Raw genomic sequence first — 72,089 nt, 5'->3', positions numbered from 1 at the left:
CATAATACGTAATTGTGTAGTACAAACTCTGAGAAGCCGCTTTGTGTTTTGTTTATCCTTGTATTTCCCATTTAGAGTGGCAGTCATTATGTGGGAAATGCTAGTTGACTTTAATTTGAGGGGAAAAAATACAGTCTTAGTAACTATTCTTAAAGTATCTTAGTACTTTATAGTAACTTAACTAAGAAAATATTTGAGATGCTAAAAAAATTCAAAATTTAAAAAGTAAAGAGGGTACAGAAGAAAAGTCAGCAAAGCAGTCAAACCAACAAAATAGTTAACATCCAAATAATTGTTAAGATGGTTATGAAACTTAATATGCATATTAAACAAAAGTCTTAAAAAGGAAGATAAAGTAAAATAATAATAATAACAATATAAATTTAAAATCCTATTATATTTCAACAAAAAATTAAGTGGGAAAGGAGGAATGAAGAAAGTGCTAATTTTTATATCCTACACTAAGGGAGGTGAACAGATTTGGATTCATTCATAACATTCATTCATTCATAATCATTCATAGAAAAATTTAGGAAATAAATAACTGAATGAATACATACATACATATATACATACATACTTATATATTTAATGCTAAGGTAGTGTAAAAGGATTAGGATTAAAAGCTTTTAAATCAATAGAGAAAGAAAGAAAACCTAATAAGAAAAAGAATCAAGAAATCCTAGTATTATATGTCAAATGTAAAACAAGTCTGAGTAGTGACAACTGTAAGTATAAAAAGCAAAAACACTTACACTGGCTTTTAAAGAAATCTAATTGTATGATATAATTTATAAAGATGTCGAATTATAATGTATACCTGAAAGTTAAATAATGTTATAAACCAATGTTACCTCAATTAAATTAAATAAATACACAAAGCAACATGAAAAAAATCCCACTGTATGGTCTTTATATGCAATCTATCAGAAACAAAATCAGATAGAAAGCATTAAATAAATCAAGACTGGACAAAGATATCATGAGAAATCAAACCAAAGAGAAGTCCTAAGAGGTCTTGATATCAACACCAAAATAAAATTCAATGTAAAGGAAATTAGTTGGAGAAAAAAAGATTTAATGTTGCTAAAAATTACACATCTATGACCAAGGGAAGAGATACCATTTTCTCCCTCTCTGAGTGCAGCCTCCCCTGAAATCGGAACTCCCCCACCTCTCACAATTGTTAAGGCCCGAGCCTCCAGAAGTGCTTACTCCTCAGGCCTCTATGTCCCTTCCGCAGGGATGACTTATTTGATGGGTGAAATCAGAGAAGGATCATTGTGCATTGATGGACTCCTCTCTTTCGCACGCTCTCTTAGAGCCACCTACCTAAAACACAGTGAGTTCCATGTGGAAATCTCCCTGGAACATAGAATAGTACCATTAACACGTGGCACTAGAGAAATTCAGCCCCTTCCAACCCAAGCCACTAGAATGAATAGTAAAACATTGTGCTTGCTATGCTGACACAGCCTCAGGATACATTCCCTAGCATGCTCTTTCAACCTCACTGCTGTCCCTACCCTCACTAGACATTCTGGGGCTACTGCCTTTCCCCAGCCTAGCTATTCCATTTATGACTAAATAAAGTGAGTAGTAGAAAGTCTATTTTGGCTGGAAATCCAAGCTAAATCCTCTAATTCAGTTTTGCACACAACAAAGCTAATATTTCATCCCAATCTGATTTCTGAGTATCTTTCTCAGTTAGTTTATAAACAGGAAGAGAGAGAGCTGTGGATAATTATACCCTCCAAACCTCCAAAATGGAGGCCATTAACTTTAATGAAAATACATTAAAGCAATATATAAGAAGAAATTGACAAAACCACATTCTAAATGGGAGGCTTAAACATTCTCTTTCAATCCTTAACTGAACAAAGGGACAAAGAACAGAACAGAAGATAGGGAATTTGAACGGATAATAAGAATTTGAATAAAAAGATACATTGAAGTTTGTGTTTTACAAACAGAAAGGATGCACATTCTTTTCATATATTCATAAAATTTGATTATATACTAAGCCCCAAATAGAATCTCAATAAAATCCCAAAAGTGACAATTCTACCTGCCATTATCCTCTGACTATAAAAATAAAACTGGAAATTAACAATATAAAACAATAGTAAAATAAAATTTAAAATGCATTAGAAATAGTAAGTAATTTTAATCTGCTGATCAAAGAGACAATTAAATCACAGTTTCAGAAAGTTAAAATAAATTGTATCAGATGCCTCTTGTGTACCTCACATCCTTCTTGGTTTCACCTCTGATTCCATCTATATCTGTGGCAAATATTTCCACATAGGTTTCAACCTATTTTGTGCAGACAGCAGTGAACCTCAAGGGTGAGTCATATTCAGTGCTCATGGATTCTCAACCAGGAAGTATGGGGAAGTTAAGGCCTTCAATGAGTGGGGATGGGAGTCAGTAGAGAAATACTTCCTTTAGCGCTGGGGGAGACAATTCTATGACACCTTCAGTACAGTCCTCAGAATGTCCCTGTGGGATCAAGGACCATTTTCCCATAAGGATTATCAATTCAAAAATGCACACACGCATTGGATTTCCCTCCTTTCCGTGTTTCTCTCCCCCTGATCTCTCACTCCTGCTTCCTGGTATCATTTCCCAAATAAACTTGTACACAAACTCTTATCACAGGTTCACCTTTCCTTTCCCAGGAACACAGGGTAAGTCAGGCATACTCCTGGAAAGCTTATTCTCCAAATGTTATCTGGAGCCCATTTCACCAGTCAGAACCCCACTGTGGTGGGATGAATTTCAGGTAACTGAGATGACTGGGAACGTTATCATGAAAGGATTGCCTGTGAGCACTGAGTATATTTAACTGCAGAATTCAGACCGAAGCAAATGCAGAATAGGGTACCAGAACAGAGTGTAAATGGTTTATATCCTGACATTATGGACATAATAAAACTAATAAAACTTGGGAAGGGAGAAAGAAATAAGAGCTACAGTAAGTACATTAATTGCTTCATTTGTAATAGTTTAAAGATGTCATTTAAAGCTGATGACCCAAGAAGTAGAGTATAATAATATTTGACAACATAAAGAGTAAGAAAGATAATATTGTCAACTAAAATCTGTTGTTGGAGAAAAGAGGGAAAGGGGAAGAACCATGTCAATTTTTAACACGGCTGGGTAGGGAATTAAAGGATGCCATCCACAGTGGTAGAGGACTAAGGGTATTAGGCACTAGAAAGAAAAAAACACACATAAACCTTTCTTAATATCAGGCAAAAATGCACGCACACAGGTATATGCACGTGCAAAGAAAACAAAATACAGTGAAAGACATTTTAAAAACTGCTATGACAGAGTGTATAAAATAATACAAACATAGATCAAGCTTATCTGAATATCAATCAATAAATGTAAAGTAACTTAATTTATATATGGAAAGAAAGATTTTCATACGGGATCCAAAAATAATACCCAACTCTCTGCTTTATACAACAGATGCATCTAAAACAAAATGATCCAGAAAGGATCAAAATAAATACGAGGCAAACACCTCCCAAAATAAAAAAGCAATCAGATCTTAATATCAAAAAAGGTAAAATTTAAGTCAAAAAAACAGTAAATCATATACAAAAATAAGGAATTAAGCTCATGGGCATAACTCACAGTGAGTGTATAATTATGAATCTTTTAGGCAGCAAATAATAAAGCAAATTTTATAAAGCAAAAATTATAGAACCTACAAAGAGAAATAGAAATATATTCTATTGGTATAATTTACCACATTATTAGACCTAAAGAGACAATTATATAATTCTATCTATTGCCACCAAAAAAGCGTTGAAAAACAATTAAACAACGATTCTTGATTACAAATACCCAAGTAAAACAGGGGGAAAAAAAAGATTATTTGCTTAACATGATAAATCTATCTCAGCCCAAAAGTCAGCATCATGCTTAAAGGGAAAGCAATGGAGGCATTCCTACCAAAAATTTTGTACAAAACAACTATGACGACTATCACTGCTATCATATAATGTGCTAGAGGAAGAAGCCCATGCAGTTTAACCAGGAGAAAGAAATTAGAGATAAGTGAACTGGAAATGAAGCCCTAACACCTTCGTTATCAAAATGATTACAAAACTGGAAAACTGAAAAAATAGCTTTTCCATATACAAATAGTTATCAGATAAAATATATGATGAAAGTCAAGTTACTATTTACAATAGCCTCAAAAAGATTAAAAACTTAGGAATGAACTTAATAGGAACTATGTGAGACTTATACAAAAACGATAACAACAGCAAAACTTTAAACCATTTCTGAAGGATACAGAAGAACTGAACAAATGGAAACACATATTCTTAGATAAGTCGACCAAGTATTATAAAAACATTAAATGTGATTTTAATAAACACACCAAAAAGGTTTTAAAAAAACTAAATAAAATGATTCTAAAGTTTATAAGGCCAAATATCAAGAAACTCTGAAAAACATGAGATGAGTAATGGGTTGAAGGGTTTAGTGCCACTAGATATTAAAATATATTTTATAGTTTCAAAAATTAAAACAGTGTAATATTGGCACAGATAACCAAAGGAACAAAATAGAAATTTCAGAAATAGATCTAAATATACAGAACAATTTTGTATATGGAAAAGGTAGAATTTCAAATCAAAGTTCAAAGATGGACTTTTAACAAATAGTGTCAGGACAATAGCCATTTGGAAAAAAATTATGTTGAAACTATATCACAGTATATACAAGTATAAATTCTATAGGAAATGAAACTAAAAGAATTTTTAGATGAAAGATAAAGGATAATTTTTTGTAACCCTACAGTAATTCGAAATAAATGTTTGATAAATTTTACATAGAAATAAATTATTCATGGTGAAGAGAAAAAACACAGTAAGCAAATTCAAAAGATAGGTACAAACTGGGGTGGGGGGCACTTCCAGTTATATCAATGATAAAGAGCAAATCTCTCTAATATGTAAATAAATCCTAGAAAAATAGACCAGTAACTCACTAAAAATTAAGAAAATAATATATTTGTCTTTGTCTGACTTATTTCACTTAGCATAATGTTCTTTAGGTCCATCCATATTGCTGCAAATGGTAAGATTTCATTCTCCTTTATGGCTGCTTGTATAACTGTACCACAGTTTCTTAATCCAGTCATCTACCGGTGGGCATTTTTTTTTTTTTTTAAAGATTTTATTGGGGAAGGGGAACAGTGTGTACTTCCAGGACTTTTTTCCAAGTCAAGTCGGTGTCCTTTCAGTCTTAGTTGTGGAGGGTGCAGCTCAGCTCCAGGTCCAGTTGCCATTGCTAGTTGCGAGAGGCGCAGCCACCATCCCTTGCGGGACTCGAGGAATTGAACTGGCAACCTTGTGGTTGAGAACCCACTGGCCCTGGTAGGAATCGAACCGGTAGCCTTCAGAGTTAGGAGCATGGAGCTCTAACCGCCTAAGCCACCGAGCCGGCCCCGATGGGCATTTTTGTTGTTTCTCTGTGTTGGCTATTGTGTATAGTGCTGCAATAAACATAGGGGTGCAGCTGAAGCTGAAGAATAATGATTGTCAACTATAATTATATATATATATATATATAGATATAGATATAGATATTATATACACACACACACATATATAGTTACAAGAAGTGGAGTACAGCATTAGGAATAGAGACAGTGGAAATGTAATGGTTATATGTGATGTCAGAGGGGTAGTAGATGGGGAAGGGGGTTATCACTGTGTGAGGGATATAAATGATAAATATTTAACTATTAAAAAATAATAATAATGATATGTGCAGAATGATTCCAGTTATATAAAATTTTAGAAGAGGAAAAAAGAAAAGAATATGAACAGGTAGTTCAGAAGTGTAAATGGCTCTTAAACAAATCCCACGCTTAGTAAGGGAATCACAAATTGAAACTATGCTGATATCTATCAGAAGGGCAAAATAGGCACTTAGGTTCCAATGACTGTGTAATTGTTGAAAACCATGGAGTACAATATTGTGGTATCCATCAAAACAACAGTGATATACTTTCTGATACATCAATTCCACTTCTCGGAATATGTCCTACAAATATACTTAGATGTATGTAAAATTGATGTAAAAAGTCATTCCATGAAGCATTGTTTGTAATAGCAAAGATTGAAAGCAACCCAAATATCCATCAGTAGAGGTCTGGTAAATTAACTCTGGATATTCATAACAATGGAATACCATGAAGCTACTTTTTTTTAAGTGAGGATGCTTTCTATGTAATGATATGAACATTTAATTGTATTAGTTTCTCAGGGCTGTTATAACAAATCATCACCAACTGGGTGGCTTTAAAGCAACAGAAATTTGTTCTCTCACAGTTCTGGAAATGAGAAGTCTCAAATCAAGGTATTGGCCGGGCCACATTCCTTCTGAAATCCGTAGGAAGGATCTCTTCCTTGCTTTTCTTCTGGCTTCTAGTGGCTGCTGGCAATCCTTGGCATTTCTTGACTTGCAGACAACACTTCAATATCTGCCTCCATCTTCATATAGTGTTCTCTAGGTTAGTGTTTGATTAAATAAGTGGGCACTCCACTTAGCCAAGTTGACATACAAAACCAACCATCACAATTGCCAAGATACCGTGTTTCCCCGAAAATAAGACCTAGCCGGACAATCAGCTCTAATGCGTCTTAGCAAAAATTAATATAAGACACTGTCTTATTTTTCTATAATATAAGACCGGGTCATATAATATAATACAATATAATATAATAATAATTAATATAATATAATATAATATAATATAATATAATATAATATAATATAATATAATATAATATAATATAGGGTCTTATATTAATTTTTGCTCCAAAGGATGCATTAAAGCTGATTGTCTGGCTAGGTCTTATTTTTGGGCAAACACGGTATGTACTAAGTAAAAAATAAATGAAGGTACACAATAGTGTATAAAATATGGTACCTTTTATTTACAAAAAAAAGGAAAAATAAAAATTCACCATGCTCTATTTGTATAAATTCTGAAAGGATTTTCATAGTTTTATGTATGAATGTGTAACTGGTTAGATTAGAAACAAGGAAAGGAACACAAATTTACTATATTCCTTTTTATATCATTTTGATTTTTGAAACATGGAATATGTTATCTAAGTAAAATAATTTTAAAAATATGCACCAGTAAGATCTATGGTACTGGGGCAGGGAAAGGCAACTCATTAAAACAGGATACAAAGCCCAAATCTAGACACACGCACACACTGACATTTCAAATGAGTGGTAGAACTATAGGTGAATTTTATGTTCTTTTGCTTATCTGTGTTGTCTTTTCCATCAGTGAACATGTTTCTTCTGCCGCAATAGAAAAGCAATTTAAATGTCTTTAATCCCTTTTGGCAAGTTCAGCAGAGGCGAATGATTATGTATCAAAGCCTTTTGAGAATCAGATAATTTTCTCTTCTTCCTAAAAGTATTTCAAAATTGATAGCCTCTCCTATTTTTTTTTTTTTTTTTTTAAGATGCATTTCTTACCTTGAAAGACTTGAAGGGAAAAAAGAAACGAGAAAGGCCCTGCAACTTCATTAATTGTATAATTCTGATATTGGTGAAAAATAAGCTTTAGGGAAACCATTTGGCATGATCATCTCTTTGCTATCATTAACTTATTTCTATTCACACTTTTGACACACTGAGTAAACTTGTACAGACGTGTGGCTATAAATTCCATCATGTGTGATTGAGTCCCAGATCATATCTCCATGTAGGTCTTCCTTCTATTTGCAGACCATGTCCAGGTGGCTATCCCACAACAAACCCAGCATGCTTAAAATGGAGTGACGCATCTCACCTCCTACATTCCAAATCTGCTCTTCTCTTAGCCCCCATTTCAGTCCCTGTCACTGCCATCTCCTCTGACTGAGGGCCTCTTCTCCCCCTCTCCCATATCTAATTGATTACCAAGTGCTGTCAATTGTCTCGTAAATAACACCACAATTCATCTATAGTGTATTCCCATTGACTCACTCATTATTTCTTTTCCCCCAGTTTTATTGATATATAATTGACATACATCACTATATAAAATTAAAGTGTACAGCATAATGGTTTGACTTACATATATTGTAAAATAATTGCTGTAATAAATTAGCATCAGTCATCTCATATGAAGATACAATTTAAAAGAAGCAAAAAATGAAAAAAAAGTTATCCTTGTGATGAGAACTCTTAGTATTTACTCTTTTAATAACTGTTATATATTTCATACAGCACAGTTAACTGTAGTCATTATATTGTACATTATATCCCTAGAACTTACTCATAACTGGAAGTTTGTACATTTTAGTCATCTTTCTTCAATCCCCAACCCCCTTACACCTCTACCTCTGGCAACTACAAATCTGATCTCTTTATTCTATGAGGTTTCTTTTTTTTCTTTTACACTCCACATATAAGTGAGATCATACAGTATTTGTCTTTCTCTGACTTATTTCACTCAGTATAATGCCCTCAAGTTCCATGTTATTGCATGGAATGTTATTGCAAATGGCAGGATTTCCTCATTTTTTTATGACTGAATAATATTCCAGTGTGTGTGTGTGTGTGTGTGTGTGTGTGTGTGTGTGTGTGTGTAACAACACATGATGACAACTTCTTTATTCATTCATTTATTGATGGACGTTTAGGTTGTTTCCATGTCTTGACTATTATAAGTAATGTTACCATGAATATGGGGATGTAGGTATCTTTTCAAGTTAGTGTTTTCATTTCCTTCAGATATATTCCAGGAGTGGAATTGCTGGATCATATAGTAGTTCTACTTTTAATTTTTTGAGGAAACTCCATTTTGTTTTCCATAGTGGCTGCACTAATTTGCATTCCCATCAACAGTGAACAAGTTTTCCCTTTACTCCACATCTTTGCCAGCATTTATCTCGTCTTTTTGATGATAGCCATTCTAACAGGTGTGAGGTGCTATCTCATTGCGGGTTTGATTTGCATTTCCCTAATAATTAGTGATGCTGAGCATATTTTCATGTACCTGTTGGCCATTTGTAAGTCTTCTTTGGGAAAATGTCTATACAAATCCTTTGTCTATTTTAAAATTATATATTTTTTTCTATTTGGTTGTACGTGTTCTTTATATATTTTGAATATTAACCCCTTATTAGATAAATGGTTTGCAAATATTTTCTCCAATTTTGTATGTTGTCTTTTCACTTTGTTGACTTGTTGAGAAATCTGCCTATATTCTTATAGAGCTTACCTTGTATGTAACTTTTGTCTTTTCTCTTGCTGCTTTTAAAATTCTTTGTCTTTGACATGACAATTTAATTATAATGGGTCTGAGTATACCCCTATTCAAATTCAATCTATATTTGGGGTCCTTTGGGCCTTTTGGGTTTGTGTATCTGTTTCTCTCCCCAGGTTTGAGAAGTTTTCAGCCATTATTGCTTTAAATATACTTTCTGTCCTTTCTCTTCTTTGAATTCTCATAATGCAAATATTGATTCTTTTCATTGTGTCCCATAAGTCCCTTAGGCTTTCATTTTGCTCTTCTGACTGGACAATTTCAAATATCTTAACTCCCAAGTCGCCAATTCTTTGTTCTGCATGGTTGAGTCTGCTTTTAAAACTCTCTATTGAATTCTTTAGTTCAGTTATTATATTTTCAGCTCTAGGATTTCTGTTTTGTTTTTTTATGGTTTATATTTATTTGCTGAATTTCTTATTTTGTCCGTGCTTTTTTTCCTAACATAATTTTGTTTAGTTGTCTATATGTGTGTTCTTATAGTTCACTAAACTTCTTTAAGAGGATTATTCTGAATTCTTTATCTGACAGTTCATAGATCTCTGTTTTTTTTTTGTTGTTGTTTCTTTTTTAGGGTCAGTTATGAGAGAGTTTTATTAGTTTCCTTTAACAGTGTCATATTTACCTGATCTCTGGAGATCCTTGGTTCCTCATGTTGGTATATGTGCATTTGAATAAGTGGTCGCCTCTTCCAGACTTTGCCGGTTGGCTTTGGCAGAGACAATTCTTTACCAGTCAGCTCTGTGTGGGGTTCTGGACGTGTCTGCTGGTAATATCTTTGGGCTGGTATGGCCTTTATTAGGATCTATTTTGGGGTGAGGCAACTCTTCAAGGTCTAGTTAGGGGGGCGGGGAGTGTACCACTGGCTGAGAATAGCTGAATTGGACTGCTGGCTTAGTCCCCTGCCCAAGTGAGGATGTAGGATGGACTCCATGTTCGAAGGCTTACTAGGTGGTCAGGAGTGGGTATTATACTCAGCAGTTGGTGGGGCTATGAATTAGCTTTCCTACCCTGATGGGGCTGCAAGACAGGACCCAGAGCCTGCACGGCTCATTGTTTGGGGACTTGAATCAGACAACAAGAGTGTGCACTGAATATCCTGGTCAGGTAAGGCCACTGGTTTTGCTCTGCAGACAGGGAAAGCCACGTGCTGTAGTCTTTGTCCAAGTGTCATTGTAAGCAGGGCTGTTGGATGGGCTACACAGATTTCTGTATGCTCTGGTAAGGTTATTCAACAATATGTGGGGCTACAAGTTGGTTTCCCTTCCCCGGGCTCAGTGGGAGAAGCAGCTCCAAGGCCACTTGGAGGGGAAATGTGGTCAGAATGTAACCATGCCTCTTAAACTTCTAATGCACTCTGTCTTTGTCTCTGCAATGTATGGGGGGGCTTCAGCCACAAGCCCACGTTCTACAGTTCTTTCAGCAGTGTCTTGTCCATGAATAGTTGTTAATTGCTTTTTTGTGAAGGTGCAAAATCAGGAACAACCTATGTCACCACCGTGGTGATATCATTCTCATTATTTCTTATCTGCAATTCCTGAACAGTTGAATCCATCTTTCACATTAGTGTAAAAGTTACTATTCCAAAATGAAAATCTTATGTCATCTAAAAATCCTCATTTGACTTCATTAAATTGCATTATAAATAACAGAAGGTCCAAAACCTCTTGTTGAATGAATGAATGAATGAACGATGGGTAGAGAATAGATTCAGGTACAGTTGTTTTCAGACTCATTAGCTATAAATCAATTCTTAAAAGAAATGCCAATCATTTAAAGCCATTTGCTAGTCCTTTACCTCTGAAAAAACTGTCCCTATCACATCAAACTGTTATAGATGAAGTTGTTTTATTAGTTTATTTTATTTTATTAAATCAACCAAGGACAATGATTGCACTTAATATGAAATTTGGAGTTGCATACACTAATAAATAATAATCATAATAACCACAATAGCATTTCTGCAGTGATACAGAAACAAAGGGGATGCGTTTCCTAGTGGCAATTAAAATTCAGAATTCTTTCAGCTCCAAATCCATATACACTGTACAACACAAAGGAATACTCCCCCTAAAATAAAGTGACTAATTCTCATCTACTAAATTGTTATTCAAAGCACATTCTTTGTAAGTGTACCTAAATACATTTCTATAAAGCTAAAAGCATCCAGAGATATATAGCACTCATCTTGCTATAAATTTAAATGCAATCCTGACCTGTATTGTTATGAATTAATAAAAATGTTACTTGGGCAACCTGGGTTTTGCAGTTAATGAAGAGAATTGTGTCTTTAAGAGAGTATCCTAGCAACCTCTCAGCAGCTAAGGAAAGATTCAACTGACAGTATATGCCAATTTAATTATGCTGCTGGTCTCCATCAAACTTTGTAGTTAATCAAAAAGATGCTTAAAAACAGAAACAGAAATTAAGCCACAGCTGAAAATGAGAACTACTAGATAAGGGACATAAGGGAAGAATTTCATAACTGAAAGAGAACCTTTTACGTGGGAACGTGTTTATCAATAAGCAGAGTAACAATGAAGTTGGTAAAGTTATGATTGTTTGGGGGGTGTCAGAACCAACATATTAATTACTCTAAGAGCTTACTAGTCCCAGGGCCAAAATTACGTTGGGAAAATCACAGTTTTATAGGTAAATTCAAAACTTGCAATCCCACTATATATTCAATGGCCCATTCCAATGTACATTTTCTAGTGGAAATGCATTTTATGGGACCTAAATCCTGGAGAAATGTGTTTCTCTTGAGTACACGTTTGGAAATATAGCTAATTTCTTCACCACTACTACCTCCAGCCACCACTTCCTCCTCGCCCATAATCACCACCACTGTTCTACATGGCCTGATACTTGGCACCATCTTAATCTGTTTATAAAAGATTACACAGAAGAGGTCTGTCCTAGACGAGGTGGAGTTTCTTTGGTAATATACTCATATATCAAGGAAGCCAGAGAAAGACAGATGTACAGCAAACAAAACCCAGACTCCTGAAAACATGACCTACTTTGTTGATCAACACTTCCTCTGGATGTAAATAGGAATTCTTGTGTATATACGTTTGTCTGCACAGATGCTAAGAAGTAGACACATGAGAAATTTGAATACTTAGTTCTAATTCTTCTTTATCTAACATATTTCCTATATACAGGTTAATTTCTTTTAGATAATTTTAATATTTCTTAAACCTCAAGCACAGAAACTACTGGTCTGGACCATTGAGGACACAGCCACACACATACATTCTTCTCACACTGAGAAAAAACTTAACCTTTCAATTTAAGAAACTTGTTGCTATAATAAAATGCATGCTTACAAAGAACATAAAATTTAAACCACTTTCATTAGTTTTTCTTCAGGAAATGCTATAAGACAACATTTTGAAGGTTTGGAATTATAGGCTGTGATGGAAAAATGCCATATGAATGACCCAATCTTTTTGGTGCTGATTGTTCTAATAGTATTCCTCTTTCCTGAGTAGTTCAAATCTTCTGACACACTAGTAGCCATAAAAAAGACAGTGGTTGTATTCTAGCTCAGACAGTGCGCAGCGTGAGGGGGCAAAGGTGAGTCCATATACTGTACCTGCACACTGTGAACCCAAGCCCTAAGAACTAGACTTGACTTTGCAAAACCTTGCAGGTAGCCATTTCTGTCTAGAGGGAATACCCCTCTCACCACCTACTAGCATTGCCTTAGCAGTGGTTCTCAAGCTTGAGCTGTATCAGGATCTCCTGTAGCGCTTGTTAAAATACAGAGTGCCTCACCCTGGAGTTTCTGATTCAGGTGGTCTGGAGGGAAACCTGAGAACTGGCATGTCTAACAAATTCCCAGGGAATGCCACTGCGGTTCCGGGGGGACATACTTTGAGAGCGATCGGCTAAACTGCAAAGCAAATTTGTCTGTTTAAATGAAGCTGAGTCTATTTTCCAAGAGGAAAACTGTGATGATTGTCAGGGAAATGCCATTATTTACTTCCCAGGGCCAAGAAGTGTATATTTATTATAAAACCAGACTTCAGAATTATGGGCCCCATTGATTCTGGCCCATGGTGGTACTATTTGAGGTGACGTTAATAGATCTTCCTGCCTACGTTCTTTGGTTCCACCGATTCCATTTCTCTACTGAAAAATATTTTAGGTAAAGAACGTACAGATTTGTACTGATTCCTTGACAAAGCTCCTCTGTAAGTGGTTAGGAGAGTAAATTTTACAGATATCACCCCTATTAGAAGCAAATATTGAATCTACATTTAAGGTTGCGGAGAAGTTCTTTTTGAAGGACAAGACTTGAATAAACCTTTGTTTCTGGGTATCCCCAGAAGTTTTCAGTATTTATGATTGCTTATGTTTAGGTAGCCCTCAGGTTCTTTTTATAAGGATAAAAAAAAAAAAAAAAAAAATGGCTGAAGTCTATGATGTCCTGTTGCAGATTGTGGGAAAAGTGTGCCTAACCAGGATCAACATCAACTGGGACAGGAATTCTGAAATTTGATCTTCAGGTCAGCGAGAGAAGGCAGGCAGCCACCTTTGGCTCTGCTGTTCAGGGTGCTCCTAGTTCTACTGGAAGGGATGCTTTGTCCTGAATGCTAATGCCCTGCCTTCAGACCACAGCGTGGGCTCCTGGGTTCTAGCTATTACTCCTCCATGGCAACGACTGGTGAAGCAAAACTATGTGTGTAAATTTCTTCTCCCACAGGCTGCTTGTTCACAGAAGCAGCAAAGCGCTTTCTATGGAAAACTGTAACCTCTGCATGGGCTTATAAAGACAAAAGCCACTTCAAAGATGGCAGAGTATACGGCAAAATAACACATTTAGTTTTTTTAAATTCCATATTGACAAGCTTCCGTTGTTAAAAAAAAAAAAGTTTGGGGTGTTGATACAGAAATGAAAAGAATTGCTGAATACATAATGCTCTCGCTCTACTTACAGAGCTCACTATTTCAATTATTCTCTTAAGAATGCATCAACTCATTGACTCCCCATGATAACCTTGTAAGATATGACCAGCCCAATTTCACCTCTGAGGAACCCTAAGAAAAGTTCAGTTAGTTGACCAAAGTTGTAATTAGTCCATGGCAAACTCCAACACAACTTCCAACCCCAAAACCAGTGTTCTTTCTATCCTACCCTGGCTACCTCTTTCTAATTTTTATTTTGTTCTGGATTGAAATAGACTATGTTCACTTATATGGACATTTATTTCACAAATGTAGCAGTTAGTATGGGAAAATATGTATCTGGATTGCTAAGCCTTTTCTATGAACTCTAAAGTATAGTCTAAATGTCTTGCATACTCATCTTAGCTACTGCTGAAATTGCTCACCCTTTAGTAACAAAATGAACTTCATAGGGCAACCCCTATTGTATCTTATTCCAGAAATGAATTGTTTGGGGAATAAGGCATATTGAGTAAGTAACTAATGCTTATTCCATTAAGAGCCTTTCAATGTTTTTTTCCATCAGAGCCACTAATTTTAAAAAAATTAATTGGAAAATACTACACACACACGCACACACACACACACACACACACACACACACACACACACATGCAATACAATGTATATATTTGTATGTCCAGAATTTGTTCATCAGGGGAATGTACGGCAGAAGTCCTGATGATTCCAGGAAGAGGGGTAGGAGTAGGCAGACCATGCTTCTCCTGCACAATGCCGCCAGCCCTATAGGTGAGCACATAACATAAACTAGCCAACCAGACTTTTGCCAGAGATATAGGAAAGATTTTCTCTTTTAGAAGTGGGTACCAACTGAAGGGAAGAGGTGGGTTTGAGGTTGCCAATTGCAGTATTGTTACCAAATGTAGAATTTATCTGGAAATAATACCCAGCAAGGCTAAGAGGTGTGGACAGAGTAAGTACTATTATTCGAACCTCTAGACCATACCACACTTTCCAGAGTCAATCCAAAAATAATGTCCTTATTTTGATTAAGCTAGTTTTACTTGAGTTTCTATCATTTTCCACTAAAGGAGTACTAATGCAAAACTCTTTGTAAAATATTTTATTTCTTTGGACTTCTTAAAATACATAAAAACACCAACTGCCATGCCTAGCATTCAACAAATATTACTTCTCTCCATCTTTTCTTGATTACCTTTCCAAAACATCAACAACAGTTATTTGAACACTTATGGTTCTAAGTGTTTTTCATGTATCAATTCATTAAATGTATGCAACCACCATGAGGTAGGTACTATCATTAGCCCATCTTACAGAGAGGGTGAGGAGGTACAGATTGGTTGTATACCTTATCCAAGGATGCACATACACATTGTGGGAGAGCTGGGATACAAATTGTCACATCATGCAATCATAAACTCCTGCATTTTCTGGATTTCCTTTTTTTTTGCTATGAGGCTGTTAACTCTCACCTTTTCTTATGACACTGAAACTGTCTTCAGAAAATCTTTCCAAAGTTTAGGTTTTCTACTCTTCTGTGGATTAGGAAACAGACTCATCAATCTTATTGCACAGTTAATGCTGAATTAAATACGGAAAGTTCTAAGTGCAGATCTAAGAGGCGTAATATAGGGCAGATGTTTTAGGATAGTTAATTTGGAGGCTTAGAAACTTGTTTTGCTTGTATCTTGTGGCATTTAGTGTCGATGTATTATATATACATGACATATGATCTATTTTCTCTTTTTAAATTATTTTATTATTTATTTCTTTTGTATTTTTATTTTTTATTTCTTTTTCAAGTACAGTTGACATTCAATATTATATTAGTTTCAGGTATACAGAATAGTGGTTAGACATTTATATAATTTACAAAGAGATCAACCGGATAAGTCTAGTACCCACCTGAAGCATAGTTATTATAGTATTGACTATATTCCCTGTGCTGTATTTTATATCTCCATGATTGTTTTCATAACTGGCAATTTGTACATCTTAATCCCTTTACCTTTTCATTTCCCTAACCCCCTTCCCATCTGGCAACCATCAGTTTATTCTATATTATCTATGAGTTGGTTTCTGTTTTGTTTGTTTTTTTATATTCCACATATAAGTGAAATCATATTGTATTTATCTTTCTCTGTCCAATTTATTTCATTTAGCATAATACCCTCTAGGTCCATCCATGTTGCCACACATGGTAAGATTTCACTCTTTTTTATGGCTGAGTAATATTCCAATTATATATGTACCACATCTTTTTTTTTTTTTTTTTTTACCACATCTTCTTTATGCAATCTTCTCTTGATGGACACTTAGGTTGCTTTCATATCTTGGCTATTGTAAATAATGCTGCAGTAAACATAGGGATGCATGTGTCTTTTTGAATTAGTGTTTTGGATTTCTTCAGACAAATACCTAGAAGTGGAATTGCTAGGTCATACGTAGTTCTATTTTTAATTTTTTGAGGAACCTCCATACTGTTTTCCATAGTTGCTGCACCAATTTGCAATCCCACGAAAAGTGCACCAAGGTTACTTTTTGTCTACATCCTCGCCAACACTTGTTTGCCAACTTATTGATGACAGCCACTCTGAGAGGTATGAGGTGATATCTCATTGTGTTTTTAATTTGTATTTCTCTGGTGATCAGTGATGTTGATCATCTTTTCATGTTTCCATTGGCCATCTGTATGTCCTCTTTGGAGAAATGTCTATTCAGGTCCTCAGCCCATTTTTAATTGGATTGTTTTTTGTGTGTGTTAAGTTGTATGAGTTTTTTAATAAATTTTGGATATAACCTCTTATTGGAAATATCATTGACAAATATATTCTCCCATTCAGCAGATTGTCTTTTCATTTTGTTGATGGTTTCCTTTGCTGTGCAAAAATTGCTAGTTTGATGTAGTTTCATTTGTTTACTTTTTGTTTTGTTTCCCTTGCCTGAGGAGATACATCCCAAAAAATATTACTAAGAGTGATATCAAAGAGTTTACTACCTATATTATCTTCTAGGGTTTCTATCGTTTCATGTCTTACATTTAAGTCATTAATCAATTTTGAGTTTATTTTTGCATATGGCAGAAGAAAGTTGTCCATGTTTTTGCATGTGTCTGTCCAGTTTTCCCAACACCATTTACTGAATAGATTGTCTTTACCCCCATTGTATATTCCTGCCTCTTTCATCATAGATGAATTGACCATATAGGTATGGGTTTATTTATAGGCTCTCTGTTGTGTTCCATTGATCTATGTGTCTGTTTTTATGGCAGTTCCACGTTATTTTGATGATTATAACCTCTAGCATAGTTTGATTTTAGGTAGCATGATACCTCCAACTTTGTTCTTGCTCAGGATTCCTTTGGCTATTTGAGGTCTTTCCTGGTTCCATTTAAATTTTAGGATTATCTGTTCTAGTTCTGTGAAAAATGCCGCTGGTATTTTGATAGGGATTGCATTGAATTTGTAGATTGCTTTGGGTAGTATAGATATTTTAATGATGTTAGTTTTTCCTATCCATAAGCATGATATATCTTTCCATTTATTTTGTATCTTCTTCAAATTCTTTCTTCACCTATACTTTCCCTAGTACAGGTCATTTACCTCCTTTTTAAAATTTATTCCTAGGTATTTTATTCTTTGTGATGCAATTGTAGATGGAATTGGTTTCTTAATTTCTCTTTCTGATAGTTCATTATTGGTGTATATAAATGCAACCGTTTTCTAAATATTAATTTTGTATCCTGCCCCTTTACTGAATTAATTTAATAGTTCTAATAGTGTTTTGGTGAATTCTTTAGGGTTCTCTATAAATAGTATAATGTCATGTGCAAATAATAAGTTTTACTTCTTCCTTTCCAATCTGGATGCCTTTTACTTATTTTTCTTGTCTGATTACTGTGTCTAGAAGTTCCATTACTACACTGAATACAAGTGGGGTAAATAGACATCTTTGTCTGTTACTGATCTTAAAGACAAATCTTTCCGCTTTTCATTGTTGGATATGATGTTAACTGTGGATTTATCATATATGGCCTTCATTACATTTAGGTATATTTCCTCTATTCCCACTTTGCTGAGAGGTTCTTTGTTTTGTTTTTTTTGTTGTTGTTTTTTTACCATAAATGGGTGTTGGATTTTGTCAAGTGCTTTCTTGTATCTATTGATATAATCATCAAAATTATTCTTCATTAGGTTCATGTGGTGTCATTCTAATTCATTTGTGGATACAGAACCAACATGACATCCCAGGAATAAGTCCCACTTGATCTAGTTATGTGATCTTTTTAATTTATTGCTGAATTTAGTTTGCTAATATTTTGTTGAGGATTTTTGCATATATTCATCAAAGATATTGGCCTATAATTTTCTTTTTTGGTAAGATCATTGTCTGGTTTTGGTATCAGGATAATGCTGGCCTCATAAAATGAGTTTAGAAGCCTTCACTCCTTTTCAATTTTTTGGAATAGTTTAAGAAAGATAGGTATTAATTTTTCTTTGAATGTTTGGTAAAATTCTGCTATGAAGCCATTTGGTCCAGGACTTTTGTTTGTTGAGAGATTTTTGATTACTGATTTGATTTCATTCATAGTTATCGGTCTGTTCAGATTTTCTGTTTCTTCCTGACTCATGCTTGAAGAGTGTGTTTCTAGGAATTTATCTGTTTCTTCCAGGTTGTACAATTTTTGGCAGATACTTGTTTATTTTTTCCTTGCAATCTTTTGCATTTCTGTGGTGTTGGTTGTTACCTCTCCTATTTCATTTCTGATTGTATTTATCTGGGCCTTCTCTTATTTTTTCTTGATGAAGCTGGCTAAAGATTTATCAATTTTGTTTGTTGTTTCAAAGAACCAGCTCTTGGTTTCATTGGTATTTTCTCTTTCTTTCTTTTTTCTCTTTCTTTCCTTTTTCTTTTTCTTTCTTTCTTTCTTTCTTTCTTTCTTTCTTTCTTTCTTTCTTTCTTTCTTTCTTTCTTTCTTTCTTTCTTTCCTTTCTTTCTCTCTCTCTCTCTCTCTCTCTCTCTCTCTCTCTCTCTCTCTCTCTCTCTCTCTCTCTTTCTTTCTTTTTTAGTTTTGATTCTATTTTGTTATTTCTGCTCTGATCTTTATTTCCTTCCTTCTACTCACTTTGGGCTGTTTGTTCTTTTTTCTAGTTTTTTCGAGTGTAAGGTTAGATTGTTTGAGATTTTTCTTGTTTCTTGAGGGAGGCATGTATTGCTGTGTATTTCCCTCTTAGAACTGCTTTGGCAGTCTCCCCTAGATTTTAGGTCACTGTGTTTTCATTTTCATTTGTCTTAAGGTACCTTTTGATTTCTTCCTTGAATTCATTGTTAACCCATTCATGCTGTAGTAGCATGTTCTTTAGCCAGTGTGAGTTTCTGTGTTTTTCAGTTTTTTTTCTTGTAATTGATTTCTAGTTTCATACTATTGTGATCGGAGATGTTTGATATGGCTTCAGTCTTTTTAAATATTGAGACTTATTTTGTGGCCTAACATGGTCTGTCCTAGAAAATGTTCCATGTGCACTTGAAAAGAATGTGTATTCTCATGCTTTTGGGTGAAATATCCTAAAAACATCGTGTCCATGTGGTCTAATGTGTCATATAAAGCCACTGTTTCTTTGCTGATTTTCTGTCTGGATGACCTACCCATTTGATGTCAATGAGGTGTTCAGTCCCATACCATAACTGATTACTGTTGATCTTTCCCTTTATAGCCATCAATATTTGCTTTACATGTTTAGGTGTTCCTACATTGGGAGCATAGATGTTTACTAGAGTTATATTCTCTTATTGGATTGATCCCTTTACCTAATGAACTGCCCCTCTTTTATCTCCTTACAGTTCTTGTTTTAAAGTCTACTTTGTCTAAGTATTGTTACCCAGCTTTTTTTCATTTCCATGTGTATGAAATACATTTTCCATTTCTTTATTGTGTCTTTTGATCTGAAGTGGGTCTGTTATAGGCAGCATATGCACAGGTCTTGTATTTTTAAAAATCTATTCAGTTACCCTATGTCTTTTGTTAGAGTATTTAGTCTATTTACAGTTAAAGAAATTTGTGATAGGTATGTGCTTATTGCCATTGTATTGTTTTCTGATTGTCTCTTTTAGTTCTTTTGTGTCCCTTTCTTAGTCTCTTACTTTCTTCTCTTGTATGTTGATGACTTCCTATAGCACTGTTTCGATTACTTTCCATTTCTTGTATATCTCTTGTAGATTTTTGGTTTGTGGTTATCATGTTCTTCATACATACCAAGCTATGTTTCTAGTAGTCTATTTTAAGTTGATGGTTGCTGAAGTTTGAACACACTCTAACATCACCACAGACTTTATTCACCCACTCCACGTTTGTTTTTGGCATTATTTTTTCTTCCTTAGTGTGTGTCCCTTATTATTGTAATTGCACATGATTTTCCTAATTTGCCTCTTAATGTTTGTACTAGCTATATAGTTGGCTAATCTACTGCATACTGTTTGCCTTTATCATTGAGAATTGTTTTCTTTCCTATTTTTTTTTTTTTGTATTTTTGATCTTTTGTACTTAAAGAAATCCCTTTAATATTTCTTGTAATACTGGTTTATTGGAGATAAACTCCTTTAGCTTTTTCTTGTCTGGCAACTCTATCTCTCCATTGATTATAAATGATGGCCTTGCTGAGTAATATTGGTTGTAGTTATTGGCTTTTCATCACTTTGAATATTTCATGTCAATCCCTTCTGGCCTGCAAAGTTTCTGTTGAAAAATTAGCTGATAGTCTTATGGGCGCTCCTTTGTATGTAACTACTTTTCTTTTGCTACTTTTAATATTCTTTTTGTCTTTAACCTTTGGCATCTTAATTATGATGTGTCTTATTGTGTGCCGTTTTGGGTTTAACTTGTTTGGAACTGAGCTTCCTGGATTGTATGTCTATTTCCTTCACCAGGTTAGGGAAGTTTCCTATCATTATTTCTTCAAATAGGTTTCAATCCCTTGGTCTTTCTCTTTTCCTTCTCATACCCTTAGGGTACAAATGTTAGTACACTTGATGTTGTCCCAGAGATCCCTTAAACTATCCTCATTTTATTCTATGATTATTATTATTATTTGCTGTTCTAATTGGGTATATTCTGCTACTGTGTCTTCCAGATAGCGGATTTCTCTGCTTCATCTAATCTGCAGTTGATTCCCTGTAATATATTCTTCATTTCAGTTCTTGTATTCTTCATTTCTAACTGGTTCTTTTTTATGGTTTCTCTCTCTTTGTTGAAGTTCTCACTGAGTTCCTCTATTCTTCCCCCAAGTTTATTGAGCATCCTTATGACCAGTGTTTTGAACTCTGTATCTGGTAGATTGCTTGTCTCCATTTCATTTAGTTCTCTCTCTGGAGTTTTTTCCTGTTCCTTCATTTGGAATGTTTGTCTCTTCATTTGGCTACTTCCTTGTGTTTGTTTCCATGTATTAGGTAGATCTGCTGTATCTCCCAGTCTTGGCAGAGTGGCCTTATGTAGTAGGTGTCCTGTAGGGCCCAGTGTTGCAGTGTCCCTGTGCACGAGCTGGGAGTTCCAGGAGTGTCCCTTGTGTAGGTTGTATGTGCCCTCCTGCTGTAGTTGAGCCTTTGATTGCTGTTAGCACATCAGTGGGTGGAATTGACCCTCAGGCTGACTGGCTGCAAGAGCTGACCGTAACTATAGCCAGGGGACAAGCTGTTGTGTAGGTGCCTGTCTCATGAAGCGGAAATTGCTTTAGTGGGGCTCTGGTGCTAGCCAAATCTACCTTGCAGTGTGTTATTTGTGGAACTGGTTAGGTGCTGCTCTGCTGTGGTCTGAAGCCATCCACTGGGTGTATTGGTTCTGGAGGATCTTCGGTGCAGGTCAAGTTTAGCTGTCATTTGTTCCTGGCTTGGGGCTGCCTAGTGGGAAATATAAAATGATCTGTGGTACGCTGCCACTTGTGCTGGGCTTGGAAGCACTTGCAGGAAACTGTGCTGTGAACTGATTCCAACTGTCAATATTGTCAGACTTGCGGCCCTTTGAAGGGCACCACTATGTGTGCTGAGGCCATCCACCTCTTGTGCCAGGTTAATTCCAGGCCAACAATGGCTCAACCTATGCCAGGCTTGGGGACACCTGACGGGAGTTACAATGCAAGTTAAAATTGGTTGCCACTTATACTGGACTTGAGGTACGGAGCCCACCCAAGTGAGCTGCTGTTATTTGGGATTTGTAGACCTTTGATTTTAGGAAAACCCACATCATGAGCTGAGGTAGGCTATTGGTGGAGAAAAGGGGCTTGAAGTAGTTCAGCAAGGCATGTGAGTTGGCTGGGGTGGGGTCAAGGAAATCACGAGGTTGGGGGGAGGGACTAGCCAAGTTAATGGAGGGCTCAGATTTGGCATCCGCCTGTGCCTGCTGGCTTGATGGGAGGAGGGCTCAACAAAGAAGCAATAGTGCTTGCCAGCACCTCTATCCCTGGAGAGAGCAGTCCTGATCCCTGCCCCTACAGCTCTTGCCTTGAAGTCAGTCAGTTCATTTCCTCTCCGTATCTCCCTGGCACTCTTCAAGCTGCTGCCCCTTGCACAGCTCAGCGAGTTTGTGAGTGAATCTATGTGCAACCCCACAAGAGGACCACCTGGGACTCCAGCTGCCCTCTATCTCACTCAGGTGCAATCCCTGCAGGTTTTGCAGCCGAATACTATGGGAACTCCTCTTCCTGTAACTAGTGCCCTGGACTGGGGAGGCAGGTGTGGGGCTGGGACACCTCACTTCTCAGGGGGAACCTCTGCACCTGAGATATCCCTCCTGATTCTTAATTGCCAAACTATGGGTGTGGGACCTGCCCATTCCATGTGTCCACCTCTCCTACTACTCATTGTGGCTTCTTTATGTCCTGTTATAGGATTTTTGCTCAGCTAGTATTCAGGTGTTTCTCAGTGGTGGTTATTGTATAACTTAGTTGTAATTTTGATTTGGTCACGGGAGGAGGCAAGCACAGCATTTACCTACTTCACCATCTTGACCAGAACTCAGCCTGTGCTCTATTTTTAAGATTGTGCCATAAAAGAAACTCATAATTAGCTTTGATAACTGCTGAGGTTTATTAGAGAACTTATAACGTACCAGGCACCTAGCCAAGCATTACCCTAAGTATTTCATTTACTCCTCAAAACTACATTAAGAATTATTTTAAAAGACCAATAACAACTGAGGAAACTTCAAAGGCACTCGGAGAAGGTGGGTAGACAGGGATGGCTCATCGTTTTCTGCATTCACTCTCTGAGGGCGGGGGCCAGATCAGTCTTACTCCCCTGCATCTAATACAGTGCAGGGCAGCCAAGCAGCACTCAAACAATGAATACATGCTCTTTACTAAAAGGCGAGCATTTTCAAATGATTATAAAAGGGGACTTTCAGGTGAAAGGGGCATTTGTGTAGAAAGAAAAAAGCTTTAAAGGAAGATCCTTTCTTGACAACTTATGGTAACTTAATTCTTAAAAGTCCATATTTTAGTTGTAATACAAATTTCCCTTCCCATTTTCATCAGGCAGATACCCAACTAAAACCCAACGAGGAAGACCAGTAGTATATTTGAATGAGATGGAGAGGAGAATCAGAAAAATAGCAAGTCAGCCATGAAATAAGTTTATTTTATGATTCAATTTAATCCTCCTGACCCCCACCCTTTTTTATATTCACAATATATACCATTATGATAGCTATTAAGGTTGAAAGGATTAATTAAAAACTATAATTATGTGATAAGACTAGCATACTGTCTACCCTGATTTAGGACAAATTCATCTACCTCAGCTAAAAATACTGGACAGAAAAAAAAGGTGAATAATAAAATAAAAATTAACCCTGCAGGTCGGTCCTGTTTCCACTATATATTTCCTAAGTGACCTAAGGTATTCAAACAGAGTCATAATTATGTTTTTAATTTTTATTAGTAAGAGTTGAGTACAAACAGCAAATTTAACTTGACATTTTGAAAATAAAATGATTCACTCTCTAAGGTTTGTTCATAAAAACCTGTTCTATACATTTTAAACTCCAATTTTAATGCTTCACACCATAATGCTTCTAAGTCTATAACTTAATTTTAGGTTTAAATTTAAAAATTCTGTCTTGTTGCGTCTAGTTAAAGAGACTAGAAAACATCAGGTAGTAGACAAAAGCAAGAGTAATAAAAATGACCTGAATAAAAAACTTTACTAAAAGGCTTTTTAAAAAGCCTTTAAACCAAAACAACCTAAATATTAGAATACTTTTGGCAGAGAAATTAGCAGCTATGAACAAAAGTAACATTACATAATATTTAATCAAGAACTGCACTACAATATTGTTTTACATATATTAGAGTGATTTGCTACATACTAAATGCTTATTTGTATCAGACATAAACATATCTATTAAATTTTTTTTAAATATAGTTTAGCACTTTGGGGAGATTTGATTCCTAGTAAATGACAGGAACACAATTTAGAAGACAGCTGTTGTATCTTTATTAGAGACCTAACCAGGTAGGTCTTGTCAAATAATCATGAAATTATATTAAATAATAAGCATTTATAAGAACTCAAGATAAAACAGTAACTCTACTGTTCTCATCAGTATGTACGGTAGGCATTAGAAATCATACTATGAGTGAATACATAGTAAATTCTTGGGGGAAAAAAAAGCTCACGTTAGAATAAGTGCCAATCTACACGTTTTTGTTCTTCCCCTGGCACACTATCTTCACCCTTCATTTTAACAGTGTTAACAGAAAACCCTCCTTGGTTGGTGATGTACTATTGCTTCTTAAAGACCAGTCATACCCAGCGTAATCCAAAGTCATAAAGTCCTTTGTAGATGATGTGCACTACAAACAGCAAAAGCCCAATGCGTTTCCACAGAAAAACCTCCACCTGCACAGCAAGGCAGAAGTCCCATTTCTACAACATTTAACCAAGGTTGCCTCAGAAGTAGTCCTGTAAATCCAATAGTATGATATTATCATTGTCTCTTTGGTTTTACAGTAAGTTCAAATCTTAATAGTACATATTAAAATTTCCAAGTTACGTTCCTTTGGAAACATAATTGAGTCTAAATTGTTTCTATCTTGGAATGAAATTTCTTCTATTCTATATATTTGATATGAAATCTCACCTAGACAAAAATAATGTAGGAGAACAAGGAAAGGAATTACTGTTTACACTGGGAACCATGTCAGAGGAACCGTACATGCAAACAAACGCTTTCTGAATTCAACCTCATGTTATTAGCACAGATGTAGGTAAGTGATTTAATGAAACTTGTAATTGGGAAACATGTTTAACTCTGGTTCCTTCCAAAGGAATGGGCAGTCCCCATATTGTGACTGCTTCCACTTAAGAGTAGCTCAGCCTTACCATGTAAAAAAGGGAGCCCTGCCCCGCAACCCATAAAAGACAAGGCTCCCAAGTAGCACCCATTCTCCATCACCTGGGACCTACACTTCCCAACACAGAGCCTCTCACCCTTAATTTCCACTCAATAATCAGCGGGAAGACTAATTTTGGTCATATCCTCACTGAGCTAAATACACATAAATAAAGATAAAAACAGAAAATAAGTATGAACTCCAATGGAGTAAAACTTCCTATAGAGCTGATTTAAGAGGTAAAACCTGAAATTTGTAAGTAAAAAGTCAAAACCAAGTAATACGTACCTCTATTTTTGGTTTCATTCAAAAGAGCCTCCTTCATTCTTGGCAAACTAGCTATAATCTACTAGATATGATCTACTTTTTATTTGCACTTTATTAAAAATCATTCCTTAATAAGGACTTTTTAATATTAAAAAGCTTTAATGTTTATAATAAATACTGTATTAAAATATTTTCGTATTTACAATTGGAAAAATGTATACTCTAGTCATCTCAGTGCTACTTCTTCAATTTCATCTTCTACAGAATCAACTGCTTTTACTGTTGGTTTATTATTTGCATGTTTTAATCGGTGTCTGTTTGGATTAAAACTTCTTCCTTCACTGAGGAAAAAACCATCTTCATTGTGTTCTCTGTCCCTGTTGCTTTTGTCCCCAGGGAGAAAATTCGGAGGGTCAAAGTCTCCTTTGCTGGCAGCCGGAGAATTCAGGTCACTGCTTTTAGAGGAAACGGTGCTGCTGCCACTGGCACCAAATAGCTGTTCCATCAGATTAGCTTTTTTCTCTTTTCTTGTAGTTAAATCTACATTGTCTTTACAAAGTTTCTCTATACCATTTCTTTGGAAATCCCAAAGGCCACTCTTTTGGCTAAATGAATTTGACTTCCCTGATGTTTTTGCAAATGAAGGCACATAGCTGCCAAATGCAAGCTCATTTGGAGACACTGGGCTTCTAATACTTCCTGGATTCTGACCATCTCCTTTTGTAGTTAAAAGACTAGTGTCTTGCAAATGATGCCCATTAAATAATCTCTCTGAGAATTCAGAGAATGTGTATGTTTTGGGACTTCTCTCTGGGGAGTGCAGTTTAGATTCCAAATTAGGTAGCAATGGGAGGGGAAAACATTTTAGGTTCTGAGAATCTTGGAATTCTCTGTTGATTTCATTCAGTTTAGCGAGCAGCAGTTCTCTTTTCAGTCTTTCTTCTTCCTCTTCTTCCAACTTATCAATATTTTGAATTTGGTACATTTCCACTTGGTATCTTCCAGTTTCCAATGCTGGCTTTTCTTCTCTTTCCAGCAAAGACATCTTTCCTTTTTGCCTTTTAGCAAGTTCTTCTCTTTCCCATTCTGTATGAAATCAAATTTATAAAATAAAATTTTATAGCAGTCAATATTCTTAAACAGGAAACCTCAACTCTCATCTTTTACAAAACAACAGTCTATGTAATTTGGGTATTATCAGTACAGTAAAAATGGACCCCATAAATTTTATTTCTATACTTGATATTCTGGTATTCAAAAAGAATATACTTAATATACATTGCATTTAAGATTCACATTTAAAGAAAAAAATTTGTTCTTCAATTTAAGGGTGAGGAAAAAAGTTCTCTGCCTAATTTTTATACCCAATACAGTGCTGCACACTGAATGGAGGGTAGTGAGATGGACGGAGAAAATACTTTTATTTTAAACTGAAAAATAAATTGAACCTCTGGATGTCACACCTTGAGAAAGACACATCACTTATGTAGTATTCTGACAGAAGATGCATTAACCTGAATCTAATTAACAGAAAACGTCAGATAAACCCCAAACGAGGAACATTCTATTAAAAATAATGGAATTGGAATTTATCAGTAATGTTAAGCTCGCAAAATATTTTAAAAAGGCTGAGAAGCTGTTCCAGATAAGAAAATGCTATAAAGGACAATACTGTGTCAGCTGACAAAACTGTAATGTGGACAGCAGGTTAGAGAAATGTGTGATATCAAATTTAATTTTCTGAGGTTGAAAACTATACTGGAATGATATAAGAGAATGTCCTTATTTTGGAGAAATACACATGGAAGTACTTTAGGGTACAGGCATGAGGTATACAAACTAGTCTTAAACAGTTCTTTGGCTATTATTGCCACTTTGCTATAATTTTAAAATTATTTCCAAATAAAAAATTAATTAAAATATGTAAGAACACTATGCATTTGGTAATTTTAGTAAATGGCATACATTCTCACTGATGTCAGATATCATTCCAGATAGACTCCAGGAAAAAATCAGCCAAAAAGTACAAAGAAAAGTGACAGTCTATTACTTTATTCCTTTTCTGGTACCTAGACAGAAATGAATATAACACCTAATTTTCTGTTCTACAGTTTAACATGTGAAAGCATCTCCCTTTGTGCATTAGCCAATAGTGATGTAAATATAGCTTCTATTTCAACTGTTATATTATTTTAAATATACACACAGAAATGTACATGCACTAAGTAACAATTAGGTCATGATTTTATGGTCCGTTAACTTTAAGGGAAAAAAAAAGGATTTCTCTGCAAGCAGCTACTATATAACTAATAAAATACATTCAAAGAATTAGAGTTTCAGGTATACCTTTAAGACATTTTATCCAGATGGAAATGAGTTTATTCCTGAACTTCATTTCCAGTATCTGAAACTGCATTGGTTCACCAAACTTCCACATTAACGGTTGAACACATTAAAGATTCACTTTACATATTAAAACCAAACAAAAATTATAAGAACATATTCAGGACCTCACAGGTCATTGAGAGCTGGTCTACACACTAGGGTTTCAAGGTCAAGCCAATACAGGGTTGTACTTCAGTTGTATCTCATGAAGCTTTAGTTAATACACAAAGAGTTTTTTTCCCCTTTATCTGAATTTCACTTCATCTGAACTTTCTATAGGTGACTTGTCCTTATTCCCTAACTCCAAATAGCAACTGACTTACAGTTTTCATTTTTTTTCCCTTAGTAGCATCATTCAAATGTTTGTGATTCCTGATAGAGTATCCCCTTGCCACTGTATCCATTTTTTCTTGTTCTGCCTAATTTTTGTTCTATAATCCAATTCACTCTTCACCTCAAAGATATTAGGGGATGTTAACCCTTTCTTTCCCAAGGGATGCTGACTCATCACATGCTCAAATGCTTACCATCCTCCAGCTTCTCAACCTCCTGTTTTATGACATGGAGTCCTTGATCTTTAACACATTTTTCTTCTCTTTCCAATACTGGATTTAGAATCCCTGCTTCTTCATGATCACCTCTCTCTTGAGACTTCAGGTCCTAGTACACATTTTTAAAAAAATGAAGTTCACATGTAGAATAAGGGGAAGAAGCCACTTAAATATCATAGTTTATCTCCCATTAAGCATGACATCAACTAAGTTAGAAATTAAAGCAAATTTTCAATTAATATATGAGTAAGTCACAAATTACCATTCCTCTGAAAGATGTTTCAAAAGCACACTGGATTATTTCTTTAGCTAAAATTTTAAAGAAACATTTATAGGATTATGTCAGAACCAATATAACAAAAGCAAAGCCAACACCCCACATGAAATTCTGAAAAGACAAATTTCAGAAATATTCTTGCTTGTACATTTCACAACATAATCTGATTAATTCAGTTAACCAGAAAAAGGTATTAACCAACTATGAGATGGTGTTGAACTATTAGGTTGGTGCAAAAGTAATTGCGATTTAAAAGGTTAAAAATTGCAAAAACTGCAATTACTTTTGCACCCACCTAATATATAATACAGGCAGTAACAACTGCACTGAATCTTTCAAGTTTATAATAGGATTTGAATCTTGCTTATACCTTTAGGCTCAAAGCCTTCAATTAATAAATTTTGTAATATGTAAGTCAAATAAAAACAAATTCCTTGTTTCTTATGGTCCCTTTCACGCGTGTAATTTTTCTTAACAAAATTAAAATACCTATTATTAATAGACTTGTATAGTAAAGCATTGTCCCCTAGTATATCTATCTTCCCCTTCTTCCTTTTTGTTACAGAATACCTTGAGTTTTAGCAGGGCATAGGGATGCTCAACTGGAGACTGTATTTACTAGCCTCCCTTGCAGCCAGACAGGACCAACAGGGTGAGAGAGGGAAGTATTTATAAAAACAAAAGCTGCTTGCCCTCTCCTTCTCATAGGGGTGGTGAGCCGGTTCCAATCATATAAAAGAGGACTACAGTCTTTAACATGGAAGAGCGATAAGACAGAGGATTACTACCATGGATCAAAGCTGTCACCTATCTTGGACTACCCACTGACCTTCAGTCTATTACGAGAAAGAAACTCGTATCTTGCTTGAGCAATTGTATTCTGGGTTTCTTTCCAATAGCAACTTAGCCTGTACTTTAAGTAACAGCTCCCATTTGCTGAGGCCCTTTAAAATGGCAGGATCAATCTTAAGAGCTTTATAACTTCAGGATTAGTTATTACCACAATCCTGAAGGGTAACACACCCCCATTTTACAAATTAGGAAATTGAGGCTCCAAGAAGTCATACAACTAAAATGTTAGAACCAGAATTTAATTAAAAAGCAACTTTAAATTCAAGTCTATACTCTTTTCACCATATCAGGTTACCGCTCCTCCTGCTGAAACCTATAAAGACCAAATATTTTTTATTTTCTTAAAGAATTATTTTGCTATTCTACACTTTCCCTTTCCAAAAAGACAGATTAACATGATCTAATCTCAATGATAGTGCAAATATAGAAAGAAACAGCAGACACAGCTAACTGGTCTAGATTGTAAAACAAAAACAAAATAAACATATAAAAAACTAGAGTACACACAGGAACCAAATCAGTCCATCCTTTGTTTTATACAACACGAAGAGATCACAGGTCACTGGGAAACTTACAAGGTACAAAAATATAGAAATATGATGACTCTCTGGCACATTTTTTCCTTTGGATTTTAAACTGTAAACACTAACGAGAAAAACCTCTTAGAGAAAAGAACTTTCCAGTATTCAGAATATAAGTCCTTTTAAATGAAGGTCCAACACACAGCCCCACGCCCCTGAATGCCACTCTTAATTTGAATGGTATAAAATCAGATTCCACCGCAATTAGTTAGCTCAGCATTCAACTAACCTGTAAAATTTTCTTATATAGGAGGCCAAAAAAATGAAATGTAGTCAAATTCTAACAAATCATTTGAAAACTACTATAATTTGCTATGAAACTTAAAAGGAGGATTTTTAGAGACTATCTGGGTGCACATAAGGTAAGAAACTTAGAAAGTAAATTTTTCTTCTCTTTAACCTCCAACTAGACACAGTACAATCAACCTTTCTGAGCATCTGAAAGGTGCAATGTGAACTTACAGTCAATCCAAAGGAATTTAATAAAATACACAGATGTTATCTCTATTTCTTTAAAAGGCTAGTTGCATATTTACAGATATAGCACTATATCATTGCTGAATCATTGCTGAAATTTTTAAATGTTTGATACTGTGTTTTAAGAATAACTTCAAACCTAGAGTTTAGTACCTAATCATATTGTTAAACTCACCAAAGTAAGACGTTCAGGTTCTTCCCATCTGTTTTCATAACAGATAACTGTTTGTGGTATAATAGGAAATTCTTCCAGCTTGAAGTCTTCACTGGTTTGCACTCCTTTTGTACACTGGTATATAAAATCACTCTGGCATGCAGCTACCATGGAAATTATAAAAGAATTTTCTAATTGTATTGAACATTGGTAAGATACATGGAATTCATCTGGTACGCGTGTATATATATACATATATATTCACCATCTAAGTGAGATAATGCATGTTTTGTTCAGCTCCATGACTACTCACCATTATATTTTTGTTTCTAGGATTTACTGGCAATTATTGAACTTGAGGACGATTCTTACAGGTAAGTCCTATTAAGCTTTTACAAAGTTTATGTTTCTAACTTTTTGTAATTCACAGAAGAGGAAAATTATACTTTTGTTTTAAAAAAATGTAGATATGCATAACAATACCAAAGTATTTATGAGTAAAATAAAATAGCTGGGACTTGCTTTAAAATACTCTAAAAAATTAGATGAAACATAATTAGTAAAATGTATAACTGTTAAAGCTAGGTGACATAAATAAAGATTCATTAAACTAAAATCTCTAGTTTGGGGTATGCTTATGTGTTTTCATAAAAATTAATATTAAATATTAAACTTGTCAATAGATTAAAGGAAACAAATTCATTTCAGTAAGTTCTTTTCCCTTTGCCTTTCATTTCAGAATTTTTGTTATTAATAAGTAATAGTTACAACATGTTTTTCAACAATAATAGCTACTATACCATTTTTTCTTGATATAACTTCTTTTTCTTTCTTTGGAGAAGACTTTGGTAGACGATTAGAATATATGTTTTTTATATCCAGTTCTCTCTCTTTTTCCTGAAAACAAACGCAATACAATTAAGGCTGTACAGAGTCTCTGTTTAAAACAAAACCAAAATCCTCACTTTGTCAATTGGTACTTCACTTACCTAATTAGAATATTTCTAATTCAGCTTCCCTTAGTAACTACCTAACAATAGAAAGGAATGTCTCTATGACACTTAGGGTACGGTAGAGCAATGATTCTCCCTGCAAAGTCCATTATATATTGGCAGTCAAAAAATGAGAGCAAATAAGGCAAAATTCATTTCTACCCACTCCTACTTACAGAGCTACGTAGTATTGTCCTAACAGGCTTAGTCACAGAGACAAAAGATTTAGTATCTCTCAAATGTGGGTTATGAATTATTAACAAGTTAAAAACTAGACCTTTTTAAAAACACAAGTGTTCTTGACCATTTTGGGGCTACAGCTTTCTCTGACAATTTGATTAACAAAGTGAAAATTCTATACAAGATAATGCATAAACACTAAATTTTACACAAAACTTCAACCCATCAATAACCTCAGGATAGAATTAAGAACACCTGCTTTAACAAAATTAACTAATTTGAATGCTTCCTCTAAACATTGTGAAAATGAAGAGCATTATCTGAAATAACTTTAAATGATTAATCCTGGAGTTATCTGAGGAAAAACACTGGATTATTCAACTACACAACACAGAAAAACTCTAGTTCACATAATTTTCTTCCAGGGTTTTATAACTTATTTCATTTATATCATTCATATTAGTGTATTCAATGTTTCATTTTTGATATGTGTTATACTGATTATATTAACACACCTTTTCTTTGTAAGTGCCAAAGAGATTATAATTTTGTAAATGACACTGTACCACTTACAAATATGAAAAGTAACAGTGTTGTAAAATATTGAGTTTTCATCTAACATATATTATAGAGAAACACTGCAATTTAAAATAAAGGGCTTACCTTTAATTTGAGATAGAGCTGTTGCAGCTCCTTTTGAAGAACTTTATTTTCATCATGAGCCTCACATGCCCGTTTCCTTTCAGCAAGCAACTGTCGTTGGAAACTGTTAGTACTCAGCTCAAGGTTTTTTGATAGTTCCTATGATGTGTACACATAAAAAATAGTACTTAAAAATAATTCAACAGTAAAACAGTGTACTTAGCATCAAAGTGACTTTTTCAGTAGACATACAAATCAGGTTTGGATCAGTGTTTGTAAATATAAACTAAACTGGGAAAGAGACTCACCAACAATTTAGTAACATACTTAGCCTATTATTCCTTTTTTTGTTTTTCACAATGACTTATAAATAAATTCTTAAGCATTTGCCTGAAGCATATGAATAGTCATTTAAGTTGGGAGCAAAAGACAACCAAAGGATGTGATGAGAAACACGGGTTTTTGAGAATCACTGTTTGGGCAAAGAGATACCAAGACAGCTGTGTAAAATTACACAGCACTATTCAAGGTGCAGAGATTACCTTGTAAAATGTTTCTGAATAAAAACAACAGCCATTTCCACAGTATTCAGACACGTTCTATGAAGCTTATGAAAGAATTTAGGTTAAAATTATTTTCTTTTAGGTGATGCCAGTATCATGGTGGTTTGAGTCATTCTCTTTTTCTCTCTCCTTTGATTTAAAACTAATCAGACATCTGTAAGGGAACAAAAACGCCCCTGCACAGCATACCAGGACACCCCAGAGATCCACCCATCTGTACACCCGAAAGTGGGTGGAGTGGATCTCAGAGCAGGCTGCAGAGCCAGGAGAGTGGCGGTGGCGGCAGAGGTGGGTAAGGTGGTGAGTGGCAGGGCGGGGGTAGGGAAGGGTCGGCCCTGCTGTGCATGCTGCGGCTGGAGGGACCTGTTGCTCTCTGTCTGAGAAGAGACCATAGTAACTAGCGAGAGGAAAAGGAAGAAGGCAGACCAGAGAACTGAAGGAACACATCTTCTACTGTATGCCCCAGGATTCCAGCAAGAGATCCACCCACGTACCTCTGGGATTCACCCTACCGGAGGATCCCCCTACATGGGCACCCCAAGTGTTAAGCACATACCTCCCCTCACTCTACTGCCACCACTGTTTTTTCTCTGCTAACTATTTTTTATGCATGAGCGCCCAACTTCAGCAGTGAGACGGCTTTGGTAAGAGAAACCAAAACCATGTGCCATAGTGCCTGCCACCTTCTGGAAAACAAGAGGAAGCCTCCTAATTACGAACCTGTTGCATTGTCAGAATCAAGTAAACAAAGGTGTTCACTACTTCAAATGCAGCAGCAGAGGCACTTTTCATCAGACACAATGAAAAATTACAGTAACATGGCATCACAAAAAGAAAATGATAATTTTCTAGCAACCAAACCCAAAGACATGGAATATTGTATCTAACTGGTAAAGAATTCAAAATAATTTTAAGAAGTTTAACAAGCTTCAAGAAAATTCAGAAAGGCAATACAATGACTTCAGGAATAAAATTAATGGCTAGAAGAAGTACTTTACCAAAGATATTGAAATTCTAAAACAGAACCAAACAAATTCTGGAGCGAAAGAGCTCAAAAGATATGAAGAATGCATTAAAAAACACTGCAAATAGAGTAGATCAGATGGAAGAGAGAATAAGTGAACTAGTAGCTAAGAATTTAGAAATGATCCGGGTGGAAGAGGAGAGAGAAGATTCTTTAAAAGTGAAAAAACCCTACAAGAACTGTCAGACTGCATTAAAAGAGCCAACCTAAGATTAATGGATATACCAAAAGGAGAAGAGAGGAAGAAGGGAGCAGAGGACTTATTTAGAGAAACAATTGCTGAGAAATTCTCGAACCTGAGAAAGGAACTGGAAATTCAAGTCCATGAAGCTAATAAAACACCATATTATCTCAAGACAAAAAATACCTCTAAGTCACATTATATTAAAACTGTCAAAAAGTCAATGACAAAGCATTTTAAAGGCAACTGGAGAGAAACAAAACAAAACCCCAGTAACCTACAAAGTAACCCACATAAGGCTATGAGCATATTTCTCAGCAGAAACTCTATAGTCCAGGAGAGATTGGAAGGACGTATTCAAACTATTAAAAGATTTAAATTGCCAGACAAGAATACTCTATCCAGCAGTTACATTTCAGATATGGAGAAATATGGCATTCCCAAACAAACAAAAGCAGAGGGAGTTCACCTCCACTAGACCTGCCTTATAAGAAATATTGAAAGGAGCCCTTCAAGTTGAAATGAAAAGATGACAGTACACAAAATTCTGATTAAGGAGATAAATAGAATTAGAAAACTACAACTCTTTTATAGAATAGTGTATTAAACAGTTACAACATAAAGTTTAAAAGAAAAGAACATTAAAAATAACTATAGCCTGGGCCGGCCCTGTGGCTCAGGCAGTTAGAGCTCCATGCTCCTAACTCCGAAGGCTGCCGGTTCGATTCCCACCGGGGCCAGTAGGCTCTCAACCACAAGGCTGCCAGTTCAATTCTTCAAGTCTTGCAAGAGATGGTGGGCAGCGCCCCTTGCAACTAAGATTGAACACAGCACCTTGAGCTGAGCTGCCGCTGAGCTCCCGAACGGCTCAGTTGGTTGGAGTGCGTCCTCTCAACCACAAGGTTGCCGGTTTGACTCCCACAAGGGATGGTGGGCTGCGCCCCCTGCAACTAGAAACGGCAACTGGACCTGGAGCTGAGCTGCGCCCTCCACAACTAAGACTGAAAGGACAATTTGAAACTGAACGGCACCCTCCACAACTAAGATTGAAAGGACAACAACTTGACTTGGAAAAAAAGTCCTGGAAGTACACACTGTTCCCCAATAAAGTCCTGTTCCCCTTCCCCAATGGAAAAAAAAAAATAACTATAGCTACCATAACTTGGTAATGAAACCACAACAAAGAGATAATTTGTAATATTAAAAATATAAAATGAGGAGACTAAAAAGATGGAAACTTAACAAGTGAATGAAAATAAATTGCTATCAGCAGAAGAAAGACTTGAAGTCAAGATGGAAGATTATGTTAACTGCTGTGTTTACCTCCCACAACCACATCAAAATTACAACTAAATTATACAACCACCACCACTGAGAACCACCTGAAGACTAGCTAAACAGAAGGCCTGTAACTAAGGATATAAAAGAGCTATGACAAGACTAGGAGGAGGAGTGTAGGCACAGATGGGTAGGTCCCATACCCATGGTGTAGCGATTAAGAATTCGGAGGAATCTATCAACTGCAGAGGTACCCCATGAAGAGCAATCCAGCCCCACAATGGGCCCCCTGCCCCAGGGCACCAATGCCAGGAAGAGAAGTCCCACAACATCTGACTGTGAAAATCAGCAAGAGACTGCATTCGAGTGAGACAGAGGGCTGCTGGAGACATTTATGGAGCTGGTTGGGTAGCTTTCATGTGGTTTGAATTCAGCCACCTTTGTGTCGAGGAGCCTGCACATGAACTCACAAACTTATTTGTTCTGGGCTCCAGTGCAGGAGCAGCAGCGATAAAAGCACCAGGAACATAGGGGAAGAAACTAAATTGACTAGTTTTAGGGCAAGGGCTGAGGGAGCCGGGGTCAGGGAAGCTCTCTCTGGGGGTGGAGGTACTGGCAGCAGCTATTTTCCTTTGTTGAGTGCTCCTCTCAACCTAGCGAGCAGGTACAGGTGGAAACCAAATCTACATTCTCCATTACCCTGGCTAATACCATTCACCCTGCCCTGGTGATTCACTGAGACCTCACCCCACCCAACTTGCATGCTTGGCCCAAGTCTCTCCTACTGGCTTTTTCATACCAGTGGCCAGCCTTGGCTCATGCTGCAGACTTTCCTAAAATCTGTCAAAGGTCCACAAACCCCAAACAAGGAGCAGCTGGCCTCAGCACACTCTGTACTTCTTGCTAAGTGGCCCCAAGCCCAGCACAAGTGCCAACCAGTCTCAACTTGCATTGTAACTCCCATCAGGTGGCACTCCCAGGCCTGGCCTGAGCTGCAGCAAGTGTTGGCATGGAAAACAGCTTCAACTAAGTGGCCAAAAGCCTGGCATAAGTAGTGGCTGGATTCAGATCACACAGCGATGCCCACAAAAGGGTCCCAACCTGACACAAGTGGCAGCCAGCCTCAGTTCACAACATAGCCTCTTGCAAGCCACACCAAACATAGATCATTTTATATTTCCCACCAGGTAGCCCCAAGCCAGACACAAATGGTAGCTGACATTGTCCTGTAACGAAGACCCTCTCTAGAGGCTCCAGAACCAACACAAAGGTGGCTGGATTCAGACCCCATGAAACCATAACCCAACCAGCTCCACAAATGACACATTTAAAGTGTGGACTCGACTGGCACCAAAGCCCTGCTAAAGTGACTCCTGCTCTATGGGATCAGACCCTACAGAACAATTTGTCCACTGTAGTCATGGCCAGCACTCACAGCAAGTCAGCCTGAGAGTCAATCCTACCTACTGATGTGCCGTCAGCAATCAAGGCTCAGTTACAACAGGAGGGACACCCCAGAAGCACCTGGCTCAGGTGAAGAGGGACACTGCACCACTGGGTCTCACAAGACACCTACTACATAAGGCCACTCTGCCAAGCCTGGGAGATACAGCAGATCTACCTAATACATAGAAACAAACACAGGGAGACAGACAAAATGAGGAGACAAAGAAACACGTCCCAAATACAAGAACAGGACAAAACTCCAGAAAGTTAACTAACTGAAATGGAGACAAACAATCTACCAGATAACAGAGTTCAAAACACTGGTTATAAGGGATGCTCAATAAATTTAGGGGAAGAATACATGAATTCAATGAGAACTTCAACAAAGAGATGGAAATCATAAAAAACAAACAAACTCAGAAATGAACACAAGAACTGAAATGGAGAATAAATTACAGGGAATGAACAGTAGATTAGACAAAGCAGAGGATCAAATCAGTGATCTGAAAGACAAAGTAGCAGAAAACACCAAATCAGAACAGCAAAACTAGAAAAAATAATTGAAAAAAAATGAGTACAGTTTAAGGGACCTCTGAGAAACATTAAGTGTACTGACATTTGCACCCTAGGAGCACTAGAAGGAGAAGAGAGAGAATACAGGATTTAAACCTATTTGAAGCAATTATGACAGAAAACTTCCCTAACCTGGCAAAGAAAATACACATACAGTGCAGGAAGTGTAGAGTCCCAAACAAGAAGAATCAAAAGAGGCCCACATGGAGACATATCATAATTAAAATGCCAAAGCTTAAAGACAAAGAGAAAATATTAAAAGTAGCAAGAGGAAAGCAGTTAGTGATATACAACAGAGTCCCCATAAGATTATCAGCAGATTTTTTAACAGAAACTTTGCAAGTGAGAAGGCACTGGCACAACTAACGTTACTATCCCCAGAAAGGCTATGATTTAGTATCAAAGGAGAGATAAAGAGTTTCCCAAATGAAAAAAATGCTGGAGTTCAATACCACTAAACCAGTATTACAAGAAATGTTAAAAGGACTTTAGTAAAACAGAAAAGATCAAAAGTATGAATCAGAAAATATAGGAAAGAAAAAAATTCTCACTGACAAAGGCAAACAGTAAAAGTAGTGAATAAACAATTATAAAGCTAGTACAAAGGTTAAAAGTCATATGTAGGAAGATGTGTTATTACAACATAAATTAAGGGATTCACACAAACACACACATGCCTGTATGTTCATCAAAAATACTGGCCTATAATTTTCTTTTTTGTAGGGTTTTTGTCTGGTTTTTGGTAGTGTTTTTGTCTTTTTACTTTTTTTTTTTTTAATTTATTTTTTAAATTTATTGGGGTGACAATTGTTAGTAAAATTACATAGATTTCAGGTGTACAATTCTGTATTATATCATCTATGAATACCATTGTGTGTTCACCACCCAGAGTCAGTTCTCCTTCCATCACCATATATTCGATCCCCCTTACCCTCATCTCCCACCCCCCACCCCCCTTACCCTCTGGTAACCACTAAACTATTGTCTGTGTCTATGAGTTTTTGTTTCTCATTTGTTTGTCTTGTTCTTTTGTTGATTTTGGTTTATATACCACATATCAGTGAAATCATATGGTTCTCTGCTTTTTCTGTCTGACTTATTTCGCTCAGCATTACACTCTCAAGATCCATCCTGTTGTCACAAATGTTCCTATATCATCTTTTCTTATTGCCGAATAGTATTCCATTGTGTATATATACCACAACTTCTTTATCCATTCATCTATCGAAGGACATTTTGGTTGTTTCCATGTCTTGGCCAACGTAAACAAAGCTGCAATGAACATTGGAGCACATGTGTCTTTATCTATAAATGCTTTCAGATTTTTTGGGTAGATACCCAGGAGAGGGATTGCTGGGTCATATGGTAATTCTATTCATAATTTTTTGAGGAACCTCCACACTGCCTTCCGTAACGGCTGCACCAGTCTGCATTCCCACCAACAGTGTATGAGGGTTCCTTTTTCTCCACAGCCTCTCCAACTCTTTTTACTTTTTAAAGAAGTAAAAAGTAATGGCAAAGATAAATGTTGAGGGATGAGTAAAGGAGACAAAAGAGACTTTAAAACAGGACTGTAGCAAGAAACAAAGAAAGACATTTTATAATAATAAACGGATCAATCCAACAAGAGGATGTAACTCCATGAACACCTATGTACCCAATGTAGGAGAACCTAAATATATAAAACGAATATTTCTAGATATAAAGGGAGAGTTCAAAAGGATACAGTCCTAGTACGGGGTTTTAACACACTGTTGACATCAATGGGTAGATCCAGACAGAAAATCAACAAGGAAACAGTAGCCTTAAATGAAACAGCTCAAATGGATTTAATTGATTTTTAAAAGAACATTTCACAATAAAGCAGCAGAATATACATTCTATTCATATGCACATGAAACACTTTCCAGTATAGACCATGTTAGGCCACAAAACAAGTTTCAATATTTAAGAAGATTGAAATCATATTAAGCATATTCTCCGGTCACAATGGTATGAAACTAGAAATCAATTACAAGAAAAAAACTAAAAAACACAGAAATTCATGAAGGCTAAACAACATGCTACTACAGCATGAATGGGTTAACAACGAGATCAAGGAAGAAATCAAAAGATACCTTGAGACAAATGAAAACGAATATACAGTGACCCAAACTCTAGGGGACAATGCCAAAGCAGTTCTAAGAGGGAAATACACAGCAATACATGCCTCCCTCGAGAAACAAGAAAAATCTCAAACAATCTAACCTTACACTCTAAAAAACTGAAAAAAGAACAAACAGCCCAAAGTGAGTAGAAGGAAGGAAATAAAGATTAGAGCAGAAATAATGAAATAACAGTCTTAAAAAACAAAGTATCAATGATACCGAGAGCTGGTTCTTTGAAACGATAAACAAAATTAATAAACCTTTAGCCAGGTTCATCAAGAAAAAATAAGAGAAGGCCCAGATAAATAAAATCAGCAATGACACCACAGAAATACAAAGGATTGTAAGGAAATAATAAACAATTATATGCCAACAAATTGAACAACCTGGAAGAAATGGGTGATTCCTAGAAACACACAATCTTCTGAGGACCAATCAGATAGAAACAGAAAACCTGAACAGACTGATAACTATGAATGAAATCAAATCAGTAATCAAAAAACTCCCAATGAACAAAAGCCCTGGACCAGATGGCTTCATAGCAGAATTTTTACCAAACATTCAAAGAAAAACTAATACCTATCCTTTTCAAACTATTCCCAAAAAGTGAAGAGGTGTGAAGGCTCATTTTATGAGGCCAGCGTTATACTGATGCCAAAACCAGACAAAAACCGTACAAAAAAGAAAATTATAGGCCAATATTTTTGATGAACATAGACGCAAAAATCTTCAACGAAGTATTAGCAAACCAAATTCAGCAATACATTAAAAAGATCATATAACTAGGTCAAGTGGGATTTAGTCCAGTGATACAAGCAAGGCTGGGTCATATCCTCAAATCAATTAAGGTGATATACCATATAAACAAAATGAAGGCTAAAAATCTTATGATTATATCAACAGATGCAGAAAAAGCATTTGATAAAATTCAACCTCAATTTATGATAAGCACTCTCAGCCATGTATCAAAAACAGACCATGTATAAAAACACCGAATACACTGTAAAAAGTATAATTCACTTATTTATAGTTTTGACTTTCCCTTGGCTCAGAGAGCTCTCACAGCAGGCATTATTCCCATACTTTTTCCCTACCTTTGCTTTCGAAACTTCTTGTAAATTCTAAGCAACTCTAAGCCCTGACTCAGGGCTTCTGTTTGATACATATCTGTACACAAAAATGTCTACACATTTTAAGAAAGGAAAAAACTGTATTAAAATTGTAATAATATATACTGACAACAAAAGATGAATACAAGTCATGTATATACATTCTTTTGGCACTCCCGGTATATATAGCAGGTAGTATCTAATATAATAAGTTCTCTGTGTTATAGTTATGGGGTAGTATTCTTTTCCTCTCTCATTTCAAATAAAAAATATTTTTAATGGACTTGCTATAATCTCAGACTAGTAACCCCAGCTCTCATATCAGTTTTTATTTGGGGGACTAGAGGTACACCTTGTCCCAAAAGATGTCTTTCACAAATGTTCAAAGAAATAAAAAACAAAGTATTGTTCATGTGGCATTTCTTATACAAGGGCCCCAAAATGTCGGTTTTATAGACCATAGCTATTATAGTGTATCATTTTCAATTTTAGAGAAACAGATAATCAAATAGTGTATTTCCCCAAAATGACTATGATCCACAGAATTAAACATTTATCCATTAACATGTAGCCCATTAAAATATACAATTTTTTTGCATTTTGCTCTTAAATATATAATCTTAAATTTTTCCTAATCTCTTACTCTGAAAGATAATACTAAAAAAAAGTTTTCATTTCCAAGCAAATGCTAAACTACAATAAGCAGTCTTAATAGAGCACATCAAATGCCCAGTGAAAAACAACAAAAAACAGCACAATTAGAAGCTGTAGGAATTTTACCTTAATTCTTCTCTCGGTGTCATCTAATTTTAACTCTGCTGTAACTAGTTTCTTTGCCAAATCATCTCGTTCAGGTAGGTGTCTAGCTTCAGAGATCTTTTTCAGTTTCTGAAAGGAAAATTTTGTCCTAAATAGTTCGCCTTCCGTATCTTTCACCCTTTTCTCAGTCGCCCGTTCTTTCTCTTGAGATTTTCTTAAGCGTTCTTTGAGTGCTGTAATCTCATTGTTATGACGAGCAATAAGTTGTGAGATTTCATTTTCTGTATCTTCAAACTTATTCAGGGCTTTCTCCTGTCTGTACTGAAGCCTTTTCAAAGCCTTATTTTCTTTTAGCAGCTCAGCTAACTTGACCTGGAGTTCAGTTACTTCATTCTGCAATTCATTGATTTTTAGCAGTCTTGCAGAAAGAACCCGTTTTGTAACAAGATCAATATCTTTCCGTGGTGGCTCCCTATTGAGGCTCTGGGAACGAAATCCCACTCGGACTCCCTTTCTGTTTGGTGGACCCTTAGGACTTGGTTTCCTAGGGGCTAAAAAAGAAACAGTAATAAAGTGAAAGCTGTACCAAATGTAGTATTATTTTTAATTGTAACACAAGTGGATCCATTATACTCTTTAGTTATTTTGTTTCTTAAAATATGATTTTACAGCATTTAGTTAAATATCAGGTTTTATTTAGAGCTCTTAACATAATGTTTTTATTAAGAAAGGTCTGGAATCTTTTAGGAAAGGTCAAGAATATTCTGATCCATCAAAATGATATACTAATGGTTTATAGGAAGTCATTTTACATTGTTTTAAAAGATGGCAGTATCAGGCTTTACCATTTCCTACTTTATAACAGATGGCAAGTCAGAATCCGATATGGGCATCATCAGCATTAGCTTGGTACCTAATAAACATGGGGCAGAACATCATGATATTCAAGTCATTTGCGCGAAGATACTTGGGATCATTATTTCAAATGTGGAAATGTATGTTTCTCTAAATTAATTAGAACTCTTTATTTGGGGACACAGGACGATAGCAAGTTGTTCAGTGAGAAGATTTGGGTTTGGATCTCAGATTTACCAATTAGTAACTCCTTGGGCAATTCAACTAAACCTTTCCTATTTTCCTTAATCCATAGAATGAGGATACCACCTACATGATTAGGTTATGGTGAAGACTGAATGAAGGATGCATGTAAAACAAAGTTCTCCACAAACATTCTGTCAGTAATAAGAACTCAACCCCATTCATCAGTGATTGAAAATGGAAAACACTTCAGCATTTAGAGATGTGATTGTAAACGCTTTCTCAGGGGCTTTTTTTGTGATGTTCATATCAAAACATCCGACAATTCGAAAACAAGATAAAAACTAAACACTACATCCTAAAAATATAAACATGACATCCTTAAAGTGTACATATGAGATCACATTTCACAAAAATTTTGAATGTTACTACTTTTACTAAAAGTTCATTAAACTTAGGCCTCAATACACAGAACAGCTTTAAAAGAGGGTTCTAGATGTCTGCCACAGTTGAGAATAAAGAACTTTAATCTTCAAGGTGGCTGCATTTTCAAGGAGAAAATGCATTCCAGAGTTAAAAAAATAAAGAAAACCTAGAAAAATCCAACCTTTCCCTACCCATCTCTCCAGCCACGAATACTTATATAGACAAGCAAAGAATAATAAGCAGTATTTACAACTTAGCATTATAAAGTTTCATTAAAATGATGGAAGATTATATAGAAGGTGTTTTGATTGTATACTAATTTGGGATTCCAGCTCTATAAATACTTGAATACTTCAAAGGAAGTGGTAAAAACAAGAGATGTGGGTAAACGTACTTGCAACTTTGAAACTATGCTATTCAGGATAGTAGTCACTCGTCATATGTGGCTACTGAGATATTTGAAGTATGGGTAGTCAAAACAGATATTCTATAGTTGTGAAACACATACACTAGAATTCGAACACTTAGTTCAAAAAAAAAGTGCAGAATATCCCACACACAATGTTTTATATTCACTACATTTAGAAATGATATTTTGGTTATGTTGTGTTAAAATATATGAAAATTAATTTCACCTGTTTTTATTCCTAATGTGGTTACCAGATAACATAAAATTACATGTGTGGCTTGTATTATATTTCTATTGGACAGCAATGCTCCAATTTTAATTTGGAGAGTCCATCATCTCAATTTTCTTTCCCAATATACTGAGTTAACAGAGTTTTCGTATCTATATGCTATTATGGAATATGTACTGAGCGCTTGGAATGACAGAAACTTTATACATAAAAATGACTATAAAGATGAATGATCATCATTCCAAAGCTGATTTTTATGTATAAAGTTACACAGCTCAGCAAATACGTCTTATAAATAGAATTTTGTTTTATTTGAAAAATTAAAGCCTATGTAAGAATCAGGATAAAAATTTTTCACTGATACTTTACTTCAGCTATTCAAGTTGAGACAAAAAGGGCTTCCACAACCAGCTTTTTGACATCCTAAAAATCTGAACATTTACTTTTAGCATAGTCTATTTGTATGACTACAAACCAATTAATAAAAGTACACTCAACCTGAACTCAAAAATATTTTCCAGCTTTCAGCTACCTTTTTTATTTTCATTTTTAAAACTCTCAAGATGAAATATACTGCTGATAGAAGAAAGAGGATTCTCATACATATCATTCTACACTTGCCCTTTAAGTCACCACCAAAACAAGGGTGAGAAAATACTGCTTTTTCCTTCCTCCAAGAGTTAACAATATGGCTTATTTAAAAAACATATAGGAAAGATAAACTATGTATCTACCAAAAACTCAGTATGTTTATATTATTGATAAAACAAGAAATAGGATAAATATGTAATGTACAATCATGTATAACCTAAAAACAACAGAATATGTAATATACAAACATGCATAACCTATAAACTATTATTAAATTTTATCATTATACATATCACTTCTGATAGAGCAGCAATTTTATTTTTAAAAATAGTAAAATGCTGAAAATAAAAAGGAGAAGGGAAGACTAGGTTATCAAACATGCAAATCTTCAAATTCAAGTGTTCAGAATGCTGTTTTAATCACATCTGTTCTTTCCTTAGTTTAGTCTACACTGGTGATTGCAATTTAAACCAAGGGAAATTAGTGTTTAGGGAAAAGTATCAGTTTGGTCCTGTTGCTTGATCTAAGGTAGACAAATTACCAGATTTTAGTTCAAAAGACAATGCAAAGCAGAAAACTGTACAAGTCAGATTGAAAACATTAATTGAAATTTTTCTGGGTGATGCTGGAACTGTTTTTCATAGCTTTTTCTCAATTATCTTCTCAAATAAGATAAGGCTTAAGAAGTTCTGACTCCTTAATTGGGTGGCCTCTAAAATTGCTTCTGGGGAAGGAGTGAAAAATTAAAGTATTCCTACCAATAATTCCCTAGGTATGTATATTATTTCTTGGGGATAAATAAGCATTTTCCAAGGTTCAAGCCTAAGGTCGGTTTGTTCTTAATTACGTAGCAAAGGTTTAATATCAGATCATGCGCTCAACCACAAAATCAAAACAAGATGCCCACACTGAGACAGATTTGGAAGGAGAGACCAAAAAACCTCCAGCATTGTACTTGCAAAAAAAAACCACAAAAAACAAAAAACAAAACAAAACAAAAAACAAAGAAAGAGCATCCAATTGTTAAAAAGTATGGACAGCCCTGGAAAGCTAGATTGGGGTCCATGACAGGTTGCTTTCTAAAGGAACATGTATTCTTGGAGATTTTTAAAAAGCAAATATTATTTTTCAAAGTAAAAGTTCATATAGGCAAATTTAATTATACCCTTTTTAAGTCTTTTCAGTGGCTAACTATTCCCCCACAGAAACAATCCATATATTATCAGCACTGGATTCGAGGTGTTTCACGACCTGGCCCGTTTTCCTTTTCAGATCCAAATTTTAACACTCCTTGCCTTGCAATCTAAACTCTCACCATTCTAAGCTACTGCTCTTATAACTGTGGTGAGTTTATTAACACACCCTACAACTATCTCATTTACCTTAACTTGTTTTTCCATGGTGTACTTGTAGTCCTTACATATTTTGTTACTAAGTAGTACCTCAGGGTATACTTGACCAGGGTTCACTTTTAAAATGAAGAAGAGATTTCTAGAATATTACCTAGTCAAATATGTATTAATACCTAGTTCCAGACTATGTCATTATATTTTAACAAGAAAAAATATTTCTAATTATTAATCTTGTTTCCATTATAACACAGTTAAATAGAAAATAGACTGGTGGTCTCAAATCCCAAATTCTATTTCCAGGTTTAATTTGAACTTTTGCAGTAAGCACTGCATTACCTAGGAGAAGTAATTTTACTCAATCTAAAAAGATGCCCCTTAACCACTGTATGCCTTTCACTACTTTTTACATTTTACAAATAAAGGCAAAGAAAGGTACAGACATTTTGTGACGTTTTCTTCCTGCCTTTACCATGCCTCAGAAATCCCAAGACAAGCATTCATTTAGGAAGAAAACAAACTGAGAAGCTTTATTTATGGTTGTTTCTCCTATATATAGTATGACTTTGAATATAACAAAGGGTAACACACAGTGCCATAAACAATATTTATATAAATTTATAAAAAGATATCCTACACAAAATACAAAGCAGCCCATTTACATGCATGTATCAATATACATACTAATAGAAGAGTTTCATTCATGCAAGCTTTCCTTATGGACTCAAAATGAGTCTTCTAGAATTACTGGACTCTTAAAGAATGCTTACCTTGGTGATGCACTTGGCTCTCTGAAATTTGTCTTTTAGGACTTTTTCCCTTAATGCTTGTGGGTGAAGAGGGATTGACCAGCGATGACCGGCCAGAAGACTGTGGTGTAGTCTCATAATCAGATGAACGATAACAGTAATGGTGTTTGCTTGCCTGACTTTCTTGGTCAGTATCTGGACTTCTTTCTCTTTCCCCCATGGTTTTCAAAAATGGTCACTGTTCACATAATTTCACAGATTCTTTTTTCCAGAAAAATCCACAGCAAGCCTGAAGAGCATTCTTCAGAGTCTTTAGATCCTGATGATAATACTCATGTCCATGCAATTTGTCTTCTTTACGTATCTGTAGTTCACAATTCACATCAGCAACCGAAAGATACACTTTTTACCCCTACAATTAAGGAAGGGGGAGGGAAACTCATCATATTTTGTAAAATAGATTTCAATAGTTAATTACAATGAAAGATAATAAAAGCAAAATAATAAACTGCTAACAATTTTAAAAAGAGACTATAATTTAATTCATCTATATTTTCACACACTTATTTACAGTATCTGGAGAAAAGACAGATTATCATAGCCTAGTTAGAGAATATGTAAAATATCTGACATATAACTGCTATTGAATAAATGTTATCTGAATTTGACTCCCTTGAATCTTACAAGATTTATAATAAATACAAATGCTGATTTTAACAAGTGAATAATGATCAAATAACTAGTTTTTGTTTTTTTTTTGAGGGGGTGGGGGTGGTAAACAAGCTTCTTGCTAAAAGAAAAATATCCAAGATTGACTACATAAAAATGTAAAACTAAAGTATGTAAAAATTAATCAAATTAAAACACTTGATGAAAAACACTTGCAACATGACAGAAAAATGACTACCATCCTTAACATATAAATAACTACTTCATACCACCTCATACAGAAAATAGGAGGCCAAAAGTTAAATGTGCAAAATACATGTTAAGACCCCATAGCAGGTAATACAAATGATAGGCACATAAAAATATTCAACCTCAGATACCATTTTTAAACCTATCAAATTATCAAAGATTTTTCTAAACAACACTCTATGCTGCCAGAGTGGCTATCAAGAAAAGATCTATAGAATTTTTGGAAAATAAAGTTGGCAAGATGTATTAAAACTTTAATTATGCTTTTAACCTTTGATCTACTAATTCCATTCATGGATACCAAAAACATAATCCTAAAATAGGGGAAACATTATATGTAAATGTTTAATGCAATACATTTTTTTTTTAAAGAAGCAACTTAAATGTCTAACCATTCTGGAATAATTAAAAGTGTTGTAAAAATCCATACAACATAATATCACGCAGCTGTTAGAAATGTTTACAAAAAATGTTAAGAAGGAAAATGTTTATATTATTATGGTAAAGAAAATATTCAACCTAGTGTATATAATAGGATCTGAACTGCACATATTCACTGAAAAATGCTGAGTATTCTTCCTATTTGAACTCAGGAACTGAAAAAAACTGCAAAGCGAGGGATACGTATACACCAAAATAGTGTCTCGCTGAGACATGAATTTTAGATGATTTTATTATATCCCTCTCTTAATATATTTTGATTTTCTAATAAAATAAAATTGGATCACTTTTATAATTAGAATATCTTTTTAAATATTTTCTAGAAGAAACAAAAATCCCAATGATGAAATTAGTGTTCAAAGTACAGTGGTTCTAGTAATATATGAAAAAAGACATACACAAGACAGCACTGCTATTATTCACTGCAGCAGTACTGTAGTGGTAAAGGAGTAAAACAATCAAAATGACAGTAAGAACTGGCTACACACACCTAAACATCCACACAACAAGGTGCAGTACTAGGAAGCTGTTAAAGCTAAGGGGACTATCTCTGTATATTCTCCATAGTCCCGAGTGATCTCCAGGAAATATTAAGAAAAAGAAGGTGGAGAAAAGCATGTATAGCGTACTACCATTTATCAAAGAAAGAGGACTATAAATATATACACATAATTTTTTATATTTTTAAGAAGTAGAAGGATAAACAAAACACCTAATGAAAAAAAGGGGGGGTTCTCTAAGGCAGGGCTTCCAAAAGAACTTTCCGCAAAAATGGACATGTTCTATAATCTGTGCTGCCCAATGTAGGTAAGCAGCTGGGCACATGGAGCTACTGAGCACTTGAAATGTGGCACATGTGACTGAGAACTAATTTTTAATTTTGGTGAATTTTAATTTACAATTTAAAAGCCACATGTATTGGTGGTTAGCTGACTGAGTACAGCGAGCTGCAGGGGAGGGAGGAAGCTAAGTTTAGAGGCAGAGATGGTAAATGCCTAGACTTCTTTGTCTATAATTTTTATAGACTCGACCTGGGAAATTATCATTTTTAGAAAATAGATTTTTAAAAAGCAATTACTATAAATCAAAAGAAAATGAAACAAATCAATCTAACTACATATACAGTTGGTGGCAAGTCCACAAGAGATTAATCAGTTCAGACTTTAAAACACAATGATTTGACTTTATATCTCTAGTGAGATATATCCACTGACAAAAAAAAAAAAGTGTGTTGTATTTCAATGCAGGTAGAAACAAATAAAGCTAATATGAGTTTTAAAACTTCGTAGTCCAAAATTTTAATTAAGAGTATAAAAATGAATTTATGATGGATTTTATAGTTTTTTAAAAAAGCGATTTCATAGATATGTCTATTGAAAAATCCTAGAAACAAGGAACGAATTGCAATGAACATTCCTCGTAACCAGATATAGTGTCTAAATACCATTTGCCTTTAAAAGAAAATAGAGCTACTCATAAAAGATCTTATTCCTTATCTGAGGGAGGAAATACAAAAGATGAACCGAAGAATCTAGAAATTTGGTTCCACTAGAAATCAAGGAAGCAATCAGACACTCGGAGTGTCAGAGGGCTCAGGAGCCAGTTGGAAGGAGCTCCTACTACACAAAGATGGACTGATTTCACCATCGAAAGAGCTGTATAAGCAAAGGATTAAAACACATCACATATGTTTAAATCCATGAGGGCATATGATATTAAAAAACTAATTAGTCACCTTTGGAAGTTGCCAGGAAACCAACTAATTCACCTGAAAATTGATACAATAAAGAAAAAAAATATCAAACATGTATCTTGCCTATAGTGTTACCAGCTGTATCTCAAAATAAAGTAATCAAGGGAAAGTGTTCCTTTACAAAATTATTCTAGCTAATAAGTGAGAAAGGAAACATTATAATGATAGAATTAGAATAGTGCCATTTTGTAGCCACTAATGGAACAATGAAGCTGGACAACGATCACTAATGGCTGGAAATATCACAGAACAGAAACAAGCAGACACTGTGTGCCTCCAGATAGGACACAGAGATATCACTGAAGCATGTAATCTGCTCCCCCTACAAGAAAAATTCAATCTGATTCTGATCAAATCGCTAAATGTAAATGACAATTTACAGAAAATACATGAAACAGATGTATAAAAAAGCAATTAGCAAAATCCAGACTGGAAAATTCTATTAGGACAAACTGGTTTCTTTAAAGCATAAATTGTAAGCAGAAAAAGAAGAGATGGGGAGGGAAAGTCTTAAGGAAAACAAACAATTACAATCTATGAACCTTAATTTCAATCCTGATGCAAACAAATTATATAAAAGAAAATTGTAAGAGCAATCAAGAAAATTTAAACACTGGATATTTAATTATATTAAGGAATTACTATTGCTTTAGGTAAAATGATGATAGTGTGGTTGTCTTTTTTTTAAAAAAGAATCCTTACCTTTTAGAGATATATGTTGAGATATTTACAGATAAAATTAAATCATCTGGGGTGTGTCCAAAATAACCTAGGGGTTAGTAAGTAGATTAAGGTAGTGATAAAATAAATTGGCCATGAGTTAATAGTTATGTAAACTGGATGACAGAAACTTGTGGCTTCCTTATTGTAATATTTCTACTTCTGTATTTGAAATTTTCCTTAGTAAACAAATTTTTTTAAAAAGTAAGCAAACAAACTTAGAATTTTACTTCCTGGTATATTAGTGTTTGGCAATCTTAGTCTGTTACAATTAGCTATTGGGTCTGAAATCAGAAATTCCAGGGACAAGCACTAATATTTTAAAAATATGTACAATGGCCTGCAGTCATGAAAGAAAATATTTACACATTTAAAACATTATCTAGAAAAAAAAGGATGATTGATTAGACCAATTAAGTGGCTCCAACACTTATTAGCTGTGTAAATCTGGAATTCACCTAACTTCTCAATCTAAATTTGAATCTCAATTTTCTCATCTGTAAAATGGAAATAAAAGTAACTTCCTTAGAGAATTCTTTTGATGATTAAATTGGATAATTCAATCAATATCACACAGTAAGCACTCAGTAAATATTAACAATTATATTTACAATTCAAATATACAACATGTTCATTAAATTCTAATGTTCCCTGTCAAAGACTTTCAGTTTTAATTCCAATAGTATAATTAAAAGTTGATTATATGGTATAGATGAGGAATTATTTTATTTGTATGCACACGGCAGAAGTAGCTCAACCATCTAAGTCAGAGGTGCCACCTAACTTTTCATTGCAAAGGGTAAGCATGCACAAAACAACATTACCTGCCACTCATCTCTTATGCATCAGCACTCTTCCCACCCCCCAAATATATGCATATACCTAATCAAAAAAAAAAAAAAGAAAGAAACAGAAAGAGAAAAGAGAAAAGAAAAGAAAAGCAAAGAGAAAAGCAAAGAAAAGAAGAAAAGAAAAAAGAAAAGAAAAGAGAAAAGAAAAGAAAAGAAAAGAAAAAAGAAGAGAAAAGAGAAAAGAGAAGAAAAGAGAGAAGAGAGAAGAGAGAAGAGAGAAGAGAGAAGAGAGAAGAGAGAAGAGAGAAGAGAGAAGAGAGAAGAGAGAAGAAAATATCCACTGCCCTATTATCCAAGTTCTGCTCCCTGGAACAACTATTTTAATGCCTGATACTTTCTTGCTTACATATTACTTGAATTAACAATTTTAGACTACAAAAGATGAAGATTTAATACACTTCATTTTAAATAGTTACAACATGCAACTACTTGTTAGTTATGCAGATTTTTTCCCTTGAATTCCTAATTGTCCCTCTTTTCTAACTGAAAAGAAAAAACATCCTTCTTATCACATCACTGGTATCTACCAGTTTCTTAAATCATTGTAAGTCCACTCCATTCTTCCTCTTAAAAACATTTTTCTTGGAGACCAATATCCTAACTTAAACCAATTACTTTCTAGACCTGTTGCACCACTGTCATTCTGGAATTACTTTTACTGTACTCCTGAGTTAATCTACCATTTCTAGCAACCCATGCCATTATCTTTGTTAGTTTTCATCATCATTTTACTAGTCCATATCCTCAAATACCTTCTTCAGAAAGGATATATGGGTTAGGAGGTAAATGTTCTAAGTCCTTGCAAGCCTGAGAATGTTTTTATTTTGCCCTCATGCTTGATAATTCTTATAGGTTCCAAATTTTAAGTTAAGTCATTTTCTCTCAGAACTTTGCAGATACTGCTTCACTGTCTTCTAAACCCTCAGAGGTGCTTGTAAGATGGTATAGTCATTTTTTCATTCAACATGAATTTTTTTTTTGAGCTCTATGTAACAGTAATGAAAACAACAACAAAAAAATCCCCACCATTATGGAGTTCACACTCTAGGTATGCTCCTCTGATTCTCAGTCCTTTACAAGTTATCTTTTTTTCTTCCCTAGAAGCTTTTAGGATTTTTCCTCATGTTATACTGAAATTTCACAATAATGTGCCCAGGTGTGGGTCTTTTTTCACTGATTGTGTTGCCTTTTTCTCTCTCTCCTCCTTTTATGCTGGAAACTTGTATCTTTAAGCACCAGAAATGTTATGTTACTTTGATAACTGACTGTTTACTCTTTTTGAAACTTCTGGTTAAACAACAGACCTGTTCTATCTTTTTGTTCTATTTTCAGAGATTTACTCAATTTATCTTCTAAACCACCCTTTTCTTTTCAATCTCTGCAAACATGTTACTTTCCAAGAACTCATTCTTGTTCTGCTTTTTAAGATTATTCTGTTCTTCCTTTACTGAAACAATATATTTTCATTTCTCTGAGAACACTAAGTACACATTTTGTTTGTTTTAAGGTCTCTTCTGATCCAGGAATCATCTCTATTTCACATGGTGACAGTATGTATGTTTATCTTAGGCTTTCCATTTATATACTGCTGGTTTTATTTCTTGAAGGTAATTTTTGGTGTCCATTGATACTTAAGAAGACAAAGGAAGAATGAATGGAAACCATGTACGTGTGTGTAGGGTTTTCTGACAGGCACACTGTGCTTTAGGATGAACATCAGAGAATCAGCCGTCATGTAGAGACTCCTTTAGAGCTAGAATGAGGAGGGATTATCTCCAGACACTAATGTCAACCATGGCAACTCTCCTTCTCCTTTAGTGTTGTCAGTTTTTATTTCCAGAAAGAATTACCTCTGTACTTATGATGTGAAAGGGAAGGAGTGGTGAAGGACAGGGAGCATTACACTGTCACTGTACATGGGCTTGGGTGGGAAAGGAGGCAAAACCATTTCACATGTAGTTTTTAAATGATTCTTCCTTCCAATTTTCAATCATCTTTTTCCTCTGACTTTTTAAATCCCAAGATTCTCTGAGGTTCTGTTGGATATCCTGTTGGATAAATCAGAGTATCTTTGCTGCAGAGTTCCCTCTTGAACATTTTAGGACACCGTTTTCTCTGTTCTAATCTGTTTCATCTATCATACTCTTTGTCTCTTTCAGAAATGTGTTGTAATTGCTCATCTACTAAGAGGACGTTATTATTGCTTCAATGTTAAAGGTTTATTGTTTTTTTTTCTTTAATATTATTTTAATATTGCCTCTAAGGATAGAGAAAACAAATATATATGTGGTCAGATCTACATCTTCAACCAAAAAATGTCATTTTAAGCCAATTATTTCTAACATCTTTTAAAACAATTTGATACAAGCAATCTCTTTTCCATAGTCCATGAAACTACTATTTAATTCACACATCCATTAGGTCAAAAAGAATTACTGGTGATAACAGAATTTTAGACAACAAGGGAACCTAGATGAGCAAGAATACACGATGAGTTCTTTCAGGGTAGGGTCGGGCTCTTCCATCAAAGAAACAATAAAAAGGTAACAATAAATTATGTGGCGGCACCCTATGACCCAGGCGAACTGTTCACAGAGGAGAAGCCTGCCTTCCAGGGAATCCCCCCATTGTGTAAGAAGCTGGAGTAGTGCAGAGAAAACATAACACTACAGTGTGAGAGAGAATAAAAGGCTGCATTCGGAGAGTAAGTAAAACATTCTACCACCATGTACTGGAAAACAAAAGAAAGACTGCTTCCTATCAACCTGTTGCAGAAGCCAATCCTGTAGATGTCTAGGAAGAGAAATAAATCATTAATTGTCATGAATAACCAAGGCAACAAGAACAGCTCAGGAAGAAAATGAAAAGTCTCCAGAAAATGAACTTAAAGATACGGAAATATGTGACTTAAATGACAGAGGATTCAAGATTGCAGTTCTGAAAAAACTCAATGAGTGCAAGAAAACACAGACAGGCAGTTTAATGAACTCAGAAACACAACCAAAGAACAAAATGAACATTTTACCAAAGGGATTGAAATTTTAAAAAAGAACCAAATAGAATTTCTGGAGATTAAGAACTCAATAAGAAATGAAGAATGAAATAGCCAGCTTAGGTAGTAGAGCTGACCAGATGGAGGAAAGAATCAGTGACATCGAAGATAGAAACCTGGAAATGACACGGAAGGAAGAAGAGACTTGAGACTTAAAAAGAAATGAAAGAACTTTACAAGAACTTTCTGACTCCATCAGAAAGAGCAATATAAGAATAATGGCCATACAAGAAGGAGGAGAAAGAGAGAAGGGAACAGAGTATATTGAAACAATAGTCGATGAGAACTTCCCAAACTTGTGGAAAGAAGTGGATCCTCAAATCCAAGAAGCAAATAGAACACTTAACTACCTCAACCCCAACTGTCCTTCTCCAAGGCACATTGTATTGAAGCTGTCAAAAATCAATGCTACAGAAAGAACCCTCAAGGCAGCCAGGGAAAAGAAAATGGTAACCTACAAAGGAAAGCCCATTAGACTATCATCAGATTTTTCAGCAGAAACTTTACAAGCCAGGAGGGAGTGGAACCAAATATTCAAACTATAGAAAGAGAGAAATTATGAGCCAAGAATAATATACCCAGCAAAAATATCCTTTAGATATGAAGGAAGGAATAAAGACGTTTCCAGACATACAGAAGCAGAAGGAATTTTCTAATACACAACCTGCATTACAAGAAATACTAAAGGAGGCTATTCGACCACCATCAACAGGGACAATTTGTGGCAACCAAAACATAAAAAGGGGGAGAGTAAAGGCCTGAACCAGAATAGGGGAATGGAGAACATAAGCGTGCTGAAGAAAATGGAATACTCTAAATATCAAACTTTCTTTTACATAAACTTAAGGGTAACCACTCAAAAAAAAATCCAGACTTAAATATATACTGTAATAAAAGAAGAAACAGACGGAAAAATCATAGATTACCAGTACACAGAAATAACAGACAACAATAAAAAGGCAAAAATACAATGGAGACACAGTCTTACCAGAAAACTAAAGATAGAATGATAGGGAATCCTCACCTATCAATAATCACCCTAAATGTAAATGGACTGAACTCATCAATAAAAAGGCACAGAGTAGCAGATTGGATTAAAAAAACTAAACCCAACCATATGCTGTCCCCAAGAGACACAACTCAGCTACAAGGACAAGCATAGACTCAAAGTGAAAGGTGGAAATTGACACTCCAAGCAAATGGTACCCAGAGAAAATCAGGTGCAGCCATACTGGTATCAGATGAAACAGACTTCAGGGTTAAAAAGATAACAAGACACAAAGATGGACATTTCATAATGGTAAAGGGGACTATACAACAAGAAGACATAACAGTCATCAATATTTATGCCCCTAATCTGGGAGCACCGAAATATACCAAGCAACTACAAACAGAACTAAAGAGAGAAATTGACCAAAACACAATTATACTAAGGGACCTAAATACATCATTGACATGAGCTATGGATAGATCATCCAAACAGAAAATAAATAATAAAATAGCAGCCCTAAAAGACACATTAGATGAAATGGACACAATTGACATTTATAGAGCACTTCATCCTAAAACATCAGACTATACATTTTTTTCTAGTGCACATGGAACATTCTCAAGGATAGACCATATATTGGGGCATAAAACTATCCACAGCAAATTTAAGAAGACTGAAATAATACCAAGCATATTCTCTGATCACAAGGCTTTGCAATTGGATATCAACTGCAAAAAGAAAGCAGGAAAAACCACAAATATGTGGAGATTAAACAACATACTGTTAAAGAACAACCGGGTCAAAAAGAAATAAGAGGAGCGATCAAAAGATACATAGAAACAAATGAGAATGAAAACACATCCTACCAAAATTTTTGGGATGCAGCAAAAGCAGTTTTAAGAGGGAAATTTATCTCATTACAGGCCTATCTCAAGAAACAAGAAAAATCCCAAATAAATAACCTCACATTACACCTTAAATAACTAGAAAAAGAAAAACAAATGAAACCCAAGGTCAGCAGAAGAAAGGAAATAATAAAAATCAGAGCAGAACTGAAATAGAGAAAAAAATAGAAAAAAATTAATGTGATTAAAGAGATGGTTCTTTGAAAAGATTAACAAAATTGACAAATCCTTGGCTAGACTCACTAAGATAAAAAGAGGAAAGACACTAATAAACAAAATCAGAAATGAAAAAGGGGAAGTTATCACGGATGCCACAGAAATACAAAGGATCATCCAAGAATACTATGAAGGACTATATGCCACCAAATTCAATAACCTAGAAGAAATGGACAAGTTCTCAAAAACATATAGTCTTCCAAGGCTGAACCATGAAGAATTGGAAAATCTAAATAGACTGATCACCAGTAACGAAATTGAATCAGTCATCCAAAACCTTCCCAAAAGCAAATCCGGGACCAGATGGCTTCACTAGTGAATTCTATCAAACCTTCAAAGAGGATCTAATACCAATCCTGCTCAAACTCTTCCAAAAAACTGAAGAAGAGACAGTATTCCTAACTCATTTTATGAGGCCAACATTACCCTGATACCAAAACCTGGTAAGGAGAACACACAAAAAGAAAACTACAGACCAGTATCTCTGATGAATACTTATGAAAAATCCTAAACCAAATTCTAGCAAATAGAATACAACAATGCATTAGAAAGATCATTCATCACGACCAAGTGGGGTTCATCCCCGGGGCACAAGGATGGTTCAACATCCGCAAATCCATCAATGTGATACATCACATAAACAAAATAAAGGATAAAAATCATATGATTATATCAATTGATGCAGAAAAGCATTTGACAAGATACAACATCCATTTATGATTAAAACATTTAATAAAATAGGTATAGAAGGAAAATACCTTAACATAATAAAGGCCATATATGACAAACCCTCAGCTAATCTCATCATTAACGGTTAAAAACTGAAGCCCTTTGCTCTACGTTCAGGAACACGACAGGCCTGTCCCCTATCACCTCTGCTTTTCAACACAGTGTTGGAAGTCCTCGCCAGAGCAATCAGGCAAGAGAAAGAAATAAAAGGCATCCAATTTGGGAATGAATAAGTTAAATTATCACTCTTTGCAAATGACATGATGCTATATATAGAAAACCCTAAAGATGCCATCAAAAAGCTATTAGAAACAATCAACGAATACAGTAAAGCTGCCGGCTACAAAACCAATGTACAAAAGTCCATTGCATTCCTATATACTAACAATGAAATCTCAGGAAAAGAAATTAAAACAAAAAATTCCTTTTGCAATTGCAGCAAAAAGAATAAAATACCTAGGAATAAACTTAACCAAGGATGTGAAAGACCTATATGCTGAAAACTGTAAGACATTTTAAAAGAAATTGAAGAAGAAATGGAAAGACATTCCGTGCTCATGGATTAGAAAAACCAACATAGATAAAATGGCCATATAACCCAAAGGAATATACAGATTTAATGCAATCCCCAACGAAATCCCAATGGCATTTTTTAAAGAAATAGAACAAAAAATCATCAGATTTGTTTGGAACCACAAAAAGACCCTAAATAGCCAAAGCAATCTTAAGAAAAAAGAACAATGCTGGAGGTATCACACTCCCTGACTTTAGCTTGTACAACAGAGTAACAATAATCAAAACAGCATGGTATTGGCAGAAAAAGACACATAGACCAATGGAATAGAGTTGAGAACACAGAAATAAAACCACATAAATATGGACAGATAATTTTTGACAAAGAACCAAAAAACATACAATGGAGAAAAGACAGCCTCTTCAATAAATGGTGCTGGCAGAATCGGAAAGCCACATGCATAAGAATGAAACTGGACTGCTGTCTGTCACCATGTACCAAAATTAATTCAAAATGGATCAAAGATTTAAGCATAAGACCTGAAACAATAAACTGCACAGAAGAAAACATAGGTACTAAACTTAGGGATCTTGGGTTCAAAGAGCATTTTATGAATTTGACTCCAAAGGCAATAGAAGTAAAAGCTAAAATCAGTGAACAGAACTATATCAAACTTAAAAGCTTCTGCACAGCAAAAGAAACCATTGACAAAATAGAGGCAACCAACTGAATGGGAGAAGATTTTTGCAAACAGTGCCTCCGATAAGGCGCTAATATCCAAAATATACAAGGAACTCATGAAACTCAACAATAAAAAAACAAACAACCCAATTGAAAAATGGGCAGAGGACCTGAAGAGACATTTCTCCAAAGAGGACATACAAATGGCAAATAGACATGAAAAAATGCTCAACATCACTAATCATCAGAGAAATGCAAATCAAGACCACAATGAGGTATCACCTCACCCCAGTTAGAATGGCTATCATCATATCATCAACAAGACAAATAGTAACAAGTGTTGGAGAGGCTGTGGAGAAAAAGAACCCTCATACATTGTTGGTGGGAATGCAGATTGGTGCAGCCGTTATGGAAGGCAGTGTGGAGGTTCCTCAAAAAACTAAGAATAGAATTACCATATGACCCAGCAATCCCTCTCCTGGGTATCTACCCAAAATATCTGAAAACATTTATCCATAAAGACAAATGTGCTCCAATGTTCATTGCAGCTTTGTTTACGGTGGTCAAGACATGGAAACAACCAAAATGTCCTTCGATAGATGAATGGATAAAGAAGTTGTGGTATATATACACAATGGAATACTATTCGGCAGTAAGAAAAGATGAAATAGGACCATTTGTGACAACATGGATGGATCTTGAGATTATAATGCTAAGCGAAGTGAGACAGAAAAAGCAGAGAACCATATGATTTCACTAATATGTGGTATATAAACTAAAAACAACAAAAGAACAAGACAAACAAATGAGAAACAAAAACTCATAGACACAGAAAATGGTTTAGTGGTTACCAGAGGGTAAGGGGGGTGGGGGGTGGGAGATGAGGGTAAGGGGGATCAAATATATGGTGATGGAAGGAGAACTGACTCTGGGTGGTGAACACACAATGGGATTTATAGATGATGTAACACAGAATTGTACACCTGAAATCTATGTAACTTTATTAACAATTGTCACCCCAATAAACTTTAATTACAATAAACAAATTATGTATGCATCTTTTATATATACTCCCTAAAAATATTACATGCTAATACATGAGAACACTTCCTTAATAGTGATAACAAATTACAAAATAGCCCCAGGAACATAAGAGAATACTTTATCTTTGCCAAACTTCTGATTATTTAGTATCTATTTTAGGATAAAGCAAATATTTCTAACCTACATATACCTGTACCATCCTGCACTATGTTACAATTCTTCATGACAACAAACAATTATTCATTAGAACATAGAGCAACCCAAAGATCTAAGATTTCCTAGAGAACAGAAATTTAGGAATTTCTAAATTTCTATGAAATTTGTGAAAAGTCACTTTTAAAAACAGTCCTTAGTTCTTATAAAAACATTGCTGCCTGGCTGACAGTGCTGTCAGAAAAAAAACAGTTCAAACAAGCAAACAGGCAAACAAAAATTAACAAGTTAAAGGCAAAAATAAGACACCAAATATGAAATATTAGACCAAAAGAAAAAAGGAATGTAAAAGATGAATTAAGGAACTATTAGCAAGCTAACTATTAATTTTTTTTATAAAGTATAAACAAAAACAAAGTACTATAGTTTAATAAGATTACATAACAATTTAGCACTGGAAGGAACTTTGGGGAATCAATCCCCTCTTTGCGTAGATAAGGAAACTAGGGCCCAGAAAAACGAAGTGACTACCCAAGATCACAATTTATCTAAGATCACAGAGCTAAATTAGTAAAATCTGAAATGGACTACAAATTTGCTGAATCTTAATTGAGTTACCTATTCAATATTTGAATATCAACAATCAGATGAAAACTAGCTCCCTGTGAAGGCACATCGTCTGCATCTATCCCATACTGTTGCCTCCCCCTGCTAAAACTGAAGAAGCATTTCTGTTCCTTTTCAGAGCTAAACCTTTCACCCGTTTTCTTTCCCATACCTTCTCTCCATCTCAAGGACTGTGTTCTTCCAATTGTGACCTCTCTACAGGATCATTCTTACCAACAAAGAGGCTCTAATAAAGTTTCTGCTTGATTCCATGCCCTATTACATCTACAACCCAATTTCTCTTCTCTACTACTAGTTTCCAATAAAAATTTTTTGAAAAATAATCTATAATCTAGAATGTTATCTCTATTTCCCTCCCAAACATTTTCTTCTGAATCCACACTAGTCAGGTTTTCATCCCCACCATTTCACTGAAATTGCTTCTGTCAAAATAGAAAATGACATCCATCTTGGCTACATCCAATGGCCAATTTTCTGTCCCATTCATCCCTTACCTCACAGCAGCTGTTCCCTCCGTCCTAAAACACTCTTTTCTTACTTAGCTTCCATAGCCATCTGCTTTCCTGGTTTCCTCACTACCTGTCTCTTGTCTCCTTTGTTGAATCTGCGTCCTTTTCGGGATCTCTAAGTGTTGAAATACACAAGGTACCACATATGCTCCTCTTTTCTTTATCAACACTCTCCTTAGGTGATGTCACCTAGACTTCTTTTAGCCTGATGCCAGACTCATATATCCAACTTCCTATCTGACAACTCCATCTGGGTACCTGAAAATCATTTCAAACTTACATGCCCCAAACTGAAATCATGGTCTGTCCCCTTTCTACCCCTACTCTTTCCTATTTTTCTGATCTCATTAAATGGCAACTCCATCTACTGAATTACTCATGTCACAAATCTAAGGCATTCTGGATTCCCTCTTAAGATCACATCCCACATCTAAAACATCTGTAAAATCAGCTGGTTTTATCTCCAAAATACACTGCAGATTTCATTAATTCTTGCCATCCCCACTGCTACTGCCCTAGTCCAAGCCACCATTTTTTCTCACTTGAACTTCTGCAATAGCCTCCTAATATTCTGCTTTCATCTTTGTTTCACCAATCAGAGGAAACTGCTTGACACAGAGATCAACTGGCATTGCTCTCCTACTTAATACTCTTCAACGGCTTCCTACAGCCAGCATCTTCCTTAACCACACCTGCAAACCCCCACGAGATCTAAGTCTGCTGCCTACCTCTTCATCCTTATTTCATGCAACTCTTCCACTCATCTGCTGTTTTCAGCCAAAGTGACTTTCTTTCTGCCTTCAACCTGCCAAGCTTGTTGTCAGCTCACAGGTGGGTCCTTCTCTTCATCCTGTTCTTAGCACAAATGCTACCTTCTCAAAAAACGCTCCCCTGACAATTCTATTAAAGTGAATCGTCACTCTATCTTATTGCTCTGTTTTATTTTCTTCACAGACATTGTTACTCTTGGAAATATCCTTACATTTATTATCTTCTCCTACTAAATATAATACCCAAGAGAACAGAAATTTTATCTGTCTAGTTCACCATGGTAACCACAACACCATTTATTGTTTGAAGAATAAATGATTATTCTGTAATGCTATTATTCCAAACAGAAGATTAATAGTTTCAGTCTATAATATTTGCCTTTGTGTTTTAAAAGCTAAATCTTCCCTCCAAGTAACTGCATAAGACTTACTTAAATCTCTAAAATTCAAGTTAGCAAATCAAAAAGTTTTGTTCAGAGCCATTACCACTGTAAAGTTGGAATGTTCTTACTGGCTTAATTTGAAATAACTGAGATGAGCTAATAGGACTTCAGACAAAATGAATTTCACCTGCAGGCAGAAAAATAATTTCTATTTGACTAATATAAACTAGTCACAATATTAATTAAATAAAATTGTTTTTTCTCTTAAAAGAAAAATGTTACCTAGGTTAACAGAACATTGGAGATTTACATTCCATGTACCATTCTCCAGCCAATTTAAACTAATTCTTTGTGACCAAGAATGAATCGGTTAACAGTTGTTCATCTGTTTCCTCTATCTGCACAAAGGTAACTAGGTAAAAGCAAAAAAGAAAAACGATTAAGTCTTGCCCAAATTCAATTCCTAAGAACTGTTTATTTTCTAAAAATGGCCAAGAGAGCTATTATGGCAATGCTAGAAAACTTATCAAATCTAACACTTGTCATTTTTCAAGCGAAAGGAAACTTTCTAAAAAAAAAAAAAATCTCAAATTGTATAGGTCACACATAACAGGTCAGAAAAGAGATTACCACCGAGAGCTCCTTCAGTGCCAGAATGCCTTCTTTATCTCCAGTTTCAAATGAATCAGCAAGTAAATCTAAGCTACAGAATGCACTTTATGTGGAATATAATAATCCTCTGATTTGTGCGATTTTAAGAAAGGTTCTTAGTTTTAAGAAAAAAAGAAAAACAGTATAAAATCAAAAAACTGTTCATTTCCAGTCATTTCCCTGTGTTCAGCTTCTTTGTACTATAAAACATTGCTGGTTGGTTACTACTTCTGCCTGCAAAATATTTCACACAACAGGCAGCTAGATGAGTAGACTAAAAATAAACTAAGATATAAATAAGGAGATCTTTCTCCCTAAAAAGAAAAATAAATAACTGAATATGAGATAAAGGTGAGCACAATATAGCTGCATTAAAACTGCAACTACTTCTCTCCTATAAAAGAGAAAAATTATTTGAAACAAACAAAACCAAGTAAAGGTTTTCTACTCTACTTCTATGTTCCAGGGTATTCCTAAGCATTTCCTTATCCTACCTTTATTTACACACCACCTACTCTTGCTTAAAAATCAAACTATGTTTAGACTTTAAGTATGGTTTCCTAAACTCTAGGTCAGATCACAGTAAATGCTAGATTTAAAATTTAAGGCATAATCAGCTTCTTTAAACAGCATTTTGAAAAATGGGTCAAATTAAAGAATCTTAACTACAGTACATATTCCCAAAGTTTAGTCAGTTAAATGATGAAAATATCACAGAATATTCATTCATTCATTCATTCATTCAGTGCCTACTAAGTGTCAGGCACTGAACTATGGTGGCGCTGGAAGTACAAAATAAGACACAAGTGATCCCCTGCTATTAAGAAACTCCCAGCCAAGAAGAGAAAGATAACGCACAAGAGTATAAGCACTAATGATAAAGGGAAGTACTGGAGGCTAAGGAAACTCAAAACTAAGATTAAAGAAGGGAGTTTGGAAAGGTTTCCAGAGGCAACACATTATGCCTAAATTGAGTCTTTAGGTGTTAGCAGAGGTTAAGCACAAGTATGATTTGGGTTGTGTGTTTTGAGGGTGGGAGTAAGAAGGTAGATGAGGTTTGTAAAAGAAGGCAGTTGGTGAGGGAAGACCTCATTTCGCGAAGCAGCTGCAGCATGTGCAAAAGTAAAAGGCATGAGATAAATGTGGCGTATTATCAAACAACAAGTAGTTTACACCTACCTAGTCATAACTGTGATATGCTGTAAATGTAAAACACACATGAGGTTTCGAAAACTTAGTACATAAAAATGAATATAAAATATGTCTTTAATAATTTTTTATATATTCATTGTATGTTGAAAGAGCATTTTGGATATTTTGGGTTAAATAAAATATATTAAAATTAATTTCATCTGCTTGTATTTTCTTGTGTGGCAACTGAAAAAATGTTTAACTACGTATATGTTTCATATATTTCTGTCGGACAATGCTGTTTAGAATGGCTGCACTGGCCGGAGTGCGGGCAGTAACAAAGTAATAATAAGTGAGGTGGGATTAAGTAGAAGAAATCATTATAAGAAGGATCTTTATGTCATACTAAGTTGGTTGGAAACAAATAAAGGATGTTTAGTAGAAATAAAATGATCAGAACTGACATTTACAAAGATACACCTCCAACCCAAGAATTGGAGGGCAAAAAGGCTAAAAGAAGAAGACCAGCTGGTCTTAAAATTAAGTGGCAAATAATAGTGGTTTGAACTAAGGTAGGGTAACTAGAGATACAGAGTGCAGAACTGATTCAGAACGTTTATCAAATAAAATAAACTGGATATAGTATTGTGGTTATAAGAAGAAAGAAAAAACTAAATAAATGAATTCCAAAGTTTGGGGCTTGCAAAGTTGGGTGAATATGGTACCATTTAATAGGACACACTTGGTGGAGATCGGTTCAATATCAGGCGAACTGAGTTTAGGATGCCTATAGGGAATCTATATGGAAATACCAAAAATCAGCTGTATAAATTTGGAGCTAACTCAAGAGTTCCAGCACTGAGATAAAAAAAAATTCAGAGTGTGTTAATAAAATATAGATGGTGGAGGACAACCCTATCAAAAGCCTGAGGATGAACTCAGCCAAGAAAAGAACACAGAATGAAGAGAAGGCAGAAGACTGAATTATGAGGAAACACAACAATTAAATGGTGGACAGAGGAGGAGGATCCCATAAAGGAGATGAAGAATCACAGGCAGAAGAATCAGGAGAGGGGATAGTATCTATATCATAAAGGACTTTTACAGAATTACAGTTCCATGATTGTTCAACAGAAGAGATGTGACTGACAAAAGAAGAAAAATCTCTTTTGCAAAATCACCAATTACTTTTTGATATTTGAAATAACATTTTGCCAACTTAGAGAATAAAAAAGCTATTATATCCTATTATGTATTTGGATAAACATATGCGTCAACATGCAACAAAATCCCAAAGTAAATTATTTAGAATACTAATATAAAATTTAAACGTGGAACTACAACTAGAAAAAAATATAGATGAAAACAACCATGCTGAAAAAAAAAGAGAAAATAAACTCTTTAGAACTGCATCCTGTTTTCAGTTTTACTTTCATCTAAATGCATGTAGTACCTCCTTGCCCTCCAAATAAATAAATAAATAAATAAATAAATAAATAAATTTTAAATCATTTAAATTATGGCTTTTGATCCCAAAGTTCTTAACGTGGACCTGAAGATAAAGGATAGCCATAAATATGTATATATATATGCGCCCAACTATATTTTCCTAGGGATAGGAGTCAAAATTTTCTTCAGACTTTCAGAGGGAGGTCCAAGACAGAAAAGATTAAGAAAATTGCCAATGCAGCCCATCCAATAGTTTACACAAACCAAATTCCAATAACAGATCCACTTGGACAAAACCATCCAATTTTTTTCATTTACCTAAGTATAGGTACGAACATCTCAATACAATATTCCCATTCCCAAATGGGAGAAAAAAATAGGTTTTCTGGTAATTTGTTAACAGCTAGTAATTTGTTACTAATTGATGTTAGTAATTCGTCCAAGTCTACAAAGTGAATAAAGAGGATTTATTTTAAACACAGGTGAACTGGACCTGTACTCTTCACCACTTTCAACACTGTGCCTCGGTCCTGCCAAGTAAAACATCAGGTATCTAAGCACCCATTCCAACTCATCTATGCCAAGAAGGCACATTTTTGCCAACCCTCTTTCCTCCTCTAATCCCATTCCTAAAAGATGTGTAAAATTTTCCTTTCCACTCTTAAGAGCCTTCCCACTCTAACCAGTCTTAGTATCTCCTCTTTATTATTCCCGAGTTACCCAAAGCTTCATAACCGAAGTTTTCTTTTTCATCCTCAGCCTCTACAGGCCTCTAGGGTTTTCTAATAACGCCTAACCCCTTCTCTGGATCCTGCAATGCAATCCTTTCCGTCCCTTCCAGGTACCATAATAACAAATAACCAACTCTTCCCCTACTCCTCCTAACTTCCCAATCCCCCACCTGTCCAGGTAAACATCCCCTCCTCCCGCCCTCTCCCAGCTGCGGGATCTTATTTTCCTGGGACTTTCTTCTCCCCGTGTCTTCAAATCCTTCCCCATCCCTAATCTGTTCACTCTCCCGGCTTCGAACTCCACTGGCACGATCCCCATCTACAAACGCCGAATCGCCAACTCCCCCAGGCTCCAGCGCGTCTCACCTGGTACCCACAACTCCCCACTGTCTCCACGCCCACCCCAAAGCCCACCCTCAGCCCACCCCGGCCCCTCCCCAGAGCCGACGCGGCGCCCCACCTCCTTGCCTTCTGTCGGTGGACCAAACTCCTCGCCAGAGCCCGGGCGTCTGGCCGCCAGAGTGGGTGCCAGGCTCCTGCGGAAGCCGCGAAGGCTGCGGGGCAGGCGCCGTGGTTGCTGGGGTGCGGGAAGTTTGAACACAGGGCTGGGGTAGGGGCGGGGATTGCAGCTCCTAGGTGGCAGCTGCAGGGCAACCTCGGCTCCAGGGTAACCGAGGCGCAGGCCCAGACTCCACTGCGGGACGGCCGCAGCCAATGATGACCTCCCCAGTTTCCCATTGGCTGCTGTCACCAGATGGCCCTTTCTACTGGCTTCGGTGGAGTTGGAAGGCGGGACTACAAGTACAGGAGAAAGCAGCCATTGGTTGACCGCTCTAGCTCTAGCAGCGACCGAGAGTAGGGAAGCGAGGCTAGCCCGGCCTTTTAAACTGTGCGGAGGGAGGCACGACCGCAGAGCATCTTGGGCCTGGGGTGGTGGGAGGAGAGGGGCGCACACCGAGGGTAACAGAGGTTCGTGAATTGTAGAATGCGTAATTGAAAACATTAAAAATTATCTCGAATCCCTTTTGGAAATCGCTTGATTTTAAATTATAAATAAATTATAAATAAATACGTCGCTAGCTACTTCTCGGTCTTAGCCTTGAAATTTCTGGATTTCAGGAGAATGTGGTGTTAGTGTACTAATGCCCCTGCCTGGAAATCCTGGCCTTCGTAAATCACAAACGCGCCTAGAATTTGGCTTGAAAGTGATTTTCAGGTTTTGGAAGGAGGCTGAGGTGGAATGACATTTGAAACATTTGCATACAAATCTTTAAATGGAAGGGTCTGTGGTACAAGTCAGTAACCTATTGAGAGCTGTTGTATGGGATATTTTCCCCTTTAAAAAATTGACAGTGCATTAGACCGCATTAATTGCGGGGGTGGGGGGGCGAGGGCGCAAGGAAAGTAAAAAAAAAAAAAATCATCTCTTTGATGAAGGTTATTTAAAGCCTTTCTGAGCTTTTTGATTATCCATATGGTTAACACCGTACTGCGCCGTTCTCCTCTTTGTTAGTTTCTCGAGAACTGGGTTTTACCTCCATTCTGCAGAGAATCCAGTTCTCGAAGGCAAATGCGTTCTAATCAATCTTCTGACCATGAATTTTGGTAATTCCGTTTCTTGCTTGGCCTTGTTTTTCCAACTTTGCACTGTTTCAAAGCTTTCATTTTATCCTGTCAATATATTTTACTTGCAGTTACAGACTAGCCCACCTGAACAATATCGTAATTAAATGTAATTTTCTGTATGCAAGATCTATCGGTAGAAGATAGCAATGAACTGTTAATGAAAAATAAGAGGAGTAACCCCTAAAACTGCACTGAAAGAACTTTGCATCAGTTTGTTTAAATCTAATACCCTTTGTTAAAATAGCTCACTCGTTATTATTGACTCTGTTAAGAGTTAGTATGTCATGCGGGGGTATCATGCAGGGTCTCTAGTCCTTCTCCCCACATAAGAATGCAGGATATGGTGAGGCCAAAAAGGAACACCCAGGGAGCCATAGATAAGAGAGTCATACCACTGTATTCCCGCTGGTGGCTGGGTTGGAGACACAAGAAGCAGGAGCCACCCGATCCGCAGCCTGCAGTCCGCTTCTTTGCCAACCGACCTCACTTGCTAACTGCAATCAACGCTTGCCAGCTCAGCCACTGCAGTTATATCAGTGGCCAATGGCTAACTGGTTACAGCTGATGGTCAAGTAGTTACAGCTGATGGCCATCTACTACAAGAGCCAGTACCTTTCCACTGAGGCCGAGAGCCTGGAAACTGCTCTCTGGGACTCTGTCTCCACAAGTACTATGTAGTCTAATAAACACATTGGTGGATTACTTATTAAGAAGTTGCTATAAAGAGTTAAGAAACATGCTGGATTTAGGTGAAAAAACAAACGTCTCTCCCTAGAGTCAAATGGGGGTTGTTAACACTCAAGGACAGCTGAGAATGAAACTAATTTATTCAGCACTCACAATGCACTAGGCAGTGTAATATCATTCCATCTTTACTCATGATTCTAGACAGGTATTGTTACTCATTATAACTGAAATAGATTCAGAGTGGTTAAAGAATCTACTGCAATATACTAACGTAGTAAGTGGTGGGGCCTACATTCAAGCCTACCTCCACTCAATTCTAGGTTTCAAAGTTAATGCTTTTCATGTGTTTCACCTACAGGTTAATAGAGTTGCTGAAAAGCAAGAAAGTATTTAAAAGATTGGGACTCTCCAAAACATTGTCTAATTGTATTTAACACATTTTCAAGATCTTTTCAATGTGCAGTTTTCTTTATCATGTTTGAAATAACAGTAACTATCAATTTATTTGGGCTTGAAAAAAGACCAAAAAGAATTTATAAACCTACAGAAGTAAAAGCCAGTTTATTGAACTATTGTTAAAAGGTTATTCCAAAATATGAGATAATTTAAAGATTTTATGATTTTACATGGCATTGATGTAATCACTTTGATAGGATTAGAATTTTCTAAGATTATAGCATTTGCAATTTCATTTCACTATATACTACATAGGATTCAGCTGTTCAGAAATAAAAGGAAACAAAACCAACAAAACTACATTTTTATATTTCTGAAACTTGAAATTATATTTAACAGGAATCAGGCTTCTTATTTTTAAATTATATTTATGACAGAAAATATACTAATAATCATTAAGCTGATGGTCATCTACTACCAGAGCCAGCACATTTCCACTGAGGCCGAGAGCCTGGAAACTGCTCTCTGGGAGTCTGTCCCCACAAGTACTATGTAGTCTAATAAACGCATTGGTGGATTACTTTTTAAGAAGTTGCTATAAAGAGTTAAGAAACACTTTGGATTTAGGTGAAAAACAAACGTCTCTCCCTAGAGTCAAATGGGGGTTAACACTCAAGCACTTTGGAGTATTATTTTTAATATTCCTGGGCTTACATTGACATTGTAATATCCCCACATGTGTTATATTGCTAACTAAATGTGTATTTTCTATAGGATTTTGATTGCCTTGTTTATTCTATGAGGTGACGAAATGGATATTAATTGAAATCTTCCTAGAAATGCCTACCAATAGAATTACTCCCATTTTCCATATGGGAAACAAAAAAGTTTGAAAAATTTGTTAGAAGTATCAGAAAATTAATAGGCAAAGTAATAAGGAGACTTTGCAACTGTAGACAATCCAGAAATTACAATGACTATAATAATTTAAAAGATATACTATAAATAATCATATCTTTAAAAGCACACCAACATAATTATCCTTAGCTAATATTCAGATGTCCATGTAATACCATTCTTAAGAACAAAAAACGAAACAGCACTGTCACAATTTTATATATTTTACCTAGATATGTGATAAGGAATACAAAATGCAAAAATTTTAAATCTAACTTTTTCGTGTCCATATTGCTAGACAAATTTGAATTTAATAATAAATTCCAGGTATATAGTAGGTTATCAGCATATAACTTTTAAACAGTATCTAATATGCTTGGTGTTTAAAAGAAATTGAACAGCTTAGGAAAACTTGAGTTGGGTGTAAAGCACAGTAAAATTAGAAACACAGAAAGTAGTCTGCTCTTATGAAAACAAATTTAATCTAATTGTTATTATTTGCCTTTGTAGTACGGGAAGCTGATACCCTTTGATTATTCCTCTGTTTAAAGGATAAGTCTTTTCGGTCATTTGGTGAAATTTACAAGTTAATTATTTTGTTGGTGGGGAAAGAAAGAAAACTATTGAGATGTTTCCTAGTATTTTTCTTCCATAATTAATATTGTCTCAGTTTTATGGAATTTATGGAATTTTCAGGGCTTTTGCTTTTGTTTTGCATAAAAAAATTAAAAAGTTGGTTTAAGCAAGTTTTTAATACATGTGTTCAGATTTTGTTACTCCACAATTACATCTTTAAGTAAACTGACTTACAGATCAAATGCTATCTTCAAAGCAGTAGGATAACATTGAAGAAAACCATATTCTATTTGTATTCACATTTTTAGATTTGAAAGGGAAAATATCAGTACAATTGACTTACCATGTTTCCCTGAAAATAAGACCTAGCAGGACAATCAGCTCTAATGCGTCTTTTGGAGCAAAAATTAATATAAGATTCAGTCTTATTTTACTGTAATATGAGACCGAGTCTATAATATGTTAATATGGTATGATATAACATAACATAACATAACACCAGGTCTTATATTAAGTTTTGCTCCAAAGACGTATTAGAGCTGATTGTCCAGCTAGGTCTTATTTTTGGGGAAACACGGTAGTAGACAATTGCCTGTTCTGAACTGAAAATAATCCATGGGATATTCTGTTAAAATCAATGACTGTATTTTTAATTGACAATAAATATAATAGGTAAAAAGTATTTTTACTACTTTGGAGTCCGAGCATAGTAAAATAGCCATCTATTTCTCCAGTGAAAACAGGAAAATGGCAGAATTGCAATGGAAAATTTCTAAGTTAGAAACCTTCATTCATTCATTAAGTACATATTGAGTACTTATTAGGTACCCTTAGGGAATACAGGGATGAAAACTGAAGTTCTTGTCGTCCAGCTGCTCCTGTCTAATGAACAAGAAAGATGAGTTTCTCTGATTGCAGGTCCCGTGTAATAAGGGAGATTATAAAGATATGCCTAGGGTACTAAGGGGACTTGGAGGAAGGACTCAACTTAGCCCCCTGGCCCAGATATGCTTCCCAGGGAAAGTAACTCTTGAATTAAGAGATTATGTTCCGTAAAAGCTAACCAGAAGTAGGAAGATATATAAAGTAGAGACAAATCAGTATATACCCAGGCATTAGAGAGGCAGAGCAAATCCTTCAGTAAAACACATTAGAGGAAGACATAATGGGCAAAGGAGGCGGTACACTAGGAGGGGAAGTGGCCAGAGATACAGGCAAAGGCTAAATGTTTAAATGCCTTTTAAGAAGCTTATATTTAATCCAAAAAGCCATAAATAGTGACTAACGAATTTTTGAACAGAGAACTGATACGATGTGCATTCCAGAAAGATTATTCCAGTGGCATTGTGCAGGGTGAGACTAGAAACAGAAAGATTGGCTAAGACTTTTAAAACTTCAGGAAGGGAACCAGTAACTTAGGGAGAAATGAAGAAGGCCTGAATCAACTAATATCAATTGAGCACCTGTGTTCCTGGCCCTGAGTTTATAGTTTTACATACTCATTTTAATCCTTGCTATAACCCATATTAATCTTTATTACAACTCTATGATATAGTATTATTTTTATTATCATTTCTTTGCTATAAGTGAAGCCTGCAGCTGAAAGAGGCTAAGTGCTTTGCTCAAGGTTGCAGTTAGAAAATAGGAGAGTAGGGATTTAAACCCTTGTCTGTCTAACTCCAGGACCTGAGCTTTCAGGTTGTAATTCATTAATGAATCATCCAATCAATTTATGGTTTATGACCACATTTTTTAATGGCTATAGAGTAGAACAGATAATATCAGAGTATATTGTTTACAAGAAGGATAAGTATCATTTTATGAAACTTTTGT

General features: G+C 35.5%; 1 protein-coding gene across 2 annotated transcripts; it reads right to left on the bottom strand.

The window, feature by feature from the left end:
* Window positions 1–24,150: 24,150 nt before the first annotated feature.
* LCA5 (lebercilin LCA5) lies at window positions 24,151–66,788 on the bottom strand. 2 transcript variants are annotated; one of them, XM_019729573.3, is made up of 8 exons: window positions 66,535–66,788; window positions 46,877–47,267; window positions 42,086–42,615; window positions 33,006–33,143; window positions 31,971–32,067; window positions 31,192–31,334; window positions 28,806–28,938; window positions 24,151–26,979 (listed from the first exon to the last, which is right to left on the bottom strand). In XM_019729573.3, exons 2-8 carry the CDS (start codon window positions 47,073–47,075, stop codon window positions 26,120–26,122), a joined length of 2,100 nt encoding a protein of 699 aa, XP_019585132.2. In that variant the 5' UTR covers window positions 47,076–47,267; window positions 66,535–66,788; the 3' UTR covers window positions 24,151–26,119. The 2 variants fall into 2 exon arrangements, with proteins under 2 accessions (XP_019585132.2, XP_074189323.1); XM_074333222.2 differs by having other exon boundaries at window positions 66,543–66,788.
* Between the last annotated feature and the right edge of the window lie 5,301 nt (window positions 66,789–72,089).

Source organism: Rhinolophus sinicus, chromosome 2 (assembly GCF_057876585.1).
Source record: "Rhinolophus sinicus isolate RSI-liver-muscle chromosome 2, RSI-T2T, whole genome shotgun sequence".
Taxonomy (NCBI): Eukaryota; Metazoa; Chordata; class Mammalia; order Chiroptera; family Rhinolophidae; genus Rhinolophus; species Rhinolophus sinicus.
The sequence above is the reverse complement of the archived record's forward strand: the minus strand, read 5'-3'. Positions and strand labels throughout refer to the sequence as shown.

Coding starts and splice junctions, on each gene's coding strand:
- LCA5 (XM_019729573.3), bottom strand. CDS start 47,075: ATGGGGGAAAGAGAAAGAAGTCCAGATACTGACCAAGAAAGTCAGGCA. Junction 33,144..42,085: donor ACACCGAGAGAAGAATTAAG/GTAAAATTCCTA, acceptor TACACATCATAG/GAACTATCAAAAAACCTTGA. Junction 32,068..33,005: donor AGCTCTATCTCAAATTAAAG/GTAAGCCCTTTA, acceptor GTTTGTTTTCAG/GAAAAAGAGAGAGAACTGGA.